The 60,534-nt window shown below is 43.4% G+C and overlaps 2 protein-coding genes across 6 annotated transcripts; one reads left to right on the forward strand and one right to left on the reverse strand.

Annotated features, from left to right (window-relative positions):
* The first annotated feature begins 12,629 nt into the window (after window positions 1-12,629).
* LOC112224207 (rho GTPase-activating protein 22-like) lies at window positions 12,630-45,611 on the forward strand. Its single transcript, XM_042305936.1, has 11 exons — window positions 12,630-12,804; window positions 23,119-23,318; window positions 24,820-24,907; window positions 26,411-26,423; window positions 37,956-38,074; window positions 41,715-41,922; window positions 42,189-42,321; window positions 42,506-42,579; window positions 42,697-42,818; window positions 43,104-44,076; window positions 44,189-45,611. The coding sequence occupies exons 1-11, from the start codon at window positions 12,762-12,764 to the stop codon at window positions 44,409-44,411; spliced, it is 2,196 nt and encodes a 731-aa protein (XP_042161870.1). The 5' UTR covers window positions 12,630-12,761; the 3' UTR covers window positions 44,412-45,611.
* A 126-nt stretch (window positions 45,612-45,737) lies between these two features.
* Window positions 45,738-59,739, reverse strand: LOC112224208 (mitogen-activated protein kinase 8-like). 5 transcript variants are annotated; one of them, XM_042305934.1, is made up of 12 exons: window positions 59,506-59,739; window positions 55,627-55,807; window positions 55,078-55,207; window positions 54,675-54,733; window positions 54,050-54,188; window positions 53,781-53,946; window positions 53,114-53,185; window positions 51,200-51,382; window positions 50,625-50,749; window positions 49,974-50,037; window positions 49,314-49,391; window positions 45,738-48,988 (listed from the first exon to the last, which is right to left on the reverse strand). In XM_042305934.1, exons 2-12 carry the CDS (start codon window positions 55,746-55,748, stop codon window positions 48,840-48,842), a joined length of 1,287 nt encoding a protein of 428 aa, XP_042161868.1. In that variant the 5' UTR covers window positions 55,749-55,807; window positions 59,506-59,739; the 3' UTR covers window positions 45,738-48,839. The 5 variants fall into 5 exon arrangements, with proteins under 5 accessions (XP_042161868.1, XP_042161867.1, XP_024243383.1 ...); XM_042305933.1 differs by having other exon boundaries at window positions 45,738-48,997; XM_024387615.2 differs by lacking the exon at window positions 53,114-53,185 and adding an exon at window positions 52,261-52,332 and having other exon boundaries at window positions 59,506-59,736.
* Between the last annotated feature and the right edge of the window lie 795 nt (window positions 59,740-60,534).

A 60,534-nucleotide genomic window follows, 5' to 3' on the forward strand; every position in this document is an offset into this window, starting at 1 on the left:
ATCCCCGAGCTGACACGGTAAAACTCTGTCATTCTGCTCCTGAACAAGGCATTTAACCCACTGTTCCCCAGTAGGCCGTCATTGTAAATAAGAATTTGTTCTTAACTGACTTTCCTAGTTAAATTTCCCAATTTCTGCATAATATTTAGTGTGTATTGACTTATTAATGAACTACTGTTACTGTAAATGGTTAGCTGACTGATATATCCAGCTACCTAACTAACCATTGGTAACCTTTTCAATGATGCCATACAGCCAAAACAACAGAGTCTATTGCTAGACTAGAGATATTCCCCTTGCTATACTTAGTCAGTTGTTGCATATCTAACTAGTTGGAATGAAGCAAGGGAGTGAATAGTAGGTCTGCAAATATATCCTTTCACTGTTTACAGCATGTCCTCAGCTACCCAGAACTTTCTGATCAGCCTGATAAGGTGTCATGGTTGTGTTCCGCTTACAACTGTGCAAATCCATGTGTGTATAGCAATGGAATGAAACATCCAACCAATGCCTTGAGTCATGCTGTAGGTCCACAACACACCCAGAGGGTTGTGGGGTCCTGTCCAAAGGAAAGCCCTATCCCCTGCCCCTAGACACTTGTGGAGAACTGAGAGGATTGGACAAGTGTAAGCAATACCACCAAAATTGTGGAAGTCTCACCATGTCACCATTCATCAACCCCTCTCAGATCTCCACGTGTCTTGACTCTGGGCAGTATGGGCTAGGGGTTGTTTTTTGGACAGGCCATGGGTATTATCAGTCATGCACTGTGTAAAATGTTTAAAGCGGCAGTACAGTCAAAAACTTGATTTGCATCACTGGTATCATCCTGGCCCTACTACGAGGTTGAAATAACACTCTGAAATTGTGAAAATTATGATAATACCCATTTTGTGTAAGAGCTGTTTGAAAAAAATGCTTGATATTTCAGCCTGTTTAGGTGAGATGGAAATTTTAGCCCACATCATGACATCACAATGTGATTTGATTATAACAGACCAATGTCTGTTCATCTGGGTAAGGAGGTGGGCTCTAGACCATGCTATCAGCCGATCAGGGCTGTGTATGTAAATATCTTTCCTAACACCCACACAATCAGACTGAGCATTTAAAGGGCCAAAAGAGGCTTAGGGAAATAAATGATAAAAAATATATGTAGGGGTTATTTTCATTAAATAAACACAAACAGTGATTTATTAGACATACAGTGATGATTTAAAAATAAAATGACAAAGAATGCATGGGGGTTTTAATAACTGTCAAATACTTTCTTCCTCTGTCCTTGGGGGAAACTCAATTTCATTTCCTTGATTTGTCACATCCTCCCTCCTTGTCTCCTTCTCAAAACCCATTGGATTAGAAGGTCAGAGGTCCTTCCCCTCTCATCTTCTTATCCAATGAGTTTTGAGAAGGAGGTGAGGAGGGAGGACGTAAGGAATCAAGGAAATGTAATTGAGATTCTTTCCTTGTTCCGGCCATTCCTCACCTCCCACTCAAAGCACATTGGGGGAGAGGAGTGAGGGTTCCTTCCCTCAGGCTACAATGCACTTTCAAGGAAAGGCAAGGAGTGGAGGAAATAAGGACAGAGGAAGCAAGAATTTGACAACTAGTTTTCAAACAGACTCACACACACAATGCTTGAAGAGTGTACTGATTATAATAATTTCCTTGTTGGTTATTATTATTGTCACTGATTTCGATGACAGAATCCAATGTATTATATTATATTATTATATCAAGTATTATATATAAATGCTGTTGTTGATATTTTACATTCCTCTGGAATGTAAAAACATGGCTATAAAATATAGAGAAGTTGACTAAAGCACAAAAAGACCTGGCAACTAGGCATGACAAAGAAATATGCTAGATGACATGAATATTTTTGTATTGTTGCTAGGTGAAGTTATGGTCTCATTGTGCTTTACCTAGACTTTTATTCTTGTAACTACACATGAAGCTGCAAGAAAATCATTTTTAAATGTACGTATATCAAACCATTTTCTTTCTTTTTTTTTTACCCTGATTTCACACATTGGCCTCCTCATTTATAGAAAGACCCATATGCACCCTTATCCCTGCAGATGATAACTATATTTGGAAATAACTCTGTGCTCTCGCTGCAAAAGAAAGAATATGACACAAGACGCCATTTTGTTTAGTAAAGAGTCATAGTAAAATATTCATGATAGTGAATACGAATCTTTACATGGGATGTAAAGAAAGCCCATAGGTTGAATGTTCCCAATGAATACCTTCGAGAGACTATGAGTAAAAAAGAGCTTTAACAATAAATCCAACCGGATCTGATAGCTGAAGTGAATGATATTGAATATCAACGTGGAATGGCGCTAAAACACACCTGCAAATCTTTGAGATATGATAATCAAGCTCTCTTCTCTTGGGGTTAAACATGGAGCAAAACATCACGGGGAGATGCTAAATGCTACCACAAACTGCAATGAAAAGGAGCAGAGGAAGAAGGACCGGACTAGTTGGAGACGCCTATTGCCTCACGTCTTGGTGAAAACAATTTCTTCAGCCTTTTCTTCCCTCTGGGAGAAACTACCTCTTCTCCCGAGAAAGGACTACTGTCATCTAGGAGTGCAGAGATAAGTCGAATACATTCGTAGCCAGGATAGCCAGAAGTTGAGAGTCGGAAAATGCCCACTTGCCTAATGACGATTCTCTAAAAGCCTCGTTCACATTGGCAGTTTGAAGTGACTCAATTCCGTTATTGGTAACACTTTACTTGACACCTAGCATTATAACACATTATGACACGGTCATAACCAAGTCATCAAATGTCTTAACAGCTGACAACTCTGTCATGAACCATATATTTACACCTGTTGCGATGTATATTGCGTTCTTTTATGGCTGGTTATGACACCTACATAAGAGTGTCAAAACCCACATTTTATTCAAATGTGTCTTTTTCCCTCTTGTTTGAACGTTTGTTTCTTAAATCCTTTTGTTGTTGTGTGTCATTATTTATAGTCATGTTTGTACACTTTATGACACCGTCTAGAAGATTTATGACCGTCCTTGGTCACTTTACTTGGACTAAGAAAATACACTTTATGAGACTGTCAAGAAGCATTATGACCATCAGAACCATATAAGCCAGATAGGAATATCACGTGGATGCCCTTATGTCAGTCATAGGTTTGAAAAGAGGATGTCTGCTCTTGCATTCATCCCAGTCATCAGCAACAGAGTATTGGGGGTAGGTACATATCTGACATCAATGTGTGCACGATTACAAAGATAATTCAATATGGAATATTTCAGAAAATTGTATATAACTTAAAAATACTGTTGATATGTAAGTTATATTGTGTGGTAAGTTTTGTGGGTTTTGACACTCTTATATAGGTGTCATAACCAGCCATAAAATAATGCAATTTATGTCACAACAGGTCGAAAGATATGTGCCATGATAGTGTTATGACCATATTATGACAGGTTATGACAAGTTATGTCAGCGCGTGTGACCATGTCATAACGTGTTATGACGCCAGGTGTCAAGTAAAATGCTACCAATTTTTTCCCCCTTATCTGATTCAAATTTGTTATTTCTCCTGCAGTCTAAGCAAACGGAATCAGACACTTCAAGCCACACTTCCAACTACCTTCGTAGGTGCTTTGAAATCAGGTACAAATCTGATTCCTGGCTATACAACCTTCGACTGTTATTTGGCGTGTCATTTTGCTAGCTACAGTATCTACTCTGGTGACCGTTTTGACAAGATCGTGTGGTAGTTAACTGGCATGATAATCGTTTACAACAAAATGAGTGAATGTGCTAGAAAGCTACAGCTAGCTAGTTGACTGCTGTGGCTAGCCAAAAAAGGACTTGTTTTGAAAGTTGGATCATCTTATCCTGTGTGACTTTAAAAGTGTTCTGAACATTCAAAGCAACTGGGGAAAAGTCCATGTCAGGCATTGTTGTCACCTTAGCTTGCTACATAACTGCTGAGTAATAGGAAGCATGAACACCTCCACCAATCAGCCTCCACCACTAAGCACACACCCGTCATTACTATGACAACTAGCGTAGCCATGTCAGCAAATGACTGCTGTCTGAACACACACATCCGATTTGGTCACTTGTAGCTTGCAGTTTGGACAGTCGGTATTCCAAAACAGATTTGAAAAACAAAACTGATTTGAGCGTTAAGGCCTGCAGTGTGAACAAGGCTTAACATATTCTCTGGAAAATAGTAATGGAGGAGTCACCAGTATCGCCTGGGAGTGGGTGGAGCTCTATCACTGGGTCAAGGGATGTATCTTCTTCCTAAGGGGAAATTGTGGGGTCTGACCGTCATTTGAAAACAAGTGAGAGAACATGGGTAAGTTGACATAAATACATCCCAAGAACTTGTCTGTCGGCCCTGCATTATTAAAGAAGAAAAAATTGTGATAAAGAAAAAAGTATACCAGTTTCATTTAAGGACCAAAAAATTGACAGCTGTGCCATATAGATTGAAAAATAGTTGAGAAGAGATTTTCGATGTACCGATTCCATGGCACATGGTTTATGAACTGGTCCTCAAAACAATTTTTGTATAACCACAACTGGGTGATAAAAAAATAAATAATCGTAAATCGATTAATAATATCATAATTCTCATAGCAAAAATGTTTATTTTTAATTTACAATATGTACTGTAGAATCTATGAGAATAGAAAGGATCAGAACTTCTGTGAAACATCACAATACAGTTGAAAAATATATGGCAAATAGAAATATAAACTGGATGGTGTTCCAAGATAGATGGGAGGGGTTGAGTGGAGCTGAAGGATGGGACAAAAAACAAACAAAATATAACTATAGTAAACTATACTGTGTCCTCAAACTGTATATAGTATGTATACGCGGGAAGTAGAAGCCTAAGTGTTGTTGTTCATGAGTTTACTCCAATTAGGGGAGGGATGGTAGGGTTATATAAAAATATATATATACAGTTCCAGTCAAAAGTTTGGACACACCTACTCATTCAAGGTTTTTCTTTATTTTTACTATTATTCTACATTGTAGAATAATAGTGAAAACATGAAAACTATGAAATAACACATATGGAATCATGTTGTAACCAAATAAGTGTTAAACACATCAAACATATATTTGAGATTCTTCAAAGTACCCATCCTTTGACTTGATGACAGCGTTGCACACTCTTAGCATTCTCTCAACCAGCTTCACCTGGAATGCTTTTCAATTAACAGGTGTCTTGTTAAAAGTTCATTTGTTTAATTTTTTTCCTTCATAATGCATTTGAGACAATCAGTTGTGTTGTCACAAGGTAGGGGTAGTATGCAGAAGATATCCCTATTTGGTAAAAGACCAAGTCCATATTACGGCAAGAACAGCTCAAATAAGCAAAGAGAAACGACCGTCCGTCATCAAGAATTTTGAACGTTTCTTCAAGTGCAGTTGCAGAAGCCATCAAGCGCTATGATGAAACTGGCTCTTGCGATAGCCACAGGAAAGGTAGACCTAGAGTTACCTCTGTTGCAGAGGATTTAACTGCACCTCAGATTGCAGTCCAAATAAATGCTTCACTGAGTTCATGTAACAGACACATCTCAACATCAACTGTTCAGCAGTGACTGCGTGAATCAGGCCTTTGTGGTCAAATTGCTGCAAATAAACCACTACTAAAGGACACCAATAATAATAAGAAACTTGATTGGGCCAAGAAACACGAGCAATGGACATTAGACCAGTGGAAATCTGTCCTTTGGTCTGATGAGTCCAAGTTTGAGATATTCGGTTCCAACCGCCGTCTCTTTGTGAGACGCAGAGTAGGCGAACAGATGATCTCTGCATGTATGGTTCCCACCATGAAGCATGGAGGAGGAGGTGTGATGGTGCGGGGTTGCTTTGCTGGTGACACTGTCTGTGATTTATTTAGAATTCAAGGCACACTTAACCAGCATGGCCACCACAGCATTCTGCAGTGATACGCCATCCCATCTGGTTTGCGCTTAATGGTACTATCATTTAATTTTCAACAGGAGAATGACCCAAAACACACCTCCAGGCTGTGTACGGGTGACTTTACCAAGAAGGAGAGTGATGGAGAGCAGAATCAGATGACCTGGCCTCCACAATCACCTGACCTCAACCAAATTGAGATGGTTTGGGATGAGTTGGACTGCAGAATGAAGGAAAAACAGCCAACAAGTGCTCAGCATATGTGGGAAATCCTTCATGTCGGTTGGAAAATAATTTCAGGTGATGCTGGTTGAGAGAATGCCAAGTGTATGCAAAGTTGTCATCAAGGTGGCTACTTTGAAGAATCTAAAATATGAAATAATAATATAACACATTTTTTGGTTACTACAATATTCCGTATGTGTTACTTCATAGTTGTGATGTCTTCACTATTATTCTACAATGTAGAACATAGTAAAAATAAAGAACAACCCTTGAATGAGTAGGTGTGTCCAAACTTTTGACTGGTACTGTATATAAATTATATATACAGTACCAGTTATTATTGTACCATTATATGTACATTATATATTTCTCCCTAAAACACTTCTGTGAGCAGGCCTTTCTAATCGACCTGGCCCGGGTATCCTGGAAGGACATTGACCTCATCCCGTCAGTTGAGGATGCCTGGTCATTCTTTAAAAGTAACTTCCTCACCATTTTAGATAAGCATGCTCCGTTCAAAAAATGCAGAACTAAGAACAGATACAGCCCTTGGTTCACTCCAGACCTGACTGCCCTCGACCAGTACAAAAACATCCTGTGGCGGACTGCAATAGCATCGAATAGTCCCCGCGATATGCAACTGTTCAGGGAAGTCAGGAACCAATACACGCAGTCAGTCAGGAAAGCTAAGGCCAGCTTCTTCAGGCAGAAATTTGCATCCTGTAGCTCCAACTCTAAAAAGTTCTGGGACACTGTGAAGTCCAGAACAAGAGCACCTCCTCCTAGCTGCCCACTGCACTGAGGCTAGGTAACACGGTCACCACCGATAAATCCATGATTATCGAAAACTTCAACAAGCATTTCTCAACGGCTGGCCATGCCTTCCGCCTGGCTACTCCAACCTCGGCCAACAGCTCCGCCCCCCCCCGCAGCTACTCGCCCAAGCCTCTCCAGGTTCTCCTTTACCCAAATCCAGATAGCAGATGTTCTGAAAGAGCTGCAAAACCTGGACCCGTACAAATCAGCTGGGCTTGACAATCTGGACCCTCTATTTCTGAAACTATCCGCCGCCATTGTCGCAACCCCTATTACCAGCCTGTTCAACCTCTCTTTCATATCGTCTGAGATCCCCAAGGATTGGAAAGCTGCCGCAGTCATCCCCCTCTTCAAAGGGGGAGACACCCTGGACCCAAACTGTTACAGACCTATATCCATCCTGCCCTGCCTATCTAAGGTCTTCGAAAGCCAAGTCAACAAACAGGTCACTGACCATCTCGAATCCCACCGTACCTTCTCCGCTGTGCAATCCGGTTTCCGAGCCGGTCACGGGTGCACCTCAACCACGCTCAAGGTACTAAACGATATCATAACCGCCATCGATAAAAGACAGTACTGTGCAGCCGTCTTCATCGACCTTGCCAAGGCTTTCGACTCTGTCAATTCTTATCGGCAGACTCAGTAGCCTCGGTTTTTCGGATGACTGCCTTGCCTGGTTCACCAACTACTTTGCAGACAGAGTTCAGTGTGTTAAATCGGAGGGCATGCTGTCCCGTCCTCTGGCAGTCTCTATGGGGGTGCCACAGGGTTCAATCCTCGGGCCGACTCTTTTCTCTGTATATATCAATGATGTTGCTCTTGCTGCGGGCGATTCCCTGATCCACCTCAACGCAGACGACACCATTCTATATACTTCCGGCCCGTCCTTGGACACTGTGCTATCTAACCTCCATCTAACCTCCTCAGCTTTCGCTGCCTCCAGCTCTGCTTTGGGGCGGCGATATTCCCCAGCCTGTGCCCAGGGTCCCTCTCTGTTCAGTATCTCCTCCCATGTCCAGGAGTCCTGTGTTGCTGGCCGCTGTTGTTGCTGCTGCTGCTGCTGTCGTCGCTGTCTTTTTCCACGCCGCTTGGTCCTTGGTAGGTGGGTGATTCTGTCACGGTCTTCCTCCTCTTCATCTGAAGAGGAGAGGCGAGAAGGATCAGAGGACCAATATGCGGCGTGGTATGTGTTCATAGTGAATTTTAATAAAGAGAACACTGAACACTATACAAAAGAGTAACAAAAAACAATAAACCAAATACGACTGTGAAGCTACAAATCAGACCTGTGCTGACACAAGCCACTAACATAGACAATCACCCACAAACAAACAGTGCAACCCAGGCTACCTAAGTATGATTCTCAATCAGAGACAACTAATGACACCTGCCTCTGATTGAGAACCATACTAGGCCGAAACATAGAAATCCCAAATCATAGAAAATCAAACATAGACTGCCCACCCAACTCACGCCCTGACCATACTAAATAAATACAAAACAAAAGAAATAAAGGTCAGAACGTGACAATGAGAGAGGCCTGTAATTTTCATCATTAGGTACACTTCAACTATGACAGACAAAATGAGAGAAAAAAATCCAGAATATCACATTGTAGGATTTTTAATGAATTTATTTGCAAATTATGGTGGAAAATAAGTATTTGGTCACCTACAAACAAGCAAGATTTCTGGCTCTCACAAACCTGTAACTTCTTCTTTAAGAGGCTCCTCTGTCCTCCACTCGTTACCTGTATTAATGGCACCTGTTTGAACTTGTTATCAGTATAAAAGACACCTGTCCACAACCTCAAACAGTCACACTCCAAACTCCACTATGGCCAAGACCAAAGAGCTGTCAAAGGACACCAGAAACAAAATTGTAGACCTGCACCAGGCTGGGAAGACTGAATCTGCAATAGGTAAGCAGCTTGGTTTGAAGAAATCAACGGTGGGAGCAATTATTAGGAAATGGAAGACATACAAGACCACTGGTAATCACCCTCGATCTGGGGCTCCACGCAAGATCTCACCCCGTGGGGTCAAAATGATCACAAGAACGGTGAGCAAAAATCCCAGAACCACACAAGGGGACCTAGTGAATGACCCACAGAGAGCTGGGACCAAAGTAACAAAGCTTTTACCATCAGTAACACACTACGCCGCCAGGGACTCAAATCCTGCAGTGCCAGACGTGTCCCCCTGCTTAAACCAGTACATGTCCAGGCCCGTCTGAAGTTTGCTAGAGAGCATTTGGATGATCCAGAAGAAGATTGTGAGAATGTCATATGGTCAGATGAAAACATAATATAACTTTTTGGTAAAAACTCAACTCGTCGTGTTTGGAGGACTAAGAATGCTGAGTTGCATCCAAAGAACACCATACCTACTGTGAAGCATGGGGGTGGAAACAACATGCTTTGGGGCTGTTTTTCTGCAAAGGGACCAGGACGACTGATCCGTGTAAAGGAAAGAATGAATGGGGCCATGTATCGTGAGATTTTGTGTGAAAACCTCCTTCCATCAGCAAGGGCATTGAAGATGAAACGTGGCTGGGTCTTTCAGCATGACAATGATCCCAAACACACCGCCCGGGCAACGAAGTAGTGGCTTCGTAAGAAGCATTTCAAGGTCCTGGAGTTGCCTAGCCAGTCTCCAGATCTCAACCCCATAGAAAATCTTTGGAGGGAGTTGAAAGTCCGTGTTGCCCAGCAACAACCCCAAAACATCACTGCTCTAGAGGAGATCTGCATGGAGGAATGGGCCAAAATACCAGCAACAGTGTGTGAAAACCTTGTGAAGACTTACAGAAAACGTTTGACCTCTGTCATTGCCAACAAAGGGTATATAACAAAGTATTGAGATAAACTTTTGTTATTGACCAAATACTTATTTTCCACCATAATTTGCAAATAAATTCATAAAAAATCCTACAATGTGATTTTCAGGATTTTCTTTTCAAATTTTGTCTGTCATAGTTGAAGTGTACCTATGATCAAAATTACAGGCCTCTCTCATCTTTTTAAGTGGGAGAACTTGCACAATTGGTGGCTGACTAAATACTTTTTTGCCCCACTGTATATATATATATATATATATATATATATATATATATATATATATATATATATATATATATATATATACACACAAAAAAAATGTATAAGGGATTATATTGATGGAAGCCACAATCTGTCTGCAATATTAAATCCCCAATTTAAAGAAAATCTAAATAATACACCCCATTGGTTGAGACAGAGGAACGTGATAATTGCAAAGTGAGCCCATAGGTTAAACAGCAAGCGTGCGGAATGTGCGTTATTGCGCCGTGCTTATAGGCTAAATGTAATTTCGTGAAAGACATTCTACACATGGCTACTAGGAAAGAGGAGTAGAACGAAACGCTGTGATGTTGATTATACATTTGTATTCATTCCCACTTTGCCTGTACAATACAGGATTAAGATTGAATCCTACTACACTGGCTCTGATGCTCATCAGGTGTGGCAGGGCTTTAAAGCTATTACGGACTACAAAGGGAAATCCAGACACAAGCTGCCCAGTGACACTAGCCTACCAGGCAAGCAATACTGAAGCATGCACAAGAGCACCAGCTGTTCTGGATGCCTGTGTGATAACGCTCTCGGTAGCCGATGTGAGCAAGACCTTTAAACAGGTCAACATTCACGAAGCCGCGGGGCCAGATGGAATACCAGAAAGTGTACTCAAAGCTTGCGCGGACCAACTTGCAAGTTTCTTCACTGACATTTTCAACCTCTCCCTGTCTGAGTCTGTAATACCTACATGTTTCAAGCAAACCACCATAGTCTCTGTGCCCAAGGAAGCGAAAGTAACCTGCCTAAATGATTACTGGCCCGTAGCACTCATGTCTGTAACCATGAAGTGCTTTGAAAGGCTGGTCATGGCTCACATCAACAGCATCCTCCCGGATACCCTAGACTCACTCCAATTCGCATACCGCCCCAACAGATCCACAGATGATGCAATCTCTACCGCACACCACACTGCCCTTTCCCACCTGGACAAGCGACTGCGTGGCCAAAAATGACTCCAACACCATCCTTAAGTTTGCTAATGACACAACAGTTGTAGGCCTGATTTCCGGCAACGATGAGACAGCCTATAGGGAGGTCAGAGAACTGGCAGTGTGGTGCCAGGACAACAACCTCTCCCTCAATGCGAGCAAGACAAAGGAGCTGATCGTGGACTACAGGAAGAGGCAGGCCGAACAAGCCCCCATTAACATCAACAGGGCTGTAGTGGAGCGTATCGAGAGTATCAAGTTCCTTGGTGTCCACATCACCCACAAACTAACATGGTCCAAACACACCAAGACAGTCGTGAAGAGGGCACGACAAACCTTTCCCCCTCAGGAGACTGAAAATATTTGGCATGTGTCCCCAGATCCTCAAAAAGTTCTACAGCTGCACCATCGAGAGCATCCTGACCGGTTGCATCAAAGCCTGGTATGGCAACTGCATCTGGCATCTGACCGTAAGACGCTACAGAGGGTAGTGTGAATGGCCCAGTACATCACTAGAGCCAACCTTCCTGCAATCCAGGACCTATATAATAGGCGGTGTCAGAGGAAAGCTCATAAAATTGTCAGAGACTCCAGTCACCCAAGTCATAGACTGTTTTCTCTGCTACCGCACGGCAAGCGGTACCAGAGCGCCAAGTCTAGGACCAAAAGGCTCCTTAACTGCTGAACAATTAATCAAATGGCCATCTGACTATAACATTGACCCCCCCCACATTTTGTTTTGTGCACTGCTGCTACTCGCTGTTTATTATCTATCCATAGTCACTTCACCCGTACCTACATGTACAAATTTCCCCAACTAACGTGTACCCCTGCACAGTGACTCGGTACCGGTACCCCCTGTATATAGCCTAGTTTTTTATTTGTATTTTTTACTTTTGTTTATTTGGTAAATCATTTCTTAAATATTCTTGAACTGCGCTGTTGGTTAAGGGCTTGGCTTGTAAGTAAGCATTTCACTGTGAGGTCTACGCTTGTTGTATTCAGCGCATTTGACAAATAAAGTTTGATTTGATTTGTATAACAGGAAACAGAGTGAATTATGCTATGCTACTTGATGAAGTTAAACAAGCGTTCAGACTAGCCTTCCTGGTTGAACTTTCGTAAACGACGTAGTGAGGAAGAGGAAGACAACAGTGAGAGAAACAGAAGGGAAAGGAAGAACACAGACAGAGGAAGAAAAAGCCAGAAAGAGAGAAAATGACAGAACATTAGTGAAAAAGAGAGAAACACACGGCTTTAACCAATTAAGCGGGTAGCTCCCAGCCATAGAGAGAGGAAGTGACAGGGATATAGCAGCTCTCCTTCTTGTGTGTTTCAGCCCCATTGAACCTGCGATGGGAAGGACATTCTAATCACAAACTGGCGTTTACCGGTCGGTGTGGTATAGTAGTAGTGGGATGAGATCCACCCTCCCTCCCCCCTACCCACCAGCGTGGTCTCCCCGGCGATGAATAATGTAGAAGGGAGGGGTGGAGGCCACTGAGCGTGTGCAAGGAGAAGGGATCCCTCCCCCTTCAGCCCCAGCCCCCTAGCCTGCAGCTGCTGCTGGTGCTGCCTATTACAGAAGGTCAGTGGGAGAGAGAAGAGAATAGAGGGTAGACAGGAGAGGATGGTGTGTTGAGAACGAGGGATAGAGAGAGAAAAACGAGAGGGGTGGGGTGCCGGACGGACGAATGAACATGCTGAGAGGGGAAAGTGTCGTCCTCCAGCGATGACAGCCATGCTGAGTCCCAAGATCAGACAGACCAAGAGAGGTGAGCGAGCCGAGAGCGATGTATTTTTCTCTACCACTACTATCGACCCACACTACTGCTATATAGTGTATGTGAATGGAGCACATGGGCGGTACACATAGATCGTTCTACTATGATGCTGTCAATGACATCATCATCATCATCTCCTGCTTCATCTTGACGATGCTGACCAGATGCTTGTCTGTCAGTTGCTGCTTTTGATGTTCGCGACATTGGCACTAGAATGTGAATGACAAAATGATGCAGGTGTGAGAAGATTTCATGAGAGTTCATGTGAAATGATGAACAGTACTGATATAGAGAGGTCACTTTGCAATCCGTATTCTCTTATTCTCTCTAAAATGAGATCAAATTGAGAGCGTATAAGAAACTAGATGGATGAATTAATTCATTAAAAGATTATTTTTTTTAAATGGATTCAATTAGGTTTGTGGTTATAAGATAGGCACATTCTCTGCATAGCTTTTGTAATTGGTACGTAAAAATTGCTTATTTTTATTCATTCAACAAAACACATGAATAAATACAATTTTCGAAGTCCTGGTCCATTTAAATATATTTCCTGGTCCATGGTAATCTCTTTAAATAGCCCACATCTCAGCTGTTTCACTCTCCCCATCATCATGCCTTTGAAGTACATTACCATGGTTTTGGGATGAGCTAGCCCACTACTGTAGTATACTACACAGCATTGACAGTAGTATTACTGACAGATGAGCTACAGGCACAGTAGTAGACACACATACAAACACATACTATGCAACAGAATATACAGCATAGATACAGTACACACTAGGGCTAGGAATTGCCAGGGACTTCACAATACAATATTATCATGATACTTAGGTGCCGATATGATATGTGCTGCGATTCTCACGATTGCGATTCAATACTGCAATTTTACTGCAATTTGATGTTACAAACATATTGCTCACTGTACAAGAGAGAGCATGAAAAAACAAGTTTTGTTCAGTCATGGAAATAAAAGTGCTGAAAACATGTTGGCTCACTATTTAAAAAGACGATGGAGAACAAGCTATAGGATGAAAAATACCAGAGTTCTGGCACAGGGACAGCCGGCTAGCACTAGCTAGCACTACCTCGGAGTAGTATTGATATAAAATCGTCCAAAATGATATTGCGATATGTAACTTTAATCCCTTTTTCCCCTCACATCACTAGAACACAGAGTACACACACACACACACACACACACACACACACACCAGCACAGCAGTGTTACACCTCACTGCAGCTGAACATCACGGCACAGTACTCACACCCGCACTTCGCCTAATCCGAGTGACGCCTACTACAGTTTCTTAGGCAAACTCTCCACTGATTCTCAATGGGTTAATACATTCATCAGCAGCAGATAGAGTCCGTGGAAATGATCCAGTGATGCACCTGTAGCTCCACCACCTCCTTCCCATGCATCATAAATCACACAGCAACCATATTAATTAAATGGAATTTCTCAAATGGATTCCGTGCTTGGAGAAAAGAGCCAGGTCATTTATCCTGTGGCTGATAAGTCTACGCAATGTGACAGGTTAATGGATAGCTATTCTCTGATTTTTGAGGACTATACAGCTATACCATGTGATGATGAATCCACATCTCAAAAGTTCATGAAGAACAGTGACTGGATATAGGCTATAGCAGGGTTTAGGCAACCCTGTCCCTGGAGTGCCGCAGGTACTGCAGGATTTTGTTCCAACTTGGCACCTCACCTGACCAACTGAGCTGATTGATCAACACACCTGGTCTTCTAAGGTCGGTTAAATTAGAACACGAAGGGCCTGCAGCACACCAGGTCCAGGGTTGCCTACCTCCGGACTATAGTATGTGTGTGTGCAATGAAATCATGCAGTAGTTGTTTCTCTATGGTCATAATGACTACCTCTGGATGAGGTTTCACCCACTTTGAAACAAGACAATATCCTATGGATTAGAGACATATGCGCCATATTCTAGTAGCAGCACATTGGACCATGCTAAATAGACAAGTTATATAGAGCATGTCTCCTTAGGTGGCGTGATCATTCTTTCAGACATGAGCTCATTGATTGATGGTATTAGTAAAGCTGATACGCAATATACATTACTCATGATGAACATCCTTGGCAGACTATTCTCTAGGGTCAGGGAGTACATGCCATATACAATGAGGAGGAGGACCACCAATCTACTACATCTTTCATTGAAGATCACTATAAATCATATGGAGGAGAATAGTATGTTTGGGTTAGAATCTCAGAGCCACTGTGAGGGCGAACCATCCATTTACTTAACTATAAACATACAAAGAAATACTCTGAATGCGCACTTCGTAGCGAAATGAATTGCTAGTATTTTTGTGTAAACGCCACAGTCCCAATGTTGTTTCTACGACTACACATTTTAGCTAAACCCATGACAGCACAGGGAATCAAATCAAATGTTATTTGTCACATGCGCCAAATTCAACTTGTATAGACTTTAACGTGAAATTAGTCACTGATAGGAGAAATGGCTTAGTGTACTGGCTCAGTGTACCCTTGGCCTACAAACACACACATACACACACACACACACACACACACACACACACACACACACACACACACACACACACCGACTCAGATAATTGGGCAGTGTATTCCAATGCACCCATGGATTGCAACATCTGATGCAAACTACATTACACTTATAGAAAAACAATTTGTGCTATCTAGATGCTCCCCACAGGAGAACCATTTGAAGAACCCTTCTTGGTTCCAGGTATAACTTTTTGGGGTTCCATGTAAGGACCCTTTCTACAGAGGGTTCTACCTAGAACCAAAAAGGGTTCTCCTATGGCAGTGGTTCCCAAATGTTTATAGTCCCGTACCCCTTCAAACATTCAACCTCCAGCTGTGTACCCCCTCTAGCACCAGGGTCAGCGCACTCTCAAATGTTGTTTTTTCCCGTCATTTTAACCCTGCACACTATACGATACATTTATTAAACATAAAAATTAGTGTGAGTTTTTGTCACAACCCGACTCATGGGAGGTGACAAAGAGCTCTTATAGGACCAGTTCACAAATAATAATGAATATTTTTGCTCTTTATTTAAACATCTTAAGTATTAAACCATATTTGTTCATTGAAAATTATGATTTTTTATTTACTTAACTAGGCAAGTCAGTTAAGAACAAATTGTTATTTACAATGACAGCCTAGGAACAGTGGGTTAACTGCCTTGTTCAGGGATAGAGCAACAGATTTTTACCTTACCAGCTCAGGGATTCGTTCTAGCAACCTTTCAGTTTCTGGTCCAATGCTCTAACCACTAGGCTACCTGCCACCTCAATGAATAACTCACCACAGGTTAATGAGAAGGGTGTGCTTGAAAGGATGCACATAACTCTTAATAGCGCGATTTGCCAAGGCCGAATACTCTGAGCGCAGCTCAATTAAGAAATCTGGCACTGGCTTCTGATTAAATTCAATTCCCACAGAACCGCTTGTTGCAATTTCGACGAGGCTCTCTTGTTCAGATATTGGTAAGTGGACTGTAGGCAAGGCATGAAAGGGATAACGAATCCAGTTGTTTGTGTCATCCGTATCGGGAAAGTACCTTCGTAATTGCGCACCCAACTCACTCAAGTGCTTCGCTATATCACATTTGACATTGTCCGTCAGCTTGAGTTAATTTACACACCAAAAAAATCATACAATGATGGAAAGACCTGTGTGTTGTTCTTGTTAATACAGACAGAGAAGAGCTCCAACTTCTTAATCATAGCCTCAATTTTGTCCCACACAATGAATATAGTTGCGGAGAGTCAGATCATTTAGGTGAGAAAAAACATCACCCAGATAGGCCAGTTGTCTGAGAAACTCGTCATCATGCAAGCGGTCAGACAAGTGAAATTTATGGTCAGTAAAGAAAACTTTAAGCTCGTCTCTCAATTCAAAAAAACGTGTCAATACTTTGCACCTTGATAACCAGCGCACTTCTGTATGTTGTAAAAGCGTTACATGGTCGCTGCCCATATCATTGCATAGGGCAGAAAATACACGAGAGTTCAGGTGCCTTGCTTAAACAAAGTTAACCATTTTCACTGTAGTGTCCAAAATGTCTTTCAAGCTGTCAGGCATTCCCTTGGCAGCAAGAGACTCTCGGTGGATGCTGCAGTGTACTCAAGTGGCATCGGGAGCAACTGCTTGCATGCGTGTTACCGCTCCACTGTCTCCCTGTCATGGCTTTTGCGCTATCAGTACAGATACCAACATGAGCAGCAGCTACACTTGGCTACATACGGACTGTTAGTGGAATTCCCACGAGAGAGTAACGGTTAATGTGATTGGATGTTAATTATTTGACTAGGCTACCTGTATTTGACATTGTGTTGTTATTTCACTGAACACTAGATGGTTTAATGTTATTTTCGGCAGTGAAACGAGGCTACTCAGGCGAGAAAAAAAAGTCATCCAAATGTATAGCCCCGTTGGAAAATATAAATCGACTGTTTGAAAATGTGAAGGAAAAACAATGTTTAAAAAAATAAAAACAATTCATATTATTATTGTTTAAAAAAAATGTGAATCACATTTTTATTTGGCGTACTCCCGACAGCATTGCGTGGTACCCCCAGTTTGGGAATACTTGTCCTATGGGAACAGCTGAAGAACCCTTTTGGAACCCCTTTGTTGCTGTGTGCACAACTACGGCAACATTTGCAAATCATTCCTTCATTCCTCTTGGACCTATTTGGTTTCTTCCAGTAGAGTCGAATTTGAAAGGTCAGTGTGGAAACTGGAAAACAAGACTCATGACGCCTCCCCCAAATGTCTGTTTAGAGACCCCACAACACCACGCTGTGTTGTGTCTGAAACACCACTGAGGAAATACATCTGGCTGGAATGACAGAATAATGAATAGAGTACTGAAAGGCTTTGTCATTCTCGTTTCATTTAAGACGATATTTGAGACAATGTTTGAGATCTCACAATATACCAATTGCGACATTAAATCAAAAGAGCTCAAACGAGTCTCTACCGACCATGCTTAAGGCCAAACCAAATCAAGTCAAATCAAATTGTATTGGTCACATACACATGGTTAGCAGATGTTAACGCGAGTGTAGCGAAATGCTTGTGCTTCTAGTTCCAACAGTGCAGTAATATCTGACAAGTAATCTAACAAATGCACAATGACTACCTCATACACACAAATGTAAAGGGATGAATAAGAATATGTGCATATAAATATATGGATGAGCGATGGCCGTGCGGCATAGGCAAGATGCAGTAGATGGTATGGTGGTAGATGGAATACAGTATATGCATATGGGAGTAATGTAGCATATGTAGACATTATTAAAGTGGTGTTACTTAAAGTGACTAGCGATACCTTTATTAAATCCATTTATTAAATATATTAAAGTGGCCAGAGATTTGAGTGGTTGTTGTTCTTGACAATCTTTTTGGCCTTCCTGTGACATCGGGTGCTGTAGGTGTCCTGGAGGGAAGGTAGTTTTCCCCCAGTGATGTGTTGTGCAGACCGCACCACCCTCTGGAGAGCCTTGCAGTTGTGGGCAGAACAGTTGCCATACCAGGTGGGGTTACAGCCTGACAGGATGCTCTCAATTGTGCATCTGTAAAAGTTTGTGAGTGTTTTAGGTGACAAGCCAAATTTCTTCAGCCTCCTGAGGTTGAAGAGGCGCTTTTGCGCCTTCTTCACCACGCTGTCTGTGTGGGTGGACCATTTCAGTTTGCCCGTGAAGTGTATGCCAAGGAACTTAAAACTTTCCACCTTCTCCACTACTGTCCCGTCGATGTGGATAGGGGGGCTGCTCCCTCCGCAGTTTCCTGAAGTCCACAATCATCTCCGTTGTTTTGTTGACGTTGAGTGAGAGGTTGTTTTCCTTACACCACACTCTGAGGGCCCTCACCTCCTCCCTGTAGGCCGTCTCGTCATTGTTGGTAATCAAGCCCACCACTGTAGTGTCGCCTGCAAACTTGTTGATTGACTTGAAGGCGTGCATGGCCACGCAGTCATGGGTGAACAGGGAGTACAGGACAAGGCTGAGAACGCACTCTTGTGGGGCCCCAGTGTTGAGGATCAGCGGGGTGGAGATGTTGTTTCCTACTCTCACCACCTGGGGGCGGCCCGTCAGAAACTTCAAGACTAAGTTGCACAGGGTGGGGTCGAGACCCAGGGTCTCGAGGTTAATGACGAGTTTGAAGGGTACTATGGTGTTAAATGCTGAGCTGTAGTCAATGAACAGCATTCTTACATAGCTATTCCTCTTGTCCAGATGGGATAGGGCAGTGTACAGTGTGCAGTGTGATGGCGATTGCGTCGTCTGTGGACCTACTGGGGCGGTAAGCAAATTGAAGTGGGTCTAGGGTATCAGGTAGGGTGGAGGTGATATGATCCTTGACTAGTCTCTCAAAGCACTTCACAATGACAGAAGTGAGTGCTACGGAGCGATACTAATTTAGTTCAGTTACCTTAGCTTTCTTGGGAACAGGAACAATGGTGGACATCTTGAAGCATGTGGGCACAGCAGACTGGGATAGGGATTGATTGAATATGTCCGTAAACACATCAGCCAGCTGGTCTGCACATGCTCTGAGGACGCGGCTAAGGATGCCAGCCCAGGCCAGGGTTAACACGTTTACATTTTTTCACTCATGTTGGCTGCGGTGATGGAGAGCCCACAGGCTTTGGTAGCGAGCCGTGTCAGTGGCACTGTATTATCCTCAAAGGGAGCAAAGTAGTTGTTTAATTTGTCTGGGAGCAAGACGTCGATGTCTGCGACAGGGCTGGTTTTCTTATTGTAATCCGCGATTGAGTGGAGACACTGCCACATACGTCTCATGTTTGACCCGTTGAATTGTAACTCTACTTTGGCTCTATACTGACGCTTTGCTTGTTTGATTGCCTTCCGGAGGGAATATCTACACTGTTTGTATTCGGTCATGTTTCCAGTCACCTTGCCATGATTGAAAGCGATGGTTTGCGCTTTCACCGAGTCAGCATATACGTCAATGTTGTTGTCTGATGTTACCTGGAACATATCCCAGTCCACGTGATTGCTTCAATCTTGAAGCGTGGAAACCGATTGGTCACACACCTCCAGGACGGATGTGTGTTAGGGATGAATGGCGTGAACCCGGTTACCGCCCAAAACCACTCCCTTTTCCCGGGATAAATAACTGTGAGAAGCCAGTGAATTATAATAAACTATTTATATGAACAGCATGGTGTAAAATGAAACTGTTTAAATTGTATTCAATGTTTAAACTGTCTTCTCTACGGCGTCTGTATGATGAATTATCAACGCTCAGTGTGGGGACAGACAGACATCTCAGTATGGAGCGCAGTTCAAGATGCATGTATCATCTATCACCTATCATCTCATTATGGCATCATTTTTTCTTTTTAGGCCAACATCTGCTGGAGCATAGTCTATTCTACAGTAATATAAAGACTGAATGCTGTCTAATTTACCCATCTCCATCAGGCTTTCGGGGGTCACTCCGTTCAAATTGCATCCAAAATTGATAGACCTGTTCTAGATTGATATATAGCCCAATATATGGATGTCCTAGCCTACCTCTTTCAGGTGATACATTCAATTTAGTATTAGCTTTATATTTAGCTAATTAATGATGGGTTAAGCATAATAAGCTTCTAACTTAGAGCCTCTGTCTCTTGTGCGATACGCACCTGTGCTCCTTAAAAAATTATCCTTAGCTCTTGGAGTCCCATGAAGGAAAAGCTAGACTAGAATAGCTTGCTGGACATAATGTTTTTTTTTGCGTTTTTTTTAATACCAATACACTATTTGAAAAGGGATGCAAGCGCTTGTTTGCTGAATGTTAAATACAGAAGCCTATAGAACGGCAGTAGGCTATAGCAGCTATTTCTGCAGACCCAGAACCTTTCAATCTTCCTGAAGAGAAGTGACAGCCTTTTGCATCTAATTCTACGGTAGTCCTATATTATTCAAGGATGTCGTTAGAATGATGCAGCTAAGGACGACAAAACTGATTTCATTTAACCGTTCAACGCAAGGAAGGAATAAACAACAAAGAGAGAAAGAGGAGGTATGCTAATAACAATATTAAATACAATATTATGAAAGGTATTTATGCGTCAGCCAAGTAATTATACAAATAGGCTCTATTATATTTCAAAATTAAAGTCAAATTCGCTGTCTCATGTGCTGCACCAGAATGGCATGTTCACTCCCTGCTTTATCGTGGTTTGAACGATGTGTGTCATTCCAGTCAATATAATACATTGTAATACAGTGCAGTACAGTAATACAGCTCACACTCCAGAAGATCAGCCTACTGAAGCTAGTTTTGTTTATTTACCCAGGAGAGCATAGAGCTAGCTACATCTATGGGCTTTGACATTTTTCTGTCATGCAAAATGTGCAGTAGCCTATAGGCCTATCATATAATGGATAATGGCACAATCTAGGCTCACAAAATGTATTTCATGTATGGCTCATCGGGCTCAGGTAGCACCAGGCTTGAATTTATCGATCAAAGCTTTAGGCGCTTTTATAATGCTTTTGAATGACACTTTTGGGTTTTGGCGGGAAGAACTGGGTTAGCCGCTGAGAAAAGGGATTTATTCTCGGGGTGGAACATTTGTAAAATAGCTGGGGAAGTATTCAACACTAGTGCGTGTACAGTATGTAATTACTCTAATGAGGCTTCCAGGCAAGCACACGGGGCTGTGATTGAGTGGGGCCAGCAAAGCACCCAGAAACAGGGATGGAGGTAGAGAGAAATGGACGGACAGTTGTCGACGGAGACAGAGCGAGAGAGAGAGAGAAATGGTTAATGTGATATACGGCGGCCCCTGCTCCTCTGATGAGTGCAACCCATTAGGAAGGTAGCCAGGCAGGCAGCAGTGGCTGTAGGAACGGAGGGGGACAATGACGGCTAGGCTACGGTGGCCATGCTATGTTGTGTCTGGTGCTGGGGGCAAGGAGCCGCAGCCCAACCCATAACCACAGAGTATATTAAACAATGACTGTAAATGTAGGTTTGATTTGAAATTTGATTTGATTCGAAATGAATGGACAGTTAGAACTATGAATTAATGTCAATAAAACATGGTGAGTGAGGCAAGGGAGGTGTTGGGAACTGTCTTTCCAGGGTGTCTGCATCATAGCTATACTACAGCGTTTCCCCATCCTTAGGGTCGGGAGTTCTCCCTGACCACGTGAGAAACTCCTGGCCTCCCATACCCACCCCATATCGCGAGACGGAGAAGAAAGGGAGAATAAGAGAGAAAAAAGGGGAAGAATAAACATTGATTTTCATCCTCCCCCCTCTAAGCTGAGCAATGATCCTGAGTGTGTCACACAGGAGGTCCAGCAGAGAGGATGTCTGCAGGATTGATCCCTATAAATTATACATGATCATCAAATTGCTTGTCTTGTTTGCCTTTGCCGCTGTTTGGCTCTGTGGGAGGTGTTGCTGAGTGGCTATTCTCTCAGGACGGTCAGGTCTCTAGAAGCTGAAATCATTTTTTTTTTGTTTATTTTGTCAAATGTCACGATTAATGCATGGACTAGTAAAGACCAGATTTTACTTTCTGCACAGGCTGTACTGTATTAAGTAATCTTGCGTGTGTCCTGTATCAAGCTAATTTCATGAATAGCATTGCGTAAAGGACAGACTGAAACTGATACGGGGACCCTGTGTGAGTTCAGAGCCTCCAGACATAGGAAGCCTATAAACTGCATCTGAAACAGTCCTTGACTGAGCTCACGTTACACTAAAACCCAGAGTCAATCCCAGGAGGTCTTATTATCACAGTTCAAACTGGTTCCTGGTTCTGTTGGTCTGCCAGAACAGACAATAACTCTCTTCCAGTGGCTTTAAATGAATCGCTTAGATCACCTGAGGCCTTTCCTCTCTTCCCTGTGCCGGGTGGGTCTCCAGCCACCTCTACCCAGGGGAAGAGGAAGGGGGGCCTCAGCCACAGCTCCAGGGCAGGACGTGGTGTGTGTGGTGTCTGCCTCACCATGGCAACCCTGGAGCTGACACACACTATGTGTATGTGCCTGTCTCACTGTCTGTCTCCCCCTCTGCCTGTCTCCCTGCCTGCTTGCCTGTCTCCCTGCCTGCCTGCCTGTCTCCCTCCCTGCCTGCCTGTCTCCCTCCCTGCCTATCTCCCGCTCTGCCAGTCTCCCTCTCTGCCAGTCTCCCTCCCTGCCTGTCTCCCTCCCTGCCTGTCTCCCGCTCTGCCAGTCTCCCTCCCTGCTTATGTGTGTATTTGTATTCATGTGTGTATGTCTCGACTCTCCAGCCCGGTCCAAGAGCATGGTGATGGGGGATGTGTCCCGGGGCCCATGCCGGCCATCCTCCCCCAGTCTCCAGGAGGGGGCTCTGAAGGCTGGCTGGCTGAAGAAACAGAGGAGCATCATGAAGAACTGGCAGCTAAAATGGTTTGTCCTGCGCTCCGACCAGCTCTACTTCTACAAAGACGAGGAGGAGACCAAGCCACAGGTACTGAACATTCACACCTAAGCTCTTCTTCAGTTCATTGCAGAGGTTCGCTGAAGTCCTTTATTTGGTTTAATGTGGGACTTTCGCTATAGTAGCTACTGTGGCTAGTTCAGATCCTCTCCAATAATACTTTGCTGTGGTTTTTTTATCCGTTGCTTAGAAAAAATATGTCAAATGAATTGTCTATATCACCACCTAGCATGGATAGATAGCATTGCCACTGTGCCCTGCCGAGAAGGAAAATCAGGATGAAACATAGTTTTGATACCGTTGCTCAATTTTGGTCATGACATTTTGGCATGGCCATGAAAGAGCTATGCGGTAATCAGGCAGACAGTTGTTTCAGGACCACCACACAGCATCAAGCCAGGATAGGGTAATGAAGTGATCCAACAAAAGACAGCAGGCGGTAGTCAGTGGCCCAATGCTTCCAGTGTTCAGTGATCATCTTCTTACATTCCCGGGCCTGATATCCAAGCACCTCCATTGATTTCCACAGGCGTTCCCACTTGACTGCTGCCCTTTTAAATGCATACCTGTCTCCCCAACACACACACACACACACACACACACACACACCATTGAGTTCTTTCAGGCTGGAGAAGCTCTGCATAAAGGCCTGGCTGAATGACTGAAGGGTTTGATAGGCACCTTTTAATCACAGGCCGTCAATAGTCATCCAGCCAGTATTGATTTCTCCACACACACCACACACACACACACACACACACACACACACACACACACACACACACACATGCACCCGCCCCATCCCTGCGCGGTAACCAGGATGTGTGTGAAAGTGTCAATCTGTCCGCTTTTTCCCCCATCTAATCAATAGAAATTGGAGCAGGGGGCTGTGTAAGCAATTCACACAGCAAGGTCTCGCACTGAGATGAAAGGAAATGATAACTGAAGGAAGGGAATTTGCATTTAGGCAATCTACAGCCATGTTTTATCATGTAGAGCAGGCCACTAAGGAATGGCTTGGTGTTTAGAGCCACAAAGGTTGCTACAAGAAGGGAGAATAATCTCAGATTTTGAGTTCCGTCTTAATTCTCCTCAGTCATTTGTCCCCATCCATATTCAAGGCACGTTGTACCCTTTTGGGAGCTCTGCTGGGCTGCTAGCCCTGCCCTGACATGCTACCAATTTGTTGCCATGGCGACTACCGTGGACAGCTTGATCTCTGGTTTGGCAGATCCCATCCTGTTTGATGAGGAATGATGAGGGATGCTGCCAGACTGGTAGAATGAGACCGGTTTCCCTTCTGAGTAGTCTCTAAATGAACAGGCCTTGATGACGTTGTTTAATTACTATTGATCTCCATTCAGTAATCTGTACTCCTTCATCCTGAAAGAGATGAAAGAGATATATAGAGATAGAGAGATCTTCTGTCTATTTTTGATCAATGTTTGTGATTTAAACGATTAGAGTTTAATCTCACTGAGGTATTGTTAATATTTGGTTTTTGAATGGATTCTGTGTTCGTTTATTCCAGGGCTGCATACCTCTGCAGGGCTGTCAGGTGAACGAGCTCACCGCCAACCCAGAAGAACCAGGGAGACATCTTTTTGAAATCGTTCCGGGTGAGATAATCCATCAACACCACAGCTTCTCCTCCTTTAGCAGAAAATACATGTGTTGCACATGTCTGACTCAAGATTTTATTAGGAGGATATTTAGCGTATTGCAGTTTCCTCAATACCACACTGAGCCAGCAGGGGGCAATGCTGATGTTTCACAATGGAGACTGGAGATGCAGGGCACAGACGCCATACTGACTGGTAGATAAGCTTGCACACAATACACTGCAATTACACTGTGTACAAAACATTAGGAACACCTTCCTAATATTACGTTGCACCCCCTTTTTCCCTCAGAACAATTCGTCGGGACATGGACTCTACAAGGTATCGGAAGCGTTCCACAGGGATGCTGGCCCATGTTGACTTCTATGCTTCCCGCAGTTGTGTAAAATTGGCGCTATGTCCTTTGGATGGTGGATCATAATTCATACACACGGGAAACTGTTGAGTGTGAAAAACCTAGCAGTGTTGCAATTCTTGACTCACTCAAACCGGTGCACCTGGTACCTACTACCACACCCCGTTCAAAGGCACTTCAATATTTTCTTCCCCATTCACCCCCTGAATGGCACACAAATACAATCCATGTCTCAATTGTCTCAAGGCTTCTTTAATCTGTCTCCTCCCCTTCATCTACACTGACTGGAGTGAATTTAGCAGGTGGCATCAATAGGGGATCATTACGTTCCCCTTTATTCACCTGGTCAGTCGATGTCGTGGAAACAGCAGTATATCACCCAGCAGTTAATCACTTTCGTGACAAAATCTCCAAACCAAGACTTCAGAATCAGAACTAATCACTAAGAACACATTGATGCATCAGTATGGATTCCAGCTCCTTGGCGAATGACATTTTAATACAGGGAAGAGAGAAAAGGGAATATTCTAATCTTGCCCAGGCATACTGACCCCAATAGCTGGTTCTCATGCCTATCTTTTTTAAGGTTGACATCTATGTAAACGTAACCAGTGTGAAAGGGTTAGCTTGTTAGCGGTGCGCACGAGTAGCATTTAAATAGGTGACGTCACTCACTTCCGAGACCTTGAATTAGTTGCTTCCCTTGCTCGGCAAGGACTGCATATTTTGCGGAGCGATAGGTAATGATGCTTTGCGTGCGACTGTCGTCGAAGTGTTCAGAGATTCCCTGGTTTGAGCCCAGGTTGGGGCGGAAGGAGAGGGACGGAAACAACACTGTTTACATGTACACGGACAATACGCAGCTTTGCCTGGGGGCGAGTGTGCTGGAAAGACTCTACGCAAGTCAACTCTACACGTAGATATTGCAGCAGAGCGTGACCCCAATCAGCCTTTACTGGCTACGTGTGGATGAGCTCGGCAGGCAGCACACAGGGCTGTCAAGGCCATTTCTGAAGACCATTTAAACAGTGGGACAGCAAGAACACAATGGACTGCACTTTAGAAGTCTCTCACTCTCAAACCCAACTCAGCCCCTACATGCTCATTAGAAGATATTCAATTCTCAGGCCCTTGAGAGAAACTAGGTGGGGGGGGGGGGTTTCTCCCTCTTGCTTTCTCTCTTACTCTGCTTAAATGAATGCTTTTCGCTTCTCAGCCTTGAAATGAACAACCACTGAGTGCTCAGATTGACTATGGCGTTACGATAAAGATCCACTCTGGCAATGGGGTTGGGAAGCAAATATTACTGTAAGGCTTCAACAGAGGTGCGGGGAAGCTTCTTGTGTACTTCTTGCAATAGGTCAAGAGGGACCACGACATTCACCCACATCACCCAAAATGTCTCCATATGGAGTCAGATCCACTCTGGACCGATGGTCAGGTCCTCATTCCTACTATCCATTTCAGAATTCGTTTCGGCAAAGAGCAGTGCCTGCAATTCATTGGCCCATTTGGGCTTTTGACTGTGCCATCTAGGGTGTTAGAGAGCCCATGACCTCTGAGGTTACTGCCTGCATAATTCTCCTAGCACTTTTGAGAAATGACTCTGAGCATCTTTTGCCTTCTGTTACCACATCACGTCATCCTTTCAGAGTAGGGCTGCGCAATTATTCTAATTCACATCGAAATTGCAACATTGACACATTGACATCCACGTTTATAGCTTACCCAGTTGTTTTCCCCATCTTATAGCTGTTTCCTACACACACCAAACCCCGCCACCTGTCGCTCAAGTGGTGCAGTTCATCGTCCTAGTTGTTAGATCCACTATAAGTTTGCATGCGGTTCTGTTAAGTCAAATGCAGTCAAGAGATTGTAACAAACAAGAACAATGCTGCTTTCCACTTAGTTTTTTTATTTAATCATTCTATTTCTATAATTCCAACAGTTTGCCTAAGTGTTTAGATCTGTATCGCAGGTGAAATCGCAATCACAATATTTGGTTAAAAAAATGTTATTTGATTTTTTTGGCCCGTATCGTGCAGCCCTATTTCAGAGCAAGGCTAGGCACTAGGGTGTTCCTGGGTCTCAGTTCACGGACTCTCTCTATGCATGACCTCTGCCAATAAACGTCCTTGCGGGTTGTGTTTGATGTGGACACTTTAAGGTCCTTGCCCTGTCCAAATGAAAAAGAAGCGAAGGCCCCTGCAAATTGACATTAACTCATCAAGGGTACAAATATGCCTAGCTTGATTTTTTTCCCCTCCAAAATTTGGCAAGAGATGATGCATTGATACATGATACATCTACACTCATTTCCTCTGGAACATCTACGGTGATAGATCCTGTATGACCAAATTAACCTATCAGATAGCACCTTTTATATCCTCATATCCAAGGCTACAATTAAACTGTTTAGGGAGCCCTCACACATTTTAAGGGTAAAATATCCTGCTTCCTTTCCCTCTAATATCCTTGGGACCAAGAAAGCAATGAACCAAAACGTAGCCAAATCCAACAACCCTTTTCAATATCCTTTAAACTGAAGTAGCTATGTGGCAATACTGAAAGCCTATCAGAGTAAGGAAACAGTTATAATAATCTGTGCTTTTTAAATGCACTCTGTGCTTTAAGTGGCTACTCAAGGCTAAGCTTCCTTTTGTGTTGGTCTCTAGCCATACAACCAGCTGGGAAACAACAGTCTGTAAAGGATGGTGCACACACACACACACACACACACACACACACACAGCCTGGGTAAACAAGACAATTTCAGCTAATTAATTATTGTAGGCTACTTGTTTAGCCAGTGCAAACACACACACACACACACACACACACACAGACAGACACACACACACACTTGGAGCCTGTCCCCTAACCCCAGCACCAGTCCAAGCCTTGCAGAAAAGCTCAGCCTTATAAAGAAGAGCTGTTTGCTAGAAGGGAATACAGCTCTAGACAAAGAACAGTCTTTCTAGGCTTGCACGACTTTTGGTTAGCTAGTTGTCAGTTCATTGCCTATAAAGCACCCCACTGGCTCAGAACAATGAATGAGGCTACTAACAAGATCTTAGTATACCGTATGAAACTACTTTCTTAGTGCCCTCTGACATTTGCATATTACCCTGTGGCACTAGCAGTAGAAAAGCGTGTGATCTTGTTTACCTGAGTAATGTGACCCAGGTTGAAAAAGTCAACAATATTCATGCATGCCTCCCTTTCATCTGAGCTTCATTGTGGGCTCTCCTTACCTGATATGCATAAACTGTCAGTAACTACAACAATGGCTCACTTCATGACCCCAGACAGTGTTTCAAAAGAAAGTAATGGAAAGTAGCTAAGCTCTGTTTTGTTGGTTTAAGTCTATGGACAGCATGCTGGAATTTGTGATGGAGGATCTCCATGGATCTATAGATGGGTCTTGCGGTGCCCTTTAGGCTAGCAACAAACCTACACACATCACTCTTTCTGGTCACTTAAAGCGAAGGGCAAACACTGAGGCCTACTGTAAAAATGGGTGAGTAGGACAAGCTAGCCAACAGTAGAGTGTGATCCAACAACATGATTACAATGATCAAATTGTTTTGGTCACATACACATGGTTAGCAGATGTTAACGCGAGTGTAGCGAAATGCTTGATGCTTCTAGTTCCGACAGTGCAGTAATATCTAACAAGTAATCTAACAATTCCACAACAACTACCTAATACACACAAATCCAAAGCGATGGAATAAGAATACGTACATATAAATATATGGATGAGCGATGGTCGAGCGGTATAGGCAAGATGCAATAGATGGTATAAGGTACAGTATATACATATGAGATGAGTCATGTAAGATATCTAAACATTATTGAAGTGGCATTATTCGAAGTGACTAGTTGTAAGGACCGACACCGGAGATGAGAAGCAGTAACGGGGAGTCAAACATTTAATCGGGATCAGACATGAAACAAGACAGGAACAGTGTCAGCACACGGGTATACAAGGATATATGGACATTCATGTAGAAGCAGGGAACAGAGTAGGGAACCAGACAGGTATAGGGAAGGTAATGACAGAGGTGATTGAGTCCAGGACAGTCCAATAACCACTGATGCGCGTGACGGGGGAAAGGCAGGTGTGTGTAATGATAATGGCAGGAGTGCGCAATGCTGGGGAGCCTGGCGCCCTCGAGCGACAGGGGAGAAGAGCGGGAGCAGGCGTGACACTAGTGATTTAAATATTAAAGCGGCCAATGATTTGAGTCTGTATGTAGGCAGAAGCCTCTCTGTGTTAGTGATGGCTGTTTAACAGTCTGATGACCTTAAGATAGAAGCTGTTTTTCAGTCTCTCGGTCCCAGCTTTGATGCACCTGTACTGACCTCGCCTTCTGGATGGTAGCGGGGTGAACAGGCAGTGGCTAGGGTGGTTGTTGTCCTTGATGATCTTTTTGGCCTTCCTGTGACATTGGGTCCTGTAGGTGTCGTGGAAGGCAGTTTGCCCCCGGTGATGAGTTGTGCAGACCGCATCACCCTCTATAGAGCCCTGCGGTTGTGGATGGTGGAGTTGCCATACCAGGTGGTGATACAGCCCGACAGGATGCTCTCAATTGTGCATCTGTAAAAGTTTGTGAGGGTTTTAGGTGACAAGCCAAATTTCTTCAGCCTTCTTAGGTTGAAGAGGCACTGTTGCGCCTTCTTCACCACACTGTCTGTGTGGGTGGACCATTTCAGTTTGTCCATGATGTGTATGCCGAGGAACATAAAACTTTCCACCTTCTCCACTACTGTCCCTTCGATGTGGATAGGGCTGCTCCCTCTTCTGTTTCCTGAAGTCCACAATCATCTCCTTTGTTTTGTTGATGTTGAGTGAGAGGTTGTTTTCCTGACACCACACTCTGAGTGCCCTCAGCTCCTCCCTGTAGGCTGTCTCGTCATTGTTGGTAATCAAACCCACTACTGTTGTGTCATCTGCAAACTTGATGATTAAGTTTGAGGTGTGCATGGCCACGCAGTCATGGGTGAACAGGGAGTACAGGAGGGGACTGAGCACACACCCTTGTGGGGCCCCAGTGTTGAGTGGAGATGTTGTTTCCTACCTTCACCACCTGGGGGCGGCTCGTCAGAAAGTCCGGGACCCAATTGCACAGGGCGGGGTTGAGACCCAGGGCCTCAAGTTTAATGATGAGCTTGGAGGGCACTAAGGTGTTGAATGCTGAGCTGTAGTCAATGAACAGCATTCTTACATAGGTATTCCTCGTCCAGATGGGATAGGGCAGTGTGATGGCGATTGCATCGTCTGTGGACCTATTGGGGTGGTATGCAAACCGAAGTGGGTCTAGGGTGGCAGGTGAGGTGGAGGTGATATGATCCTTGACTAGTCCCTCAAGGCACTTCACAATGACAGAAGTGAGTGCTACGGGGCGATAGTCATTTAGTTCAGTTATCTTAGCCTTCTTGGGTACAGGAACAATGGTGGCAATCTTGAAGCATGTGGGGACAGCAGACAGGGATAGGGAGTGATTGAATATGTCCGTAAACACACCAGCCAGCTGTTCTGCGCATGCTCTGAGGATGCCGTTGTGAGGGTTAACACATTTAATTGACTTACTCACGTTGGCCACGGAGAAGGAGAGGGGGGGGCCCGCAGTCCTTGGTAGCGGGCCGCGTCAGTGCCACTGTATTGTCCTGAACGTGGGCAAAGAAGGTGTTTAGTTTGTCTGGAAGCAAGACGTCAGTGTACGTGACGTGGCTAGTTTTCTTTTTGTAGTCCGCAATTGCTTGTAGACCCTGCCACATACGTCTCGTGTCTGAGCCGTTGAATTGCGGTCATTGCAGTTTAGACTCATACACTATTAGAAAGAAAGGTGCTATCTAGAACCTAAAAGGTTTCTTTGGCTGCCCCCATAGGATAACCCTTTGAAGAACCCTTTTTGGTTCCAGGTAGAACCATAATGGGTTCCATGTAGAACCCAGAAGAGCTCTGCCTGGAACCCAAAAGGGTTATCCTATGGGGACAGCCGAATAACCCTTTTGGAACCCTTCTTTTCTACGAGTGAACTATAGATCACCATCACAAAACTGGCCAATCAGAGGCTTCCCAATTGATTCGCAAAGTCTGTTCGTTTTCCAGAGAGTGTGTGTGTGGACTGGGGAGGTTTGTTTGGGAAGGAAGGGTAGAGGAGCCCATCTAATCACTCCACACACAGCAAACTGCCAGGGAGGGAGAGGGAGAGCAAGGCCAGGGCACACAAGGAGAGATTAGCGTACACTCCTCCTCTGGTATCTATCTGCCTCTCCCTAGGGAAACCAGGGGATAGAGATAACTACTGCTAGTGAATGTTAGTGAATGAGAGAATCTATAAATGAAGAACAGGAAGAAGTGGGACTTGTTTTCGGGGCTTGTTTTTCCTGGCATTGAGCATGCCTCACTGGCACCGCTTGCCCAGTAGTACCTGCGTGTGGATAAGGATACACGACCTCCAGGACGGCAGCACGTACCCTATTCATGCCCCAGCTGTAGCACTGCCAGCTCCCCTCAGTGAATCATGGGAATGGGGCTGGCCTGCTGTAAGCCCACCAGGCTCAAACAGGAACACCTGCAAGGTAAAGCTAGCTACCTTTTTAGAGTTATATTGTAAATTATTGTCATTTGAGTACATGTAATGTAATTATATTGAACAGCTATGGGCTAAATGATGTTCATCTGTCTGTTGTCGATTTCACTTGTTTTGTCCATAATCCAGTATGCCATACCACAACCAAAGGTGTACTTTGTAGGGGAGCTAGAGTGGCTAAAAAAATGTTTTTTTATTTATTTTGTTGGTAGTGGTGTTCTGTTGTTGTATGACGTACTGCATTCAGGTTTTGTGAAGAGTCCTTCCTTTCTTTTGAAGGGCAAGCTTTTCTGATTATCCAACAAGGGTTGGTAGAAAACAATATCATGTTCTACAACCAATCATAGCTGCTCCAGAGGACATGTTTTTATTACAATATGTAATAATTGTAATACTATAATAGATTTAAAAAGAAACGTAGTATATGCCAGAATTATCGTGATGTTCCCTCACCATGGTGAACCTACACACAGTTATTTGGGAAACATTATACACAACAGGTGTGCTGCACTTCATAAACACCCCTGCACAAAGGTCAAAGGTCAGCAGGAGTGAATCAATTCCCAATCCTCAGAACAATCATCTGGACCATTATTCACACTGTCAGTGGCCACACACACAAAGACACACAACACCGCTGCTTATCACTAACTGCAGGTGTCTGCACCTCCCAGTCAGTTAACTATGTTCACACAGTCAGTGGCGGAGCAAGAACTCAATTGTCATACTTGAGTAAAATAGATACCTTAATAGAAAATGACTCAAGTAAAAGGGAAAGTCACCCAGTAAAATACTACTTGAGCAAAAGTCTTAAATGATCTGTTTGGAAATGTACAGTGATGTAAAATCACTCAATTGTCATACTGCAGGGGCTGATTCCAACTCAGACATCATTTACAAATTCAGTATTTGTGTTTAGTGTGTCCGCCAGTTCAGACACGGTAGGGATGACAACCAGCGAAGGTTGCTGAGGAGAGGACGGCTCATGATAATGGCTGGAATAGAGTCAATTGTGTGGTATCAACCACATGGAAACTGTCCGCAGTAGCCTACACTGATGACAACGAGCTATATCGATATGTGTGTGAATTTTGACCATATTGCTGTCCTGCCTGAGCATTCTAAATGTAACTGGTACTTTGGGTGTCAGGGAAAATATAATGGAGTACAAAGTACATATTTTCTTTAGGAATGTAGTGGAGTAAAACTAAAACATACATGTTAAAGTAAAGTACAGATACCCCCCAAAAAATAATTAAGTAGTACTTCAAAGTATTTATTACTTATGTACTTTATACAACTGCACCCAGATAAGAAGAAACATATTTTCACAGTAAAACTCATCCCTTATCTCCCCTCTCTTCCACTAAGGATCCATCCATCCACAAGCACAGTGTGCAGTCTGACATTTACCGACCAGAGGGAATCATTATCATCAAAAATGACCTTCACTGCAGTTTTCTGTGGAACGTGAAGAGTCCTAATCAAAATATCAGCCCTTTAATGTGCTCAGTAGGAGTGAGACTTGCATTAAATCCCAGAGCTCTGGATTATCTTAATTGCTTCCAAATCATATTGACTCAGGACTGGTACCCCCTGTGTGTGTGTATATATATATAGTGGGGAGAACAAGTATTTGATACACTGCTGATTTTGCAGTTTTTCCTACTTACAAAGCATGTAGAGGTCTGTAATTTTTATCATAGGTGCACTTCAACTGTGAGAGACGGAATCTAAAACAAAAATCCAGAAAATCACATTGTATGAATTTTACCCCTTTTTCTCCCCAATTGTTTAGTAGCTGCAATCTTGTCTCATCGCTACAACTCCCGTACAGGCTCAAGAGAGCGGAAGGTTGACAGTCATGTGTCCTCCGATACACAACCCAACCAAGCCGCACTGCTTCTTAACACAGTGCGCATCCAACCCGGAAGCCAGCCGCACCAATTTGTCAGAGGAAACACTGTGCACCTGGCAACCTTGGTTAGCACGCACTACGCCCGGCCCGCCACAGGAGTCGCTGGTGCGTGATGAGACAAGGATATCCCTACCAGCCAACCCCTCCCTAATCCAGACGATGCTAGGCCAATTGTGCATCGCCCCACAAACCTCTCGGTCACGGCCGGTTACGACAGAACCTGGGTGCAAACCCAGAGTCTCTGGTGGCACAGCTGGCACTACAGTACAGCGCCCTTAACCACTGCGCCACCCGGGAGGCTTCATTGTATGATTTTTAAGTAATTAATTTGCATTTTATTGCATGACATGAGTATTTGATCGCCTACCAACCAGTAAGAATTCCAGCTCTCAGAGACCTGGCAAAAACTGTTGGCGCAATTATTAGAAAATGGAAGAAGTTCAAGATGATGGTCAATCACCCTCGGTCTGGGGCTCAATGTTAGATCTCACCTCGTGGGGCATCAATGATCATGAGGAAGGTGAGGGATCAGCCCAGAACTACACGGCAGGACCTGGTCAATGACCTGAAGAGAGCTGGGACCACAGTCTCAAATAAAACCATTAGTAACACACTACGCCGTCATGGATTAAAATCCTGCGGCGCACGCAAGGTCCCCCTGCTCAAGCCAGCGCATGTCCAGGCTCGTCTGAAGTTTGCCAATGACCATCTGGATGATCCAGAGGAGGAATGGGAAAAGTTCATGTGGTCTGATGAGACAAAAATTGAGCTTTTTGGTCTAAACTCCACTCGCCGTGTTTGGAGGAAGAATAAGGATGAGTACAACCCCAAGAACACCATCCCAACCGTGAAGCATGGAGGTGCAAAGGGGACAGGATGACTGCACCGTATTGAGGGGAGGATGGATGGGGCCATGTATCGCGAGATCTTGGCCAACAACCTCCTTCCCTCAGTAAGAGAATTGAAGATGGGTCGTGGCTGGGTCTTCCAGCATGACAACAACCCGAAACACACAGCCAGGGCAACTAAGGAGGGCTCCGTAAGAAGCATCTCAAGGTCCTGGAGTGGCCTAGCCAGTCTCCAGACCTGAACCCAATAGAACATCTTTGTAGGGAGCTGAAAGTCCGTATTGCCCAGCGACAGCCCCGAAACCTGAAGGATCTGGAGAAGGTCTGTATGGAGGAGTGGGCCAAAATCCCTGCTGCAGTGTGTGTAAACCTGGTCAAGAACTACAGGAAACGTATGATCTCTGTAATTGCAAACAAAGGTTTCTGTACCAAATATTAAGTTCTGCTTTTCTGATGTATCAAATACTTATGTCATGCAATAAAATGCAAATTAATTACTTAAAAATCATACAATGTGATTTTCTGGATTTTTGTTTTAGATTCCGTCTCTCACAGTTGAAGTGTACCTATGATAAAAATTACAGACCTCTACATGCTTTGTAAGTAGGAAAACCTGCAAAATCGGCAGTGTATCAAATACTTGTTCTCCCCACTGTATATGTACATAAATTAATATACAGGTTTTTTAAAACTTTTGTGTATTTAGTAAATATTTTCTGAAACTCTTATTTCTTAAAACTGCGTTGTTTGCTAAGGACTTGTAAGTAAGCATTTCATGTGACACATAACATTTGGTTTGATTTGAAATCTTTGCACTTTCTTTCCTCAGACAGGTTTTGTCACGCCCTGGTCAAAGTATTTTGTGTTTATCTTTATGTATTTGGTCAGGCCAGGGTGTGGCATGGGGTTTTTGTAATTGTGGTGTGTTTGTCTTGGGGTTTTGGTGGTGGTATTGGGATTGTAGCTTAGTGGGTTGTCTAGCAAGGTCTATGGCTGTCTGGAGTGGTTCTCAATCAGAGGCAGGTGCTTATCGTTGTCTCTGATTGGGAACCATATTTAGGCAGCCATATTCTTTGAGTTTGTCGTGGGTGATTGTCCTTAGTGTCTTACTTGTACTCTCTGTTAGTTTGCACTAGATAGGCTGTTTTCGGTTTTCATTACGTTTATTGTTTTGTAGTGTTTAGTGTTTAGTCGTGTTTACGTTTTGTTTAATAAATATGGATCGCAATCGACACGCTGCAGTTTGGTCCGACTCTCCTTCATCACCACTAGAAAACCGTTACAGGTTTTTCATATTTTCCTCTCTTTTTGACAGTCTGCTGGCGGTGGGCTGGAAGACGAAGCATTGACTGTGTTCAGGCTCCTTTATGTCTGCGTCAGCAGGGCATCTTTATCACTCGCTTGATTTCCCTCTTTTCCGGTGGCCTGTTGGGAAGGGATCCACCTGGTTTACACTGTTATTGATGACAGGAACTAGGACCGAAGAGCTTTATCTTTCCTATCAGATCACATAAAGGAACAGCTTCTTGAAGAAGTGCTTTTGAACCTGTAACAATTTTAACACTTTCAACCTTTCGAGTTAATGGAAGGTGCTATGTTTGGAACCGAAAGTAGCCAATACAGATGTTTGGTACAAGATAGTAGAAGGTGTTGTTTTCTTTGTGAATGATGTGATTCTCTCCTACAATTGGAGTCCCTTTAATCTTTTTTTGTTTGTTTTGAAGTTCATATCAGATGGCAGCAGCCAAGCGCTATTGCTTTCTGCATGTCTGGTGTATGAGTAAGATGTTTTGAAGCACAAGACAAGTGGGAAATGCAGTATATCTTGACAGAGGCAACATTCCACCAGTCAAATGATAAAATCATCATTTAATATTTTATGAAGGCAATATATAGCATTATTTTGTACTCGCATAGGGAGGTTTCAACTGATTCCGAGAATATACAGTAGTAATATGCAATGAATGCATAGACAGGAATTATATCTACTCCATTAACATACTATTAGGTATATGAAGTACTGACTGAATACGATGACTGCATATGGTAATAAGGATAAAAGTAATGATGACTAAAGCATTTCAGCCTGGACTATAGACTGCAAACCTGTATCTAAGGGTCACATGAGTACACAGAGCCCAAAGCAGTCAATGTGACTGGGCTGCTAAGTGATAATCACAGTGGTGTGAGTTTGCTGAGCTGGGTGACAAAGGCACTTAGCTTTATGGCACCACTGTTTACATTTGGTTTACCTTCCCCAAAGCTAAATGGCATGTCCTAACATGGCGAGAGATATCACTACATGGATTACTGGATCCGTGTAAAATCACACCTAAAGAATGATATCTGATGAATCACTTAAATGTGACCTGTTCTCTACATGTGTACTACTATATCTGATAAATGGTAGACATTCATTTTGTTGCCAGATCCTACAGGGTCAATCAATTGAGACATGTAGTCTACATTTGGTTGTTCGGTCAGTCTTATGTATCCACAGAGTTTCTAAACCCAGAGGTGCAATATCGCTAGGCTTTCTGGGAATGCTTGCGAAGCAGACCAAACAGACCAGGCCAGGGTTTTGAGTTGGAGAAGTCAATGAGAGAAGTGACATTCTTCCCTAGTTGTTCATTTTTCCCAAATCTAAAGGCACAACCTAGATTTGAGCCAGTGTCTTTAGTAGTTGAACATGTTATTACTCCGACCTCGTGCTAGTGACAAACGGACACTTTTTCATTTTTGTCAAAAACAACTTTATGTCAAAGGAGTGCACATGTGCAGTTTGGCTTCGGGGCGACCGTTACACTCAATGGCATGTTTCTACCGTTTTAGCCTATCTTCATGGTGTAGCTGTAACTGTATCCTAAACATAACAACTCCACCATCTAGTGGTAATAGTGCCGGTTACAACTTTATTCACCAAGAGGTCTGATATGAGGGTAGTTGATGGTTAACGTGTTGGCTGAAAATCCAATTTTTTATTTGAACAGATCTTGATCTTTGAGGAGTCGGGCCTACCTGATTGGGTGTTCTTGTCCATGCACAACATCTTATGTTGTAGCCGTGTACAGGGATGGGGCTCTTAAAGGACATCATCTCCCGATGTGGAGCTGTGGTATGAAGAAAAAAAACATGAAAGGATATTGAAGTAGCTGGACTCATCAACCTTTCATTAACCTCAGACCACTTTTCCCCCAGATTAGTCTGCCAACCTATTAACTTTCAAAGATGCATTCGACTCATATCTCTCTCTCTCTCTCTCTCTCTCTCTCTCTCTCTCTCTCTCTCCTCTCTTACTCTTCTCTCTCAGGTGGTACAGGAGGAGAAAGGACCGAGCTGCTATCAGTCATGAGGCCATTCTGCTCTTGGCCAACTCCCAGAGTGACATGGATGACTGGGTCAAGGCCATACGACGGGTCATCTGGGCACCCTTTGGAGGAGGTAAGCTAGGCTGGCACTCAAAGTGATTTCGCCATGTTTCACCGTTGTTTCGCAGTGTTCAGTCTGGTTTTACCAGGCTAGAAGGAAAACCGCTGCACCCAGACTTATATTACTAGATGCAATTATTTACAAACGGATCTAATGCTCAGTGAAAGCATATTCTTTCCAAGGGTCATATTATTCTCTTTATGTCACTCAAACGTTTTTTTGACATGTGCTGTAGGGGTCAGAAGGTTTGACAGACAGAAAATCGTTGCATGGCGTACAGTATGTTCAGAACAGACTGAACGGGTCCTTTCAGAGTCTTTATTTCCTGACTAGTGTGTCATTACACTCTGTTCAGCTCCGAACATTGCACTGAAAGGCTAGTCTACTGTAGGCTACTGTACTTGACGTGTATGCAGAAGTTTCAAGTTTTAATGTCACGTGCGCAGGTACAGTGAAATGTCTTCCTGGAAAGCTCTAAACCCAACAATGCAGTAATCAATAACAATGTAATACTAAGAATAACAAGGTAGAACAAAAACACGAGGAAGTAAGAAAGCGTAGTATATACAGGGTCGGTTTCAGTACCATATTTACAATGTGCAGGGATGCCGGAGTGATCGAGGTAGACATGTAAAGGGGTAAGGTGACCAGGCATCAGGATATATGATAAGCAACGTAGCAGCAGCGTGATGATTGAGTGGGTGTATGTAGAGTCAGTAAAAATGCATGTGCATATTATGTGTGTGTGATCAAATGATGGGAGTGAGTGTTTGTGTGTGTGTGTGTTGGAGTGTCCATGTACAGTATGTGAGTGTGTAGGGTCCTGTGAGTGTGCATAGAGACAGTGCAACATTTTTAATCAAGTAAAATACAACGGTCTACTCAGATAGTCCGTGTGGCCGTTTAGTTAGCTATTTAGTGAGCTATTTAGCTATTTAGCAGTCTTATGGCTTGGGGATAGAAGCTGTTCAGGATCCTGTTGGTGCCAGACTTGGTCCAGCGGTACCACTTGTCACGCAGAAGCAGAGAGAACAGTCTTTGCGTGGCTGGAGTCTTAAATGATTTACTGGCCTTCCTTTCATATCGCCTGATATAGAGGTCCTGGATGGCAAGGAGCTCAGCCCTAGTGATATACTGTGCTGTCCCCACCCTCTCTGTAGCGCCATGCGATCAAGGGTGGTGCTATTGCCATACCAAGCGGTGATGCAGCCAGTCAAGATACTCTCAATGGTACAGCTGTAGAACTTTTTGAGGATTTGAGGGGCCATGCCAAATCTTTTTCTAACCTCCTGAGGGGAAGAGGCGTTGTTGCGCCTTCTCCACAACTGTGCGCGTGTGTGTAACATTTTAAGTCCTTAGTGATTTGGACACTGAGGAACTTGGAGCTTCAACCCGATCCACTGCAGCCCCATCGATGTGGATGGGGGCGTGCTCCCCCCTGTTTTCTGTAGTCCACGATCAGCTCCTTGGTCTTACCTACATTGAGGGAGAGGTTGTTGTTCTGGCAACACAGTGCCAGGTCACTGACCTCCTCCCTGTAGGCTGTCTCATCGTCGCCGGTGATCAGGCCTACCGCCATCGTGTCATCAGCAAACTTGATGATGGTGTTGGAGTCGTGGATACACAGGGAGTACAGGAGGGGACTAAGCACACACCCCTGTGTTGAGAGTCAGCGTGACCGAGGTGATGTTCCCTTCAGGAAGTCCAGGATCCAGTTGCAGAAGGAGATGTTCAGTCCCAGGGTCCCTAAGCTTGGTGACGAGCTTGGAGGGGACAATGGTGTTGAACATTGAGCTTCAGTCAATGAACAGTATTCTCACGTAGTTGTTGCTCTTATCTAGTTGTGTGAAGGCAGTGTGGAGTGCAATTCAGATTGGGTTGTCTATGGATCTGTTGGGGCGGTATGAAAATTGGAGTGGGTCTAGGGTGTCTGGGATGATGGAGTTGATGTGTGCCATAACCAGCCTCTCAAAGCACTTCATGAAATATAGGCGAGGGTGTGTGGAGGCAGCTGGATATCCAGATATTACGTCACACAGAGGATGTTCAAAATAGAAGGATCACAGCATGTCTAACTGACATCCATGCTCCATATCATACATTCTAAAAATGAGGGTTGTTCTAAGATCCTCAATGTTTTTTTTGAAGAACCTTAGGGTTCTTGGCATTGAAAATGCCCTGCAAAATAATTCTGGCTGTGGATACGCAGAACATCAATACGCCAGAGGATATACCCATTGGACTTGGGGTTCTGCTGGGAGTTGGATTTTTTAAATTCTGCTTTGCCACTAAAATCTTAATAAACACTGAGAACTAAAATATTGTGTTATTGATGTAATTGTTATGCGTATTGCTATTATTCATAATAATAATAATTACATGGGAGGGGGGGGTAGCTCAAAAATGAACCCCAAAGGTTCTTTGAGGATCCATTAAAAGGGGGTTCTTTGAAGAACTTATAGGGGTTCCTCCACAGTTTCAATTTGAAGAACATCTAAAGGAATCTCCAGGAACCATCTAAAGGAATCTCCAACCATGTGTTTGATGTATTTATTCCTTTCCACGGATTCCGCTCCAGCCTTTACCACGAGCCCGTCCTCCCCAAGGTGCCACCAACCTCCTGTGTAGTCAGTAGGCTACTTGTGGCTTCATACATTACATTTTGGAAGGAGCATGCAATGACGAAGAGAACTTCTTTAGCCCATATCTAATTAATGTCAAGATGACCTACATTGGGAGGATATACAAGAAATTGCTGATAACAGCAAGATTATATACGGTAGGTGAGACCTATGGGTATTTTCTGTATTGGCCCATTCCAAGTACCTCAATTCCTCCACAAAGTGGAGCACAGACTAGAGTTTTTGAAATGAACCTCCAACTCCTTTGATTCGCTATGTGTCGATACTCAACTTCTTCGGGATTGGTGTCCTTTCCACAGGACTGTTGAGCTAACGTAGGCTAATGCGATTAGCATGAGGTTGTAAGTAACAAGAAAATTTCCCAGGACATAGACATATCTGATATTGAAATTCTTGTTAATCTAACTGCACTGTCCAATTTACAGTAGCTATTACAGTGAAAGAATATAATAGTATTGTATATACTATTGAACATGAAAAGTTATTAATAAACAATATTTGGGCCAGTCTTGATACAACATTTTGAACGTTGAAAGTTGAAAACATTTCCCAAATCTTAACATAAACCATTAGTCAAATTAATCCCAGAATTGGTTTATGAACTCAATAAATTAAGTAATGTCTTTAAGAAGGATTACCTGCTGAATTCAAAGATACAACACTAGACTAAACTTCACTTGCGTCATCTTTGTGGTTTTGAGAGATAAACATGGTAATGCTTTCACTTATTGCACATAAAGGAACAACGTTCCCACATGATAGAGTGCTTGCTTTGTTATCCAACTGATCTCCTTTCTGTCATCTTGTGAACCCCATTCATTGCTGCTTGCAGCTATATTTTGATTTGCATTTTGTGTTTACTTGTTCATCCAACGACTGAATGTTGAGATGCTGCATTTTGGTATTCCTGAACATAGCTTTCCATTGGTTTGGCATTTTATTATGGTAATGAATGACAACCATTATTTAATACTGAAATAGAGTATGTAATACATTTTTCTTGCCTGCAGGGATATTTGGCCAGAGTTTAGAGGACACAGTCCAGTATGAAAAGAAATTTGGCCATCGCCTGGCACCTCTTCTGGTGGAGCAGTGTGTGGACTTCATAAGGGAACGAGGTCTGGATGAGGAGGGTCTCTTTCGGATGTCAGGGCAGACTAACCTGGTAAAGGATCTACAGGAAGCCTTTGACTGTGGGGATAAGCCTCTATTTGACAGGTAGATGAAAGGTCATCTACATTTCCTGTTATTGAATACAAAATAAATGCTGATTTGTTCATCTGAAAGTAGAAGTGGTGGTAGAGGTAGTGGTGGTCAATTATTGACGATAGCTGTGATAGTGTATACACAGTACGCCTACATACTGTATATCCTACGCTAAATCCTTCCACTACAATACTAGGCCACTAGGCCTTTAGCATTTGGATATTGTGATTCATAGTTAGTAAGGCAACTTTAGATAACTATTTCGTGCCCCGTTGCAGTAACACTGACGTCCACACAGTGGCGTCCCTGCTGAAGCTCTACCTCCGTGAACTGCCTGAGCCTGTCGTCCCTTTCTCCAAGTATGAGGACTTCCTCGCCTGTGCTCAGCTGCTGGCCAAAGACGCGGAGGTGGTAAGAAACACTTTTCTACACTAGTTCTTGTCATGTTAGTACTCACACTATGACTGAAGCCAAAGAGCCAAACTGCTCTGTCATTGGATAAAAAACAGTGTTCAAGTACATTATGTCTATGTGAAGAAACAAGAGCTGTTGAGATACTGTATGTCATTCTCAGGTTCTCGTCTTATCTTTTTAGGGTGTACAAGAGCTGGGAAAGCAAGTGAGCAATCTTCCTCCAGCCAACTACAATCTCCTGAAGTACATATGCAAGTATGTCGACAAACATCCAACTCCCGTCCTTAGAAGATCACAGTTATCTTATTTTATCACAGTCACATTTTCATATCTTTCTAATTCTGTTCCGCTGTGCCGTGCCTTTCTTTAAAGGTTTCTTGATGAGGTCCAGTCTCACGCAATCAAAAATAAGATGAGTGTACAGAACCTGGCCACTGTATTTGGACCAAACATCCTCCGGCCTAAAATGGAGGACCCAGTGGTAATTATGGAAGGTACGAACACTCATTCATTTTTTATCCTACTGATGTTAACAGGCACTGTATTAATCATCTGAGACTTTCTGGATATTTTTTCATTCAAATGGTTGGGAAGTAGGATTCAGAGTAGATACGGTACATCAGTTTATGGAAAGTAGAGTACCGAAACACTTTACTATTGCATGCTATCTATTCATGACTCATCTACTCTATGTCCGGTTCACAAAACATATACTAATCCAAAGTAGAACAGTATTGTACAGTATGGTTCCTTATACCTTTTTATTGTTTCCTGTAAAGGGACCTCCCTAGTCCAGAGCCTCATGACCGTACTGATCAGTGAGCATAAACGTCTGTATTCGGGGAGGGGGGAGCTGGAGGTCCCTGTTCCCCAGTCAGAGGTGACCCTCCAAGGCCAACAGCTCCAGCAGCACAGCATCGGTGGCTGGATTTCTGAGGAGGACCTCCAGAGCTGTCCCACCAACCCCAATGAGGACCTCGCCTGCAGCAGCGCCTCTTCTCTGGATGCTAAACTCTGCGCCGCCACCACCCCTCCACTCAGACTCGCTCCTTCAGGGAAGGGGGAGACGGTGGTCAGCCCCAGCAAGCAGACCAAGAATGTTCCCTCCTGGAAGTACTCCTTCAAGGGCTCCTCCACGCAGCGGCCCCCTCCTCAGGCCAAGCCGGCTGTTTGCGCAGCTGACGTCGGCGCATCCTATAGTGGAAACTGGCTGATGAACGGGCTGTCCTCTCTGAGGAGCCACAGGCGCACCACCTCGGGGGAGCGTGTCAGGGACTCCACCAGCTCTTCCCAGAGACTGTCCACCTATGACAACGTCACCTCTTCCTCCAGCATGGGCAGTGTCCCTAGCGTAGCCAGCACGCCTTGGTCCACCTCCTCCTGTGAAATCGCCGCACCTGACTCAGGCAGCGAGCCCTCAGGGCCTAACTGTGGTAACGGGAAGGGTCCAGGGGAGTGCCAGTGGCAGGAGCTAGCCTTACCCCAGCACCAGGGCCAGATGGGAGGCCGGGAGGAGGAGAGAGTTGGAGATAGGGTCTCAGAGCAAGAACATGACAGTAGTGAAGCCATGGAGCTGTGTGTTAGCAGTGCAGGCTGCAGTGACAATGGGAACACCATAGCCAATATATTGGTGCCGTCCATCTTGACGCCGGAAGACCTTGACGGAGGCTCCAAAGTACTTACCACCATGGTGGAGGGTCTGAAGGATGAGCTGAGGAAACAGAAGGTGGCCTATGAGACCATCATCAAAAAGTAAGTCTGCAGGCTGCAAATCAGTCAACAATCTTACTCGGGTTACTTGCAGGTATTGAGGAGAGCCGGCTCTACAGTTGTGTAAATCAACCTACGTATGTACCCCCTGCAGGCTGGAGGAGTCGAGTGCTGCTCTGTGCGCTCAGATGGAGCGCCTGGAGCAGGAGATGGAGCAGGAGAGGAAGAAGCAGCGCATGCTGGAGATCAAGCTCCGCAACTCAGACCGAGGCCGTCACGATGCAGAGAACAGGAACCGGCTCCTGGAGAGGGAAATGGAGGACTTCTTCTCCACTCTGGGAGACCTGACTCTGGGAGCAAGGACCAGCAACATTTAATAGCCCTGGTCATAGACTTCTATAGTCTCTTCCCGCAGCCGAGTGCCATGAGTCTGGCAAAGGAGACTAAGAGGTACATAGTCTCAATGAATAATAATGCATGTTGTCCAACGCAGGCAGCTGCATCTCTATCTTTCCTCAGGCCTCTAAGTGTGCCTATGACTACCATGAGTATCTATCTGGTGACAAAGCCTCGGTCCTTGGTTTTACTCTGGTCAACTCTGTCCGTATACCTTTAATGTAAAACAAATGGGTCAACTACTATCATTATGACTGTACAATAATCACGGCTTTGTTAATCATATGCTGCCTACTACAGTACACAGTGTGCAAATACAACAATACCAAATACTCTGCTTATAAGGTCCAGTGTTGAAGCCGCCATGACGGTTTGGGGCACATGAAGCTGACCACTGCCCTCAAAGAAACAATTCAAAGGTATACCGGCTGTGCCTTCAGGGACTTTTAGAATTGAAAAAAGAAAACGGTGTGTGCTTGTCCAAATGGTTCATGTATTGCTTAACCTTAATTTATCAACTATCCCCAGAGTTACTTGCAGTAAGGTGCCAATAGTTCATTGAATGAAAATGTTGAAACAGAATGTACTGTATGCTTCAGTGAATGTAATGTGTTGTTGATCAAGCCAGCCCTGTAAAATTGAGTGTGAATTAATTATTGATATAGATTTGAACGCGTAACAATTATATACATTCCCCCAGATAATTCTTATGCGAGCGTTGCATGTGGTGAAACTGTTGCTAGAATCCCCATTTTCAGCAAATGATTACTGCTACTGTTTAGACATGTCTGGAGGCCTGAACACGAAACATGATCTGGTTCCTGAAGTCCCCTATAATCGTGTTTTAATATTGTGACAATGTGTATTAGTTTCAAGGCAATGTGACTGTATTTTTTGTGTTCTTTTTGCATTTCATACAAGAATCACATGACTAATGTTATCTGATGACCCCTTTCATATGCTGTTCCTATGCTTACGTTTACAAGGTGGTGTTCTGAAAGACTTGGACTGATTTAGACAAGAGTCTATTGTTTATATTCTCCTCAAACGTAAACTTAGGTTAAATATTTATAGTCTTTGATTAAGATTTGAAGGTGCTTATTTATTATGAATCTACACACTTGTAATGAATGGCATTATGGCAATATGAGCAAATAAAGATGACCGGTGTCATTTTGTGAGTGATGCTGTATGGGTCAGCATGCTTGTGTTCAGTTCATCTTACACTTAGCACTTGGTGTGTACTCATTGTACCACCAAATTATACAAAATCTGAAGATCATGTACAAAAACAACCTGCAAATGCATGACTCAAATTGTGTTTATTTTATTTGCAGTACATATTTATTATTATTTTTTTTTGTGGGGGGGTATCATCAGATCCCAATGCATTTATTCGAGTAGTGCACTGTTCATTGGCTGTGGTCCAAGACACACAGAGCCAAGAATTCTTAACTACTTGCATGGCTGGCATCACTAGCAAACATAACAAACCAGCACCATACATATGACTTTGTTTTTAGGTATTACTTATCTTTTTAAAACTTTTATTTACCGTTATTTGGCCTTACCGATCAAAATCTATTGGCCACGCATGATGTACTCCCCTCTCTCTGCTCCCTCTGGCCACAGATTGGACTGGTATAGGACCGATTACGTAACATGACTAGATTAAAGTCATAGAGAATCATCCTAATTCATTAAAAAAAAGGAAAACATGGATTGACAGTACCAAACATTTCTCTACCTTCAGAAACATACAAACTAACATGCGCTAGACCCATCACTTAGTTTACTCCTAGCACATTTTGCGGAAGGTATTGCACATGAACTGTAAAAAAAAAGTTTTTTTTTTTTTTTAAAGGAAATGTACATAAACAATTATCTTTACTTCTAGGTGAAGTATTCATAATGTACAAAACTAGAAGTTTCCTAACATTGACAATAGTACACTTTCAAATAAATAAATAACGGAATCTGTATTCACATGTCTTCAATAGCTAATCATGTGGGCAACTAAGTTATACAAGAACGTATTGAAATTTAGTGAGGTAGTTCATCAAAGCCTACTTTCAAATCATGATGATACTTTTTTTCCCCCCAAGAGATGTGATACAAAATCAAAAGAAAGTCTACAAATTCCAAATGTATCTCCAATAATGCTGGGCTAACAAAATTAAGACCACTTCAAAATAACAAAATAAAAAAATATCTCGTCTTGGTTAATTATGTTCTTGTGTTATAACACAGCTTCTATAATAGTGGATAGATCTCATTGGCTGTCATTCTGCTTCCCCTTCCGTCATGTTGCCAAATAATCCATGAGGTTACATTTTACATTCTGAAATGACTCTATTTAGGACAGGAATTATTCAACACCACCACATAACATCTACACTGCCACAGCCATAGTTACCATTCAGCGCAAATACATTTGGTTTAATATAAAACCGAGGAAATTAGGCAAAAGAAATCTTCCCTTCTAAAATCATCAAGCACATTCTCATTATGCAAAGTAAAGCCGCAAACCGCACATGCCTACCAGTGATTGTTATATTTTTAAAAATGTTTTTTTTTTTTAATTACTTTGATGAAAGACCTACCTAAAACTGCCCCTTTCTGAAACTATTTCAAATGTATATTATGTGCTAAAATATTCTAAAGCATACATCATCCGCTTGACAGAATGTAGTCTCCAACTTCAGGGTCATACCGATGCCGTAGAAAAATATACAGTGCATTTTTTGATAACGGCCTCAAAATGTGATTGACTTATTTGTGGAAACTACTATAGTCCTTATCAGAAACCATTAATGACCTACAGTATACACACCATGATGACTACTCCTCTTCCTAGATACTCAGGAATGAACGATTGACAAACTACAGGCACTTTTCCCTTTTAAAAGCAAAATCATTTTAAAAAATACACTGGAGGGACACTATTATTGCATACAGTTCAGAATCATTGACTACCTTGGATTTCGTGGTGGTTCAGTAATTATTTTGTGAAGTACTGTACTAAGCTTAGTGTGAAATAGATTTAGTGCACACATGCATACACCTTCTGCAAAGGGCTTAACTAATACCTTCTCTGAGACTCATCTTATTACACTCATCATTTTCCCAATCTGAAATGTTCAATATGTAGCACGTTGGCAACCGTAAAGACAAAATCATTAAGGTACATTGATATTACATGAATAAAATGAGATCCAATTTTTTGGGGGGTATATCGTTTGTTTTTGCGCTTGCAGCCTGCAAAATCTCCATCCCTCCGAAGACAATCAGCATCACCACATACACAAGCCCTCTCTACGTCCATGTTTGGACTGAACCGAAGCACAGTCTTCATAGGACTCCTCACAAGTCGTGTGTTCTAACTAGTCACATCCCATTTCTCACAAAGCTTCTCAGCATACACCTGTACAGTAGTGCCACTGCCATCTTTCTCTGTCCTAGTGTTTAACATAACCCCACTGTCAAAGCAAAAGCCACCTGGAGAAAAGAACCACTGGTGAATAACTGACCAGAGCAGAGGAAGAAGTGCCTTCAGCTCTCGTGACAAAAATTTGAATGATCTTCTGAGCTGTTTCCTGTCTGGACCTATCGGCCTCCTTTTGATCATATACTGGAATACCCATAAAATGTGAAAAGAAAATTCAGGCAAACTTTTTTACTGAAAAGAAGAAACACAACATTTCTTCTCTTACCAAAAGGAAAATGGTTCAGGAATCAAACAGCATTTTGAGATATTTTAAGACTAAACTAACAAAGAACAAAGAGAAAAAAAAGAAAGCTGTTTCATCAACTTGTTTTTTTTTTACAAGGAAGTAGTGACTCACAAGAGGAAAACAGTTCTAAAGTTTCTCGAAATTCAATCCAATGGATATACGCAATAAAACACAAAATCCCATATGAAATAGGCAAAGTAATATTACTATTCTGAAGGGGAGTACTAAAATTAGACATCAATTAAATGATAGTTGAAATGGCTTACTGCAAACTAAAATTGAAAAAAATATATTTACCATAAAATCTGTACAAACTCATTCAACATCAATATGGCCAGTTGAAATAGCAGTATCTTGAAATAAAAGTTGATGAAACTAAAAACAAACTAAAAAAGCTTTGATAAAGCTTTTACAGATGTTCTCAAATTCTCACCAGCGGTCGAAACCACAGCGTAGTGAAGTCATTCTCAGGTTAAAAAAATATTGATATGCCACAATAAATTACAGCCTGGACTCAAAAAGAAAATAACTCAAATAACTCTGTAGCAGTAGTTTTCGGGGAAAATTATAAAGGATTAAAAAAATCATTTAAAAAAAGGTGAAACTGGCCTAAACTCTACACCATTGAAGACAAGCGGAGGGACCGGTGGGACAGGGCCCAGGGCAGGGTGATAGTCATCTGCAGCAGCCCAGTGGGTCCGTGTTAGAGGCTGTCTCCAGGCTGCTGTCCGTGTCGGAAGCCAGGGTGGGGTCGGTGGACACATCGTTGACGGACGAGGACGATACAGAAGGGTCCTGCTGGGAGCCGCTGCTCACTGCTGCACCTGTGCTACATGTATGGAGAAACATAGAAGGGGCATCAAGTCAGACTTGAACCACAAATTACTTCTGGTTAGGCTATGACATTTCAGCAGAGAGAAAAAGAGGAACGTTTCTTGAAGAAATGAACATGGTCCTTCAAGTCGGATCTGGAGCAGAAGCCGATTATGGGCAGAGACAGTGCCCGTCTCAATTTGTTCCTACCACAGTGCACTAGGACCAGTTTTTCCTGACCACGGGACCTGACCAGGAAAAACGCTGGGCCAGAGTTATAAGCTATAATCAGGGCGGGAGTGCTCATTCCCCATAGAGACAACGCTCTAAACTAACCTAAAGACGCTGGCTGTCCCCGGATCACTCCATTCTTCGTTCTCTCCTCCCAGTCCTGGACCTCCATGTATATCAAATCTGTGATGGAACACAGCATTTGGTAAAGAGAGCAAGTACAGTAGCGACTTCCGATAGCTTCACCAAAACGCTCAGGTTTTCCAGAATTCCGGATTCAGGAGGGAATAAGGAGGAAATCTGGGAATCCGGGATTTTGGAAAATCTGGGAATTTTGGGAAAGTTGGGGAATTTTGCAACCTTAGACAAGAGACATAAACCTAAGAAGAGCATGACAGACCGCAACACAGCAAGCATGGTGTGACACGGAGTCGACACTTGAGAATAATCAATAAACAGGGCTCTGTTAAACAGGGCTCTGTCAAAAATCATCAGACCAGGTTTAGATTAGACAGGGAGGAAGGCACAGGACACACCACACGCTTTAGACAGGGATTTGCTGGACAAACAGACACACACACAAAGGAGAAAAACCTTCATAACACTCAAATATTCATATTAAATGTCCCACAAGTATATCGTGAGATGTAGATTCTTAGTAGAGTAATGTGCACTTGTAATGTAACATAGTGCAAACATTTAAAAGTGCTCGGTGTATGCGTCAAAGCATGGGTAAGCAAAATGGCTTCGCTCTCTCTACTGTACCTTTCCACTCCTCCACTGTGTGTTCCCTCTCATCCAGCTGCTTGTCAGTGATCAACGGTGGGGGCTGCAACAGGAACAGGACAGAGCATACTGTAAGTGGGGTGACACGGCGACTGATGACCTTCTCTTCACTTGGCTGAGTCACATTCAAATATGTGCAAGGCGCTGCCGCACTGCTGCCAAATCTACACGTCTCAAGGCCAATTTTTTTTCTCCCGTTTTGAGGAACTGGTGAATGACTGAGGGGAGTGCAACGTCTCATTCTTCACCCACACACTGCACGTTAGCCGAGGTGGAGATTTCGTGACTGAAGGAAAAACAGGCTGACACATCCAAGTGCAATCTCTGTGATGACAACCTGCCTGTCAATGGAAGTCAAATCCAGAGCACCTGCTTTCAGCGACGGCCTGATAAACAGTCAGAGACGTTTATCATCTGATGTGGCCTAAGCCTTTGGCAGGCAGGCAAACTCACAGGGCTTTCATGGTCACTCTTACTGTGAACCACAACTAAATGTGTTTTTTAGAAGCATGCACACACATTAAGACACACACAGAGTAGACCTGAAGAGTCATGTTATTATCTAACATAAGAGTAGACAACACAAGAACCACCCCTACACGCCCACATAATGAGCAAGTAAGTGCTTACCGCCTCCACTTCAGTTGGATCATACCACACGTTGATGTAGGGGTGCTGGAGAGCCTCGCTCACAGAGATCCGTTTGGATGCATCTATTACCAACATCTTTGATAATAGGTCTCTGGCTTGACTTGCTGCGAGGCAATTAAGAAAAATAGAGAAATTAATGGCATGGACAAAGTCGACTCGGCTGACATTCACTGTGCTGATAAATTAGTGTAGTGTGCCAGAATAGAGTCCCTTAGTCAAACATGATCAGAATCAAAGCAGAGAGTAAGGCCTCAAACCACTACATAAAAGACTGCATTAATCATCATCATCATCTAACTTGACTACTTTCTGTGGAATTAACAATTGATCACATAAGTAAGTCGGACTCTATTAGTTAGCATATATCAGAGAAAGTGTTAGGCACGTAATGTACTTATACTCAGCAAATAACTGTCTATAGATTCAGAATATTTTAGTATTACAAACATGTAGGAGACATTTTGCATCTCACAACAGGCACCTCACAATGACACACAATACTGCAGTTTTCATGCTCTGGGTGTCCCACAGTGGGGTGTGCTCTCCCCGCTTACCTTTCAGTTTGTTGTGCTCCGAGTCGGCTGGGAAGAGGACGTCGGGGAAGAGCTTCTCAAAGGTGAACCCGGCGTAGCGGGGTCTGTTCTCCACGTAGGTCCTTACCGACTGGTTGAGCTTCATCAGGAACTCCTGACTGGGAGTCCCCAACTGCTCGATCACCTTGTTCCACTGATCAATATCTGACGTTCCAACATGTAAGAAAAACGCTGTACAGGGCTTTTCAGAGGCTTTTCACAAGGGGGACAATTGACAAAGTTTTGGGTTTGTAGTTAGAAAAAAAAAATCGGTTGTCGTGGAGAGTTATGGACACTGGACACATGGAGGAGGCTAATTTCTTTCACTGTTGCCTTTGTTGAGCAACTGTGATTGAGTAATCAAGGGAAAGCCGTTTGATCTTCTCCCATGAGACAGACACACAAAACACTGAAAACAGAAGCGAAAGCCTCGTTGTGGGACTGTATAATGAGGTGAAGTGATCAGAACAGTTTTCCCTTCAGTTGAAACGGCCTCCGAAAGGTACAAACCATAGACATCGCATCATGGTATCGGTCCCATTATGGAGTCTGTGAGAGTACGGGCAGCACCATTGAGGCCATCTCAATTTTGAAATAGTGAATGTTCTTCTTCTACTAGTTGTATGAGTTGGCAAACAAACTGAAAGGGTGCATACTGCCACCTAGAGTGTTATTTAAACCGGTATAAGCCAAGGTTGGTGATTTACTTCCATCTGAAGTTATAGAATGTTTCCTCACAAGTGTAATTAATTGGCTGATCCCTCCTGGTGACCTGGATGGAATTATGTGATCCTTCCTTAACCCATAGAAAGTCCCACCTAGTTGACTACTTCAAAATGGTGGAAGTCCTCAACGGCACTGCCGATACTGAAACAGGCTTTTGGGCACTTGAGTCCTCGATCTATCTCTATGGTACAAACCCATTCACATGTACCCAACGGAAATGAATTTGTATGCAGTAGTAGGACGGTCTCAGCACCACAACACACACACTCTTTCACACACACACAATGGAGGGACGATGAGGGTCCAGGGAAGGATACGATCTGTGCCTGGGAACAACACACTACCTCGGACCATTTCTGCCATGATGCAGCCAATAGACCAGACATCAACTGAAAAATGAAATGACAATAAAATTAGCATGCAGAACAGAAACAAAAATGAAAAATAACAAAACAAGGAACGACTAACGACGCAGACAAGGTGATGTGTGTGAATGCAAACAAAGGAAATGAGCGCATGCAAACTCTCACGTCAAACCGCGGTCAGTGTCCGACTAAGCAGTGCATCGTGAGACGGCGTGGGCTCTCTGGTTCACTCTCTGGCATATTATGAACCAAAGTGGAAGAGGGCCAGAGAACTGCCTTACACACCACCCTCAAGACTCTCAGTGGGGTAAATGAATACCATCAATTTAATAGACAAAAGCCAATTTTAGATCATTGACAAAAGCTCTACCAGGCCACCATATACAGCACATAAGATATCCTGTGTTAAGAGAGTGTCCATTTCATATTTTCGGACCAAACGGGCTGTTTATCTTGGAAGAAGACCATCAAACAATAATATGAGGTAAGAGGGTATCTTTTGCAATTGCATTTCTTGGTACAAAATTAAAAGAGCAAACCATTCTATTTCAGGTGCTTGATGTGTGAGTCAGAGGTGCTTCAAGCTACAGTGATGGGTGCTTGGGGGATAGAGTGAAGGGGGGGGTAGAAGTGGGTGAGGAGGTGTCAGGCATTTCAGAGGAGAGATGGAATTTCGACAGTTGCTCTTTGACATGAATCTCTGCGATCCATTGTAATGAGCAAGGCTTCAAAAAGAAACTCGGCGGCGCTTTTTTTTCTCTCGTTCAAATGCTGAACTGAACTGCTGCATGCAGCACAAGGATACAATCCCTTCCTGGAAAAAGGATTTTGTGGCGAACCATTTCTGCCATAATGCAGCCCACAGCCCATATATCCACTAGATGTGTGTCGCATAGAAAGAAGGAGAAGAAAATAAGCAAAGCAACAAGTCAGCAGGAACGTTTGGGACATTTTTTGGTCAAGAGTACAGGGATGCCCATATTTCCAGGCAGTAGAAGTCGAAGTTAAATACACCCCACCCCCCGTATTTGAGCACTGAATTTCATCGCTAAAACAAACCGAGTCCAATGATTCGGAGACATCAAGCCCCAATCACATCTGCACATAAGACATTGTTGCGGAAAATGTCCATTGTTAAAGGCATGCGCACTAAAGTGAACGTTGTGCATCCACACGTGACTGGATTCCCACTGACATCTAGTCCAGCTGGACCGTCTCTGCACCGTCTCTGCACCGCCTCTTAGAAAACACAAGCGCTACATCTGCTGTGCACTGGCTCTCTACACAGGAGGAAAAGGAACCCACCATGCATAGCCAGGCATGCCACCGTCACCTCAGACTGTGACACTGACACTGACACGGGAGGGTGGTGGGGCTGTGAGGGTGGGTAGTTGTTAGGACATTGTGGGCCAAGCATGCGACAGGCAGCGTTCCGCAGCACGCACAGCTCTGATGATTGGTCCCTCACTCACCATTGGCCTGGTAACCCATGCCCAAGATGACTTCAGGGGCGCGGTAGTAGCGGGTCACCACGTACGGGGTCATCAGGAGGCCTGTGGCTGCTGTCCTGGCCAATCCGAAGTCCAGGATCTTCAGTGTGCAGTCCGACTTAACCACAATGTTGCTGGGTTTCAGATCCTGAGGGTGGGGTCAGGAGGGGATATGGTTTAGAGAGATGGGATGGGTGGACAACTCTCTAGAAATGTCAGGCGAGGCAAGGCGTGCGTGTTTGTGTGTCTACCCTGTGTATGATGCCCGCGGCGTGAAGGTGCTTGATGCCACACAGCATCTGGTAGAGCAGATAGGACAGCCGCTCGTGGTCCAGCTCCATCTGGATCACCTGGCACAGGTTGGCATCCATCAGCTCCATCACAATATAACTGAGGATGGATACAGAGGAGAGGGAAAGAAGGGTGGGTGAGATGACACGTACACTCTCACAAACATATGCATACACAGGCAAACACACACAGATACACCCAAGGACATGCAAGAATAAACACAGATTACGTCTCTCTCACACACACACACACACACACACACACACACAGGCTGCCTCCTCCGTCATAGCAAAACGGTCCGTATACCCTCAGGCTATGATTTGTTCATTTGTATTTTTAGCTCCAATCAGGCAGACAGAGATCCTCACAGTTCCTCCCTCCGCTCTGAGAATGAAATCACATTTCGTCCCATGCACTGCAACATACTAACCCATCCGTTATCCCATAATGGACCCCGACCCCCAACTACCATACACTGCGCAAAACAATTTTTGTGTATACTTCCTGCCATTTCAGCACTACAGCCTACCAGGGAACACTGAGTATATACGATATAAAACCAAGGACGACGACGACGTTACTTACACATCTTGGAACTCCTCCAGTGTCTTCTGTGGCGTGAATACATTTAGCAAGCCAATAATCTGTGGAGTTACAAAACGCATCAGTGCATCATGGTTCTATGAGCAGCATATGGAGGGACACCGCATTCAGTGCTGACAAACACACCCCGCATAACGGTGCACTGAAACAGCAGGTTAAAAAACAGATAACGCTACAGAGAATAGACAATTGAACATTTGGAAAAAAACGTAAACGTCAAGAGCTGGCGTAAAAGCTACAAGAGGATAGCAACATTCTGGAACGATCTCCGTCGTGAAAATGAGAGGCATTTTTACAACTCCCCTTTCCCACTTTGCGCTACCCCCTTTTTGCTATGGCAGGTTCAGAGAGAGAGAGAGAGAGAGAGAGAGTGAAAATAGCTTACGTTCTTATGGTTGACACATTTCATGAGCACCAGTTCTCTGTAAGCTCTTTTGGCATGGGTCTGGTTCTGGAAAGGGCGGCTGAGTTTTTTAATTGCAACATTGCGTTCGAGGTTGTGGTCATACGCTGAGCTGGGAAACACAAAAGAGAACAGGTTTTGTCCATACTGCATGATGCAATCTGAAAGCATGGCCAAACATCAATGTCTTTTATCCTTTTTTTAATAAAATATGATTTAAAAAAAAATTTTTTTAACTAGGAGGCATGTGAGTTGTTCATACTATCCCACATCCTAGATCAATATCAATAACGGGGTTCAAGTGATTGAAGCCTAATACTGGACCAATGGCATACAAACAACCTGCAACAGCTAATAACATATCACATTGACTTCCAATGCCATTATTATTTTTGAAAGCTATCAAATGGTTATGTTAGATGATGTTAATTTCCAACGTAACACACGCAGTTCTAACATAGCCACTTGATAATGAGTACTGGGCTAAAGCGCATCGCTTTTCCTGTCTAATTCACAGCTCCGTCTACTCACCAGACAATCCCTTGTGCTCCGGAGCCGATGGGTCTTAAATTCTGGTAGCGCTTCAAAACCGTAAACGTGGAATCACCGACATCTAAACTGTAAAACTCCTTTTCGCGCTTATTCCGATTCATGATGAAATCTGGACAAAGTGTGTATTTTGGGCATCCAAGTGGAACTTCTGTCTCAAGACCTAAGAAAGATGGAGAAGACAACAGGAAGATAAATCAAATAAAAGTACTAGCATTTCATCAGCTTATTACCTGGACATTCCAAGCCATAGTTTTTTTTTGATTGATTGACAAAGGCAGCATTGAGAATTTGATTGACATAGGCTGCATTGAGTGTAAAAAGCAATGACATTTGGATCATTTACAGTGCATTCTGGAAGTATTTAGATTTTGTCCCCTTTTCCACATGTTGTTATGTTACAGCCACGCTCATGGTCCTAAACGATATCAGAAACGCTATCGATAAAAGGCAATACTGTGCAGCCATCTTCATCGACCTGGTCAAGGCTTTCGACTCTGTCAATCACCTCATTCTTATCGGCAGACTCAATAGCCTTGACTTCTCAAATGACTGCCTCGCCGGGCTCACAAACTACTTCTCAGATAGAGTTCAGCGTGTCAAATCGGAGGGTCTGTTGTCCGGACCTCTGGCAGTCTCTATGGGGGTGCCACAGGGTTCAATTCTCGGGCCAACTCTTTTCTCTGGATATATCAATGATGCCGCTCTAGCTGCTGGTGATTCTCTGATCCACCTCTATGCAGACGATACCATTTTGTATTCATCTGGCCCTTCTATGGACACTGTGCTAACAAACCTCCAAACGAGCTTCAATGCCATACAACACTCCTTCCGTGGCCTCCAACTGCTTTTAAATGCTAGTAAAACTAAGTGCATGCTCTTCAACCAATTGCTGCCTGCACTCTCCCACCTGACTAGCATCACTACTCTGGACGGTTCTGACCTAGAATATGTGGACAACTACAAATACCTAGGTGTCTGGTTAGACTGTAAACTCTCCTTCCAGACTCACATTAAGCATCTCCAATCCCAAATTAAATCCAGAATCGGCTTCCTATTTCGCAACAAAGCCTCTGGATGTAGTCTATCACAGTGCCATCCATTTTATCACCAAAGCCCCATATACTACCCACCACTGCGACATGTATGCTCTCGTTGGCTGGCCATCACTACATATCCGTCGCCAAACCTACTGGCTCCAGGTCATCTACAAGTCTTTGCTAGCTAAAGCCCCGCCTTATCTCAACTCAAAGCTAAAGGTGCTTCAACAAATACTGAGTAAAGAGTCTGAATACTTATTTAAATGTAATATTATTTATTTATTTTAAATTAGAAAAAAATATTTTTGAAAAACAGTTTTTGCTTTATCATTATGGGTTAATGTGTGTAAATTGATGAGGGAAAAAAAACATTTAATCCATTTTAGAATAAGGCTGTAACTTAACAAAATTTGGAAAGAGTCAAGGGGTCTGAATACTTGTTCGAAGGCACTGTACATCGTTTCTCTTCGGCTTAAAAAAAGGCCTTTCCTGAGGTTTGTGGAAGTTCTTTGCTAGCATTTAAATAGAGCAGCTTAAAAAAACAAACACTTTAGTTGCATGTTTGGCTGAGATATGGGGCAGAGCTAGGAAAGTTTCTCACAAGCCAATAGAGAAATCTCACAACTATCACATCGAGAGTGACTAGAACCACCATCTGATGCCCATTTGAGCCTCTGCAGAAATGTTTATTTAAGACTCATTGCTCAGGCAAATAAGTAGGAAGGAGTGAAGCAGAGAGAGAGAGAGAGAGAGGGAGAGAGAGAGAGACAGAGAGAGAGACAGAGAGAGAGAGACAGAGAGAGAGAGGGAGACAGAGAGAGAGACAGAGAGAGAGAGAGAGAGAGACAGAGAGACAGAGAGAGAGAGAGAGAGAGAGAGAGAGAGAGAGAGAGAGAGAGAGAGGGAAAGAAAAAGAGAGGAGGGTTCGCTGGATTTGATATGGAGTTACAAGACAAAATCATTACTCAAATGTAGGCCCATTTCCACTGGCTGACGGCCGCACAGTCGACAGACCATTACTTGACCTCCATAGGCCTACACAGCCACATTCCCCCTCCTCTTCACACGAAGGGGCATTCACGGGGGGGTGGGGGGGTTCATCCCGGATGAAAGGCATGTCAACGGCCTGAAGCCGTGCTATGAGATGGACGGACAACAAAAAAAAGGGTTTCGAGGAGCTTGAACAAAATGATCTACCGACACAAAAGGGAAGTGAAATCGCTCCGTGCAATCGTGCACTCTGGAGCAGAATGAACGGCGGCGCAAACAACTGAATGACGATACCTACAGAGGGACTGTATTGAATGGTATGCGTGTCATTGTATTAAAACAACATAAATGACACTAGTTTGATTCACATTATAAATGGAAATGTGAGCATTTGCGTCATAATTCGTTTGTGAAAAGCTAACAGGCAGGATAAAAACACTAACACATGCTGTATGCAACAATGTTTACTAAAAGAAGGAGCCACGGAGCAGTAGAAGGTGTATATCTATGACATTTCGTCTTTAGATGTGGCACTCGGATAGATGAGTGGTAGAGAGAGAGCGCATCTCTCACAGAGACTCCGAGAGAAGCTGAGAGAATATGCGATAAGAGGGAAGCATGTCGTCGCGGACAACATCACCCACCCACAGGTGAAGGCTACATCGTCTGTTGCCGTTTCAAGGTTTCGCTCTAAATCACAAGTTCGTGGTCTGGGGCATTTCAGTAAAAATGGGGGCCATTTCATTCACAGCAATAACTGAAGTGCATAACAATCCACGTCTCTCCATCATGCCATAATGCCCAGCTGGTGTCTACATCTAACCGAAATTAGCATGACTTCTCACATTATCGGTGGTTTTCACCAGCCTACTTTTCCAGCTAATGAAGACACCGAAGCCCATCACCACTGACCGCAAGAACGAGCAACGTCAGAATTAGAAGCAATTTGTCAAATACCCCTGGCTGCATTCCTCTGTGACACACCTTAGGCTGGAATGGCCAATGAAGGTGTCCAACATCTTTCAAAACAAAATGCGACAGTAATCTTTTACCCAAGTGTTGTTAACCGAATGGATAGACAGTCAAAGGAAGATGTGATTTAACCATATTTACCATCGTTATAATTATATTAATTGTATTAATAGCGATCTTATTATCGATAGACGGGTGTGTCGATGTGACAGCTGCCTGCCCATAACACCGTCGATTAATTATTCTGCAGTGTTTTAGGTATATTGGATGAAATGTATCCGATCCAGATAAACTGACGACATCATCCATCAAAAGTGTTACAATTTTACACAAGCTGCTGCTATATCTCTCACTTGTTTAATAGACATCGACTTGACGCACTAGCAGAATAGGTAAACCTGCGAACATAAGTTTATACTCCTCAATCCGTGGTAGGCAAATTGTCAATTGCCCATTTCTTTACCGAATGGTGGGCATGTGTTTCATATTTGAGAAATGTAGCATGTCAAATGTAACCAAGGCATTTATGTTGTCAGTATCGGCTGCGGAGATAGGTAGTTGTTACAACGTAACGCGGCAGGTAGTTACAGTCTTGTTACAATGTAGCGTGTTTTATAGAGTCCCGTGTGCGTTTAAATTCATCGCGCATTAATAAGTATCCAATAGACAGATTTTTTTTAAGGCGGTGCACGTCTTTAAAATTGCAATAGGCCTATAGGCCGAAACTCGACAATATGTTCCAGCAAGCTGGTTGCAGCTATTTATTGTAATTTCTGTGTTCCTTGCGACCCATCAGTGACAATACCCTCCCCCACTGCTAACAATAACATGTCTTATAAAGGTTTCATATGGAACTCACCTCACTCCAAAAGAACGCGTTCGTAATTCCAAAACCGTCAAACCGCGGTTTCTGGTCTTCAGTTTAAATATGCAGCAGAATGTTTGAATATCTTATAATATTTCCTCGTTAGTAAGACAACCTCTGAGTCCGCTGCGTTTCCTTCCACTGGCAGGCCTGGATCTACAGAATACATGTGTACTACGTAACCTAATCTTTGCGCTTCCGTGACACAAACAGTTTCTGCTATTTCATACCGATGTCGTCGAAACCTTGCGATGTTTTCCGGTTGCGGATGAGAACTGGGTGACATTCAAGAGCGCAACGCCCTGCAGTGTTGTATAGCCTACCTCCCGCGGGTATTCTCTGATTGTAGTGTATGCAACATTATGCATGACAAATTAGAGGCATTTAGGCATTCTACTTCTCATCTCGCCATAATAAACACACGCACTGAGAGCGAGAGAGAGAGAGAATATAGAGGGATATGTTTCCCATGCCAATAAAGCCCTTGAATTGAGAGAGAGGGAGAAATCTTCCATAACAAAGCCATCACCTACAGAGTATTAACCTGGAGAAGAGCCCCCTAAGCAAGCTGCTCCTGGGGTTCTGTTCAGAAACACAAACAGACCCCACAGAGCTCCAGGACAGCAACACAATAAGACCCAACCAAATCATGAGAAAACAAAAAGATAATTGCTTTATACATTGGAAGTAATTTACAAAAAAACAGTGCAAACTAGAATTCTATTTGGCCATAAACAGAGAGTACACAGTGGCAGAATACCTGACTACGTGACTGACACAAAATTAAGGAAATATTTGTCTATGTACAGACTCAGTGAGCATAGACTTGCTATTGAGAAAGGCCGCCGAAGGCAGACCTGGCTCTCAAGAGAAGACAGGCTATGTGCACACTGCCCACAAAATGAGGTGGAAAATTAGCTGCACTTCCTAACATCCTGCAAAATGTATGACCATATTATAGACACATATTTCCCTCAGATTACACAGACCCATAAAGAATTCGAGAACAAATCCAATTTTGAT

The sequence above is a fragment of the Oncorhynchus tshawytscha genome, linkage group LG25 (genome assembly GCF_018296145.1).
Source record: "Oncorhynchus tshawytscha isolate Ot180627B linkage group LG25, Otsh_v2.0, whole genome shotgun sequence".
NCBI classification, from domain to species: domain Eukaryota; kingdom Metazoa; phylum Chordata; class Actinopteri; order Salmoniformes; family Salmonidae; genus Oncorhynchus; species Oncorhynchus tshawytscha.

Bases quoted from the DNA above. Each gene is read 5' to 3' on its own strand.
- LOC112224207 (XM_042305936.1), top strand. From the start codon at position 12,762: ATGACAGCCATGCTGAGTCCCAAGATCAGACAGACCAAGAGAG. The intron at 12,805-23,118 runs GTGAGCGAGCCG...TCGACTCTCCAG, and splicing joins GATCAGACAGACCAAGAGAG to CCCGGTCCAAGAGCATGGTG. The intron at 41,923-42,188 runs GTAGATGAAAGG...GCCCCGTTGCAG, and splicing joins GATAAGCCTCTATTTGACAG to TAACACTGACGTCCACACAG.
- LOC112224208 (XM_042305933.1), bottom strand. From the start codon at position 55,748: ATGAATCGGAATAAGCGCGAAAAGGAGTTTTACAGTTTAGATGTCGGT. The intron at 49,392-49,973 runs GTACAGTAGAGA...GTTCCATCACAG, and splicing joins CACAGTGGAGGAGTGGAAAG to ATTTGATATACATGGAGGTC. The intron at 48,998-49,313 runs GTTAGTTTAGAG...TTCTCCATACAT, and splicing joins GGGACAGCCAGCGTCTTTAG to GTAGCACAGGTGCAGCAGTG.